The 72,089-nt window shown below is 37.7% G+C and overlaps 1 long non-coding RNA gene and 1 pseudogene across 3 annotated transcripts; both read right to left on the minus strand.

Moving 5' to 3' along the window:
• Positions 1-13,705: 13,705 nt before the first annotated feature.
• LOC103098138 (uncharacterized) lies at positions 13,706-31,318 on the minus strand. 3 transcript variants are annotated; one of them, XR_457515.3, is made up of 4 exons: positions 31,046-31,310; positions 14,888-14,992; positions 14,656-14,802; positions 13,706-14,035 (listed from the first exon to the last, which is right to left on the minus strand). It is a non-coding gene; the product is annotated as an uncharacterized LOC103098138 (long non-coding RNA). The 3 variants fall into 3 exon arrangements; XR_008915037.1 differs by having other exon boundaries at positions 14,656-14,992; positions 31,046-31,316; XR_008915038.1 differs by lacking the exon at positions 13,706-14,035 and adding an exon at positions 14,069-14,102 and having other exon boundaries at positions 14,656-14,992; positions 31,046-31,318.
• Positions 31,319-46,640: 15,322 nt separating this feature from the next.
• On the minus strand, positions 46,641-47,988 carry LOC100619765 (zinc finger CCCH domain-containing protein 14-like; annotated as a pseudogene).
• Between the last annotated feature and the right edge of the window lie 24,101 nt (positions 47,989-72,089).

Here is a 72,089-nt window from a genome sequence, read left to right on the forward strand (position 1 = left end):
TAAACCCTCACTTTTGATCTTATTAAAAACTGTAAGACAGAAGGGAAAGCACTAGGCAAACAGGGTCACACAGCGGGAAAGCATCTTAAGCCATATTTGAACCCAGATCCTCCCATCCTCAGACATGGTACTCTATCCACTGTGCCACCCTCGCTGCCACCCACTACGTTTCTTTAATAGTAGTGGACTGGACTAATGGAATTTAACTTTATATTCATTTCTATTATAATAATTTATATAATGTGCTCAGAGGAGGGATTTATTTATGAGTTAGAACACTCAAAAGAAGGATTTTTGGAGGATATAGAACTTGAGTTTTAATTTGAAGGACTGACAGGATTGAAAAAGATAAAGCAAGAAAAGTCTGTAAGGCATTACAACAAAAGGAAGTAATGTCATAAAGAAAAACTTAAGAGTAGTAAATGATCCTGACTACAGTGAAATGAGTCTAGATTGTTATATTTGTCCACTAAATAAAATCTAAAGCTCTCAGGACTGCCTGTTGTGTCAGTGGCAAGCCCTGGATTCCTGACCTTCCTGGGGAAGGGTCAGAGAGAGTGGACTGCAGAGCAATTCTGGGGAGATCCTTGTGGAGACATTTCTGATGTCTAATTAGCACATGCAGGCCTAGGTGGACCTCATGGACTGGGCTTAGGAGGACCGGGCAGGAAGCTGGAGGCTGGAGGAATGCTGGGGCCAGGACCAGACTGTCACATGTCTTTGACATCACAGGGTGTGGGTGGCTCTGGGCTTCTAACCCTTGACTACTGACCCCAGGATTTGTTTGTGTCACTCCCTTTCCTGAAGAACTTCCTTGCTACTTACCAGGAAAACTCACTGAGGCCTCAATGAGATGCCTTTCTCTAGGCTCCCTCTTGGGTGTTGATGATGAGTCAAGGAGAGCCTGCTGTAAGCAGTTGCCTTTCTAATCTGCCTTTGAGAATTATCTTTGGGACACAGCCAGCTTCTAGCTCCTACTTATGCTCATTCTGTTCCTATATCTCTAAATCTTTATCATGCTTCTAGGCCAGGCTCAAATCTCACTTTTCTCTTTCTTTCTCCTGTCTCTCCTCTAAAGTGTGGTCTCCTTGAAGGCAGAGCCTGCATGAATTCCTTCTGTCTCCTCTAGACAATGAGCATGCTGAGGGCAGACTCCAAGTTTCCTTGTCTCCTACAAGGTTCATGTAAGCTCCTTGAAAATAAAACCTAGGTCTGCTCTTTTTGTCTACTTACAAGACTGTGAGCTCCCAGAAAACAAAACCCAGCTCTGCTGCCCCTGTCTCCCCTAGAATTAAAAGACCAAGAACATGGCTGAGACTATTCAACTTTTGCGTCTCCAATACTGCTTTACAGCTTTGGCCCTTCTCTGGAACTCTCCATCCTGTCTTCCTTCCCCAGGAAACTCATCAATGGGAAATCTCATTATGCTGCAAGATTGAATCTTCCTGGTACTCACATCTCATCACTACCCTCTGAACCCTTTGACTGAATGGCAGGGCCATGGGCTCTAGGACTTCTATTTAAAATGCGGCTCATCAATTTTTTTCTCCTCATTTCCCACTTGCTTTATACATCTAGTGGCAAGTATGGTGTTTAGTACATAGTAGGTGCTGGATTGATTCTTCTTTTATTTCCATCTCTTTCTTCATAGTTAATCATTTGCCAATCTTTATTAATACCTTCATCCCTTGCATCTTTTCCTTCTATCCATTCTCAGTCATCATCCTAGTTTATAAAGGTCCTCAATCATCTCTTAATTGGATTGCTGTATTAGTTTCCTGTTAGAGGTGTCCCTGTTCCAAACCTTCACTTTTCTACTCAGTGTTTTGGTCATCTATGAAAATTATATTAAAGTACAGGACTTAAAGCACAGTGTCTTTGCTACTCCTCAAACAAAATTCATCAGGAAAGTGAGAAAGTTGGACTAGATTAATCTCTAAAGTCCCTTCTGGCCCTAAATTTTATGCTAAGTGAGCAGACTTTCAGTGGTTCCTGATTATTTATAGGACAAAATGAAAATTTTCTTATTTTGATAATCCAAGTCCTCTGTAATCTGACTCAAACCCCACCTTTCCTGCCTTAATTCCTCTCACTTTACTTTACAATCCATTCACATTGGATAAGTGGCTATTCCCCTATTTTATACTGTCCTTTCCTCTTTCTTTTTTGAATATGCTCTCTACCATGGCTGAGTGAGGGAAGAACAAAGTCTGAGAAGGTTTTGCTGGCACATACATTTGAAAAGCCAAGAATATGACTAAATTGGAGGCTTTCCTCCTCTCACTCATTTGCATCAGAGAGAAAATGAATTTTGAAATTGAGAAACTGACTGCCCACTTATCTTACATCCCTTTGCAATTTGTTGAAAGAAGTTCAAAATAAAGGATAGCTGTATTTTTTACTATATTATTTCATTAAATATCTTTGCTTTGAATTGAAATCAATCTAGTAAAGGTAGCCTGTAAGGCTCATGAACTGATTCTGAGTAAATATAAACTCACATATTTACATTGTATATTATTTTATATTTATTACATACATATATATGGGGTAATTTTTTCAGGAGTGAGTGAGGAATATACATATTGATGTTAGGGAGAGGCTTTAGATACCACATTTAGGTACTGTAGTACTTATAAGTACTATGGCTACACTTTCCAAAATCCTTTTCTTTTAAAACTTAAAGATCTAAGTCAAAGTTATAGAGAGTTTTAAAGCTATTTGGACATAGTTCAAAGTATTCTCCAGAATGGTTGGGCTAATTCACAACTTTACCAACAATAAATTAGTATAATCTATTTATCCACATCCCTTGCACCAATTGTCATTTTCCTTTTCTATCATATTAGCTAATCTGATAATTGTTAGATGGTACCTTAGAGTAACTTTAATTTCTATTTCTCTAATTATTAATAATGTAGAGCATTGTTTCATATAACTATTGATAGTGTTGGTTTCATTCTTTTTTAAAAATCAAATTGATCAATTAAAAAAATTTTTTTAATTTAATTTAATTTTTTAAAAACATTATTTTATTTGGTCATTTCCAAACATTATTCATTGGAAACAAAGATCATTTTCTTTTCCTCCCCCCCCCCCCACCTCTCCCATAGCCGACTCGCAATTCCACATGTGTCCTTGATTCAAACCCATTTCCACATTGTTGGTATTTGCATTGGAGTGTTCATTTAGAGTCTCTCCTCAGTCATATCCCCTCAACCCCTGTAGTCAAGCAGTTGCTTTTCCTCGGTGTTTTTACCCCCACAGTTTGTCCTCTGCTTGTGGATAGTGTTTTTTAGAACCCTGCAGATTGTTCAGGGACATTGCACTGACACTAATGGAGAAGTCCATTATGTTCAATTGTACCACAATATATCAGTCTCTGTGTACAATGTTTTCCTGGTTCTGCTCCTTTCACTCTGCATCACTTCCTGGAGGTTGTTCCAGTCTCCATGGAATTCCTCCACTTTATTATTCCTTTGAGCACAATAGTATTCCATCACCAACATATACCACAATTTGTTCAGCCATTCCCCAATTGAAGGGCATCCCCTCGTTTTACAATTTTTGGCCACCACAAAGAGTGCAGCTATGAATATTCTTGTACAAGTCTTTTTCCTTATTATCTCTTTAGGGTACAAACCCAGCAGTGCTATCAAAGGGCAGATAGTCTTTTATCGCCATTTGGGCATAGTTCCAAATTTCCCTCCAGAATGGTTGGATCAATTCACAACTCCACCAGCAATGAATTAATGTCCCAACTTTGCCACATCCGATGCCTCCAGCATTCATTACTTTCCATAGCTGTCGTGTTAGTCAATCTGCTAGGATACCTCAGAGTTGTTTTGATTTGCATCTCTCTGATTATAAGAGATGGAGAACACTTTTTCATGTGCTTATTAATAGTTTTGATTTCTTTGGCTAAGAACTGCCTGTTCATATTCCTTGCCCATTTATCAATTGGAGAATGGCTTGATTTTTTGAACAACTGATTTAGCTCTTTATAAATTTGAGTAATTAATCCTTTGTCAAAGGTTTTTATGAAGATTGCTTCCCAGTTTGTTGCTTCCCTTCTGAGTTTAGTTACATTGGTTTTGTTTGTACAAAAACTTTTTAATTTGATGTAGTCAAAATTATTTATTTTACATTTTGTGACTCTTTCTAAGTCTTGCTTGGTTTTAAAATCTTTCCCTTCCCAAAGGTCTGACATGTATACTATTCTGTGTTCACCTAATTTACTTATAGTTTCCTTCTTTATGTTCAAGTCATTCACCCATTCTGAATTTATCTTGGTGTAGGGTGTGAAGTGTTGATCCAAACCTAATCACTTCCACACTGTCTTTCCATTTTCCCAGCAGTTTTAATCAAATAATGGATTTTTGTCCCAAAAGCTGGGGTCTTTGGGTTTGTCATAAACTGTCTTGCTGAGATAATGTACACCAAGCCTATATCATGATTGCGACTCCTGCCTTCTTTTTGTCAGTTGATGCCCAATAGATTTGGCTCCACTCTCTTACTTTTACCCTATGTGTATCTACCTTCCTCATGTGTATTTCTTGTAGACAGCATATGGTAGGGTTTTGGATTCTAATCCACTCTGCTATTCGCTTGCGTTTTATGGGTGAGTTCATTCCATTCACATTCAGAGTTATGATTACTAGCTGTGTATTTCCCAGCATTTTGATTTCTGCTCCTGTTCCTGCCTTTTCTTCTTTCACTATTTCCTTCTATACCAATGTTTGCTTTTAAACAGTCCCCCTAGTTCCCTCCCTTATTTTAATTCCCTTTCTACTCCCTCCCTTCTTATTCCCCCCCCTTATTTTCCCTGTAGTTTTTCTAAAATTAACCCCCCACCCCCTCCCTCCCTTGTACTGCTTCCCTCCCCACCAGACCTTTTGTTACCCTTCTACTCCCCTATAGGGCGCAAATCTATTCGCTGCCCCCAATGGATTGGATTGTTTTCCCCTCTTTGAGTCAATTTCAAAGCACGTAAAAGTTGAGTATTTCCTGTCTCTGACCTCTTTACCCTTCCAGTGTATTGATGTTCTTCCCCTTCCCACCATGAGCTTCTTTGTGACATATAAATTTACCCCCGTTTGTTTCTTTTCCCATTTCTTTTAACATTAACCTATTTTAAGCTCTAGTTATATATATATATATATATATATACGTATATATATATATACATATGTATGTATATATATATATATGCATACTCATGTGTATGTATTTATGCATGCATATATCTATATACCTATTTATGTCTTTTCCTTTCATCCTATACAATTTGTCACTGTTCCCTCTAAGTGTACTTCTTTTTGCTGCCCAGGTAATAACAACAGTTTTTAAGAGTTACCAATGACCTCTTTTCTTATAGGGATACATATCATTTTAACTTATTGAGTCTCTTAAATATTTTTTTGTTTTGTTTTGTTTTGTTTTTCTTTTTTCCCTCTTTTTAAATTACCTTTTGATGATTCTCTTGAGTTCTGTGCTTGGACATCAAATTTTCTGTTCAGGTCTGGTCTTTTCTTTACGAATTCTTGAAATTCTTCTATTTTGTTGAATGACCGCACTTTCCCCTGTAAGAATCTAGTCAGTTTTACTGGGTAGTTGATTCTTGGTTGTAGACCTAGTTCCCTTGCTTTCTGGAAAATCATATTCCATGCCTTTCTTTTTTTCAGTGTGGATGCAGCCAGATCCTGCATTATCCTCACCGTGGTTCCGTGGTATCTGAATGACTTCTTCTTGGCAGCTTATAATATCTTTTCTTTGGTCTGATAGTTCTTGAATTTGGCTATAACATTCCTGGGTGTTGTCAGTTGGGGATTAAGTACAGGAGGTGATCTGTGGATTCCTTCAGTCTCCACTTTTCCCTCTTGTTCTAGGATATCGGGGCAGTTTTCTTTAATAATTTCCTGTAATATAATGTCCAGGCTTTTTCTTTTGTCATGGTCTTCTGGTAGACCAATGATTCTTAAATTGTCTCTCTTTGAATGATTTTCTAAATCCTCTGTTTTGTGAATGAAATACTTCATATTTTCCTCAATTTTTTCATTCTTTTGGTTTTCTTTTATAGTGTCCCGCTGCCTTGTGAGATCACTTGATTCTAGTTGTTGTATTCTGGTTCTTAAAGACTGGATTTCATCCTTGCCTTTTTGGTCATCCTTTTCCTTTTGGTCTGATTTTCTTTGGAGGTCATCTTTCATCCTCTTTATCTCGTCTTTCATCTCCTTTTTCTCATCTTTCATCTTCTTCACCTCTTCTTTCATCTGCTTTTCCTCATCTTTCATCTCCTTTGCCTCATTTTCCAGCTGGTTGATATTGGCTTTCAAGATACTCTTTTCTTGTTTTAGTTCAAGTGCCTCTGTTTCCAGATGACTTATCTTAGTTTTTAAGTTCTTTTCCCAATTGTCTTCAGCCTCTCTTAATTGTGTTTTGAATTGCATTTTGAGTTCTTCCAAAGCCTGTATCCAATTCGCTGGGATTTCTGATTTTTCCTTTGCTGATCCCTCCCCCTCTGTTTCATTCGCTCTTTGCTCATTACCTGTGCAGAAGCTGTCTATTATAATTTCTTTCTTCTTTTTCTGTTGTTTGCTTGAGTTTACCCCTTCTTTGCTCCCCATATTTGTCTGTGCTCTTGCTCCTCTCATTTTTTTTTCATTTTGGGGCTATCAGTCTCCCCTCTTGGAGCTTTGTCAGATCTCTTGGTACAGTCTCTAGGGGAGGAATGTTAGCTTTCCTGTCCTCTGGAGGCTTTTGATCGGATTAAGTTCAACTGGGTTGGGCTGTATATGCTCTGAGGCCGAAGATTCCTGGAAGGCTGGGCCGCTCAGGCTCTCTCCAGTTCTCTCCAGATGCTTCTCTGCTGTCCACAAGGTTCCCCAGTGCCTTTGCCTGCCCCGAGGTTCCTGTCCTTGCCAGAGGCCCTGCACTCTAGGGGAGGAAGGGTCCTGGCCTCCCTGAGCTCTGAGGAGTCCTGATGGGATTAGGTTCAACTGGATTGATCTGGATGTGCCCTGAGGCAAAAACCTCTTGGTGAGACTGGAGCCAGATGGAAGGACCCAGCCATTGACCCCGGTCTCTCCCTGGATTCCTCCCCGCTGTCCATGCTGGATGCTCTGAGCCCGGTGCCCCACTGCTCACATGGTGGACCCTCCAAACCAGCACCTTTGCCTGCCCAGAGGTTCCCGCTGCCGCTGGGGACCCAGCCCTCTGGGTTGGGGGGGAAGGGTCCTGGGACCTTCCCTCTGCCTTTCCCTTAGACCCAAGTGTTCTAGGATTCTGGCTTTTAGGGGCATATCTTTTGATTTGAGTCTAGAAGGAGGGTTCCCCACCTCTGTCCTGTTGTTAGATTTGAATTTCAGTCCCCTAGGAGCATTCAGTTTGTGTTCGGTAAGGAAGGGTTTTCAGAGGTCTGAACTTTTGCTGCTTCTAAGCCACCATCTTGACTCTGCCCATCAATTTTTTAATCTATTTTATTTTATTATAAAACTATCTCCTAGTTTTATTTATTGGTTTAATATTTTTTCAATTTTATTAATCTCCCCTTTCATTTTAAGGATTTCTATTTTGGTATTTCATTATAAAATTTTCAATTGTTCTTTCCCTAGCTTTTTTAGTTATACACAGAATTTACTATACCTTTTCTCTTTTTTGTTAACATAATCACTAGATACATAAAATTTCCCTAAATAAGACTTTGTCAGCATTGCACAAATGTTGTTTCATGTTGTCATTATCTTTAATTAAGTACTGATAATGAAATTTTTGATTAGATAATTTAGTTTCTAATTAATTTTTATTCTATGCTTCCAATGCCCTTTGTTGAATGTAATTTTTGCTACATATTTTGTTATAAAAGAAGTTTGGTTGGACTCCTTTGCCTCTTTCCCCAATTAGTTTATATAGTATTGGAATTAATTGTTCTTTTAAATGTTTGGTAGAATTAACTTGTGAATCCATATGGTCCTGGGGATTTTTTTCTTAGGGAGCTCATTTATGGCTTCTTCAATTTAGCATAATAGACTTTATTCTAGCTCCTTAACTCAGTTTGTCTCATTCCATTTCAAATATGTTTCTTGTAAATATTTTGTTAGATTCTATTTTCTTGTTCATTCTAATATATTCTTCCATTTTATTGCTGAATTCATCCCATTCATAATTATGACTGTTAGCTATGTATTTCCATTGTAAAAACTCTTTTTACATGAAATAATTTCCCCCATTCTTCCTCTCCTTTCCCTCTTTTCCTAGTATATCCCTCTTTCTCACCCTTCCATTTTTTCTTTTGAGATCACCCCAACATAGACTCTTTTCTGTCCCAGTGATGATAAAAGTTCTTTAGGAGATTAGATCAATATCTTCCTATTTGGGAATGTAAATAGTTTAACATTGTTAAATCTCTCATGAATTCTCATTCATATTTACCTATTTATGGCTCTGTTGAGTCTTATTTTGATAGCCAAATTTTTTATTCAGATCTTATATTTTCAGCAGGAATTCTTGGAAGTTCACTATTCTGTTCAATATTCTTTTCTACCCTGTTGAATTATACTCACTTTTGCTGCTCATATTATTATTACTATTATTATTTTGAAACCCTTGCCTTCTTCTTTGAATAGATAAGGCAGAAGAGTAGTAAGGGCTAGGCAAATGAGGTTAAGTCACTTGTTCATTCTCACACAAGTAGGAAATATCTGAGCCCAGGTCCTTTCTAACTCTAGACCTGACTCTCTATTCACTGAGCCATCTAGCTGCCCTATGATCAGATTATTCTTAGTTATAATTCTAGTTCCTTTGACTTCTGACATTTCATATTCCAAGCCCCTTACTCTTTTATAATGATTGCTTCTAATTCTTATGTGACCCTAACTGTAATTCCATGGTATTTGAATTTTTTTAAAAAAATTTGACTGCTTGCAACGTTTTCTCCTTGAACTGGAAGCTCTGGAAGCTGGTTATAACATTTCTGAAACTTTTCATTGATGGATCTCTTTTGGTAGCTGATTGGCATATTCTTTCAATTTCTAGTTTGTCCCAAGCTTCGGGCTTTTTTGTTCTTCTTTTTTCACAGCTTGTTCCTAGGGCCTGTAAATTTTTGGTGATTCCAAGATGGTGTTATCTGGGAAGAGGTGTGATCACTCCTCTCCTGGATTCCTGCTATCTTGCACCACAACTTTTTTTTTTTTCTCTGAAACTGCAACTGCAGTCAGGTGGATCTCCTCACTCCTTTGTAATCACAAACACCAGTGTTCCTCTCTGCCCTGGAAGTGTAATCTGGAACTGGGCAATCAAAAATGGAGTTGCCAAATGGTATCCAGGGATATCATACTGTAATCTGTTCATGACCAGATGTCCCATATATATTCTTGGTGGTGAGAGCTCCCAGTTCTGTAGCTGCTGTTTTCATCACTTCTACTGCTTTCAAGGCCCTTGGTTGTTGTCTGTCATACTTGAAAAGGACCAAAATGACATCACTAGGTTGGGGTCAATGTACAGTGTGTCCAGACTGTGGTTGATAAGATCAGTACAAGCTTAGAAGGCTCAACAAAGAGATCATATGTAATGGAGATGTCTCTAAATTTGCACATCTCAAATTCCTTTTTCAGCCACTGCAATTATGCTTTACTCATAGAACAACAGCAATTTCTTTGATGCAGGCTTGCCTTGCCAGACAGTTCTGTGCCAGTGTTTCCCTAGTTTCACAATCAATACCATAGTTCTTCACAGAGACCTTGAGAGTGTCCTTGTATCACTTCTTCTGACCTCTATGGGATCACTTGCCTTGTGAGTTCTCTGAATAGGCAAGTTTATATTTTACATTCAATGTGACTAACCCATCAAAGTTGCTCTCTCTGAAATAGAGCTTGAATGCTCGGCAGTTCAGTTCAAGAAACAGCATTAGTGTTCAGTACCTTATCCTGAAAGATGATCTTCAAAATCTTCCTAAGATGATTCAAATGGAAGTGATTCAATTTCCTGGTATGGCACTGGTATATTGTCCAGGTTTCACAAGCATTCAACAATGAGGTCAGCGCAATAGCTCTTTAGACCTTCAGTTTGATAGGCAGCCTATTTTCCAAACATCTCCTTTGGTGCCTCCTAAAAACCCTGATAATTCTTGTGATGACCTCATCACCTATGTATACATCACTAGAAAGTATACTGCCAATGTAAAGTGAACTTGTCTGCATCATTCAAGATTTCTCCATCTGCTACAATGGATGCCTCCATGCATAGATGACATAGTGGAGAATCTCTATTTTCTTGGTATAAATTGTCAGGCCAAAATTAGCACAAGTAGCAGACTATCAATTCATACTCTGTTGCATCTCAATCTCCAAGACTGCATTAAGTGCACAATCATCTGCAAACAAAAAGCCATGTGTTTCTCCTTCCATTTTAGTCTTGGCTCATAGCCTCTTCAACTTAATAATTTACCATCAGTGTGGTAGCTGACCTTGAAGCCATTTTTGTCCTCATTGAAGGTTTCTGACAACATCATTTAAAAACATCATGCTAAAAAGCATGTGAGCTAGCACACAGTCCTGCTGTGTTCCATTGGTGACTGGGAAAGTATTGGAGCATCATCCAGAACCTGTGCAAGCATATGATACTGATGAACTCTGAGCAATCAAATTTTACCATGATCTTCCATAAGCCCACAGAATCAAAGGCATTGGGGGAGAGCAACAGATATTGTGTTCAAACCTCTGTTCTACTTCTTGCATTTCTTCTGGATTTTGGGGGACAGCAAACACCATATCAACTGAGTTTTTTGGGCCTTCATTTGCTAGCCTAGTTTCATCCAGGGTCGCTATTTGGATGAGATACTGAGTTCTCTTGTAATAAGTGTCTTTTTGGGTCATTTTGTATTGTGTGTACACTTTCCATATAACAATGGGGAGTGGTATTGCCTTTGTAAAGGTTTTGGTACAATTTTCTGTGTTTTGACCACAGAGTAGAATCTTCACTTGCTGTGGGGCACCTTTTCTAGCCCCTTCATCATGCCATGAGGTGAGCACTGCAGTCCTTTAAAAAGGCTGCTCAGATGCCCAGGTGGCTACAGAACTCCACTGCTTCTTTAACTGAGTGAGAAGAAAATCCTATGCCCTGCGCCAAATGTGCAGGGTTGTGACTGTTACTCCCAGTGTCATCACTTTCCTGTCATCTCAGGACTTTGAGGTAGGAGTAAAATAAAATAATGAGACAGTAAAATGTAAAATGGTGATGTCTTTTGACTTGAGCATAAATTAGATTTATTTGAGGCAGAATTACACAAAGTCATCAGTCTCACTGCCTTTTCCAGAAGCATCAAAGTCCAGTTGCAAGACAAAAGTTAAGATGATGGTTCAGGATTCAGTGGGAGACCTTGGCATCTTTGATATCTGACCAAGGTCTAAGTGTTCCATGGTACCTGCTTCCACTGCCTGCATGGTCATTAGAATGAATTGTTTTCATTTGTCCAATCCTTCAGAAGTCTTCCATGCTTGAAGTAGATATTCCACTAATTCACTGACAGGTTTGGGGTCTGTTGTTTACTCTAAACTTGGTTTAGCCTGCCTGCAGAAACATTTTTACCCAAGTGGGGACCCTGCACATGCTATAGCTTCTTGGAGTCATAGGGGAGAGCTGGGTAGCATAGATACCGAAGAGGGGAGCAAGCCCTCAAACCAGATACTAGTCTTCCCTGAATATGATGTACACCCCTTATGGCTACCAAGAAATATTACAAATGTATTGTTAGGATTCATCTGCTGAGTGAAAGCAGGATAGAATCTGAGTTCTTAAAAACAATGAGGGTTTTTAAAAAAAAATCTTCTGAGTTCTATCAAAAGCAAGAGAATGGTTGATATGATGTTATAAGAAATAATTCCAAACAGTCCCATTCTCTCATATACACCCCTAACATTCATCCTCATTTTACAGTTGAGGAACTGAGGAGAACAGATGACTTTTCTAGGGTCACACTAAATGTCTGAGACCAGATTTAAACTCATGAAGATGTCTTCCTGATTCCAGGTCTTGGAACTCTATTCACTGTACTACCTATTTATTTTCACCTTCTTTCTCACTGAATTCCTAACAAAATCCTTCTGCTTTACTTAGCCCACCTCCAAAGCTGTTGTTACCACTCTGTGCTTGCAGTCTAAACCCCATTCCAGTGCTACAGGCTTCTTTTGATTTCCTAAGTTGTCCAGAGGATGTTAAAATGTCTCTCTCCATCTTTTTTTTTTATGATACCACTTTAGAATTCAACTTGACATGATACCTTAAAGATTTTAAGGGAAGTTTTAGGGGAGTTTGGGTACAATGCTCCCTTTATACAACCATCTTGGTACCTTTAAAATATTTCTAACTCCTTTTAAAAAATCACTGCTTTATCCTTTTTCAGTTATTCTAGTTGCTCTTTGGCCCAAGATGTTGTGTTTTATCTTTTTTCTCAAGGCTCTGATTACAGATGTTATTGAGTCATTCTTTTCTTCTGGGTTTAGGTCTTAAGAATCCATGGTTTTTAATGCTGTGTTTGTTTTTTGCTTTTTTTTTCTTTTTCATTCTTTCAGTCTAATTCCTGAATTTGAATTTTGTTATGGCCAGGCTATTTGAATTTCAACAGGGAACATCTGGATCGATCTTGTTGCTATTTTCTCAAGATATTAAGTATTATGTTAGGATCTTCAAGACAGTTGAAGCTAGGGACTTGCAAGGTTTTAGTGCTCCCAAAGTACTTGTTTCTTTCTTTCTTTTTTTTTAAACCCTTACCAGAGTGAATGCTCTGTAGAGGCTCCAAGGCAGAAGAATGGTAAGGGCTAGGCAATGGGGGTCAAGTGACTTGCCCAGGGTCACACAGCTGGGAAATGTCTGAGGCCAGATTTGAACCTAGGACCTCCCATCTCTAGGCCTGACTCTCAGTCCACTGAGCCACCCAGCTGCCCTCTCAAAGCACTTGTTTCTAAGCCCTTGTTTGCATCTGATAAAGAGAAATCTGTAGCAATTGGGATGAGGTCTAGACAGGAATAACTATGAAGACCCTTCCAATATAAGGAGAAACTGTACACCCAGGCAAGAAGATATCTCAGATGCAAATATTCTTTCACAGATTTCATTCTTTCTGTCTTTTGGCTTATCAAGAGAGGACTCCTCATGATATTGCTGGTTAGTGGAGTTGGAGCAGCCTTTCCATTTGGAATCCATATTCCTTCATAACCAAACTCTTTCCTTCTTCTTGAGACACAAAACTGCCCTGATTCAGGGTCCTCAACACCCTGCCCTCCAGAGGATGTGATCTCCCTAAGACACTGGAAAGGGCTAACTCAATGAGTTTACATCTAAAATTATAGTCCTATGAGGGACTTGCTACTCAACCTGGGACAGTAAAGTGGTCTTGGATGATGGGACAGGAAGAAAGAGAGAAAACCCCAAGAACATCAGAGCCTCAACCTGCCCTCTGAATTGCGGGCCTCCCAGAAAGCTAGAAAGAGGTTAACCCTAGAATTCTGTGCCTAAAATTTTACCTGTAATGAAGGATGCAATGATACCCGATCTGGTATTACTAAGATGATGAAAAAAAGGGATAGGATGGAGTAGGGATGCCATGAAGCAGTGGACTGATAAGTTATTTAAAATATCTTCTTCCTGTCATTGGTTAATTTGATGCATTATGGTTTACTGGTTTATGTATTTATTTATGTAGGGAGAGAGCTTCCCCTAGATTACCTCTTTTATTAGAAACATTTGAGAGAGCAGTTTCAGTAGAGCAATAAGAGTAGGAGTTCTGAAACAGTGATCAGACTCCCTTTGAACAGAATTAGAATGAGAATGAAAACTGAAAATCTGTCCCTTAAGCTAGGACTATGCTTTCTGGAGGACAGAAATTTAAGCCAAGAACAATCATTTCTCTTGGACTGAGAAAAAATTTTGTAGGTCTGACTACAGACAAAATCTGCTAGCTGAGCACCAACCAGGCTAAATATGGAGGGACTCTTCAAAAGGTTGACTCTCTCCCAGAAGATGAATGTTTTACCACAAAAATCTACAAAACAAAGAAAAAATTAATGATTTATTACTGTGCCTCTTTCTTCCTTATCCACCTTCTGCTTCTGAAATGATATTAGTGGAAGGGCAGAAAAGAGATTGCTATATCATCTGTATTTAAACACTAGGTGGCACTAATAGCCACTCACCCATCCTATTCATCAAGAAGGATCTTATGCTAGTCTCCTACTTTTCCAACCTAATAGTTTCAACCTTGCTGAGCTAAAGATGAGAGGAAATACCAAATATGCCAGGGTTTGTTTTATGTCTGTTTGGGTAGTCCTGCTGACTCACTACCTAGAGGGTATGGATTTTGTGGACTAACCTAATCAAAATAATTCTTTCAGCTTTGATTCTACTGGGGGGAAAAAACAAAAAAACAAAAAACCCTGTCTTTAACCTGAATATGTTTTATCTTGAGCCTTGGATGTGGGACCTAGCAAAATAGGAAAAGACAAAGCACATTTATCTCTATACAGTGCCTTACTCTTGGAATAGAATCAACAAAATTGGTAAAAACCCATGCAACCTCTTCCAGACCCAGGCTATTTCCTTGGTGCATAAACTATGGCAAAGACCATAGAAAACAATGCACTTTGAAGCTGATGATCAACTCACATAGATAGTAGGGCCAGTTCTTAGATGAAGACTCAGGAATGAAGCTCGGTCCCAGGGGCTTTCCATCGGTGGAAGATCCCAGTGGTTTCTTTACACTTTTTATCCATCAGGATATTCTGACTGCTTCTCATTGGGATCTGCTAGTCCCTTGTGGAGAAGCATAGGTAAAAGCAAGTGCAGACCCTGACAAGCAGATCTGGCCCCCCATTCCACTCTGGTTTCCCTCACTGACCTTCACTGGTTTTAGTTCAGAGCCTCTTTTCTCCTGCCTTGTCACATCATTTCCTGTTACACATTTCCTCTCTTTCTCTCCCATACCAGTTAAAGTCTTATGACTCTATAAAAGAAGAGAGGCACACTGAATGAAGGGGGGTACTCTATATGAATATCATCATAATGGCCCTGAATTTGAATTATAATTATAAGTTAGATAGCATTCAATTTCAAACTTTTGTTTATTTTTTCCTTGTATTATTGTTGTGGTCATTGTGTATATTATGCTCTTGGTTTAAATTATTACTTTTTGTATCAATTCATATCAGTCTTTCCATGTTTCCAAGTTTATCTATATTCTCAATAATCAACATTTCTTGATATCAGTGGGCAACTACTCTCTTTCCTTTTTTTTCACTACAACAACAAAAATGATGCTATGACTATTTCAGAACTTATATGCAATTTATTTTTTAAATGCCTAGAAGGAAATTGCTTTCCAGTGAATGGATCAATTCACTACTCCACCAACAGTTTGTTAGTGTGACTCCACTCTACCCCTAGTCTTTCCAACATGGTCTACTTCATCTTTAGGCATCTGTCACTTTTCTGAGTATAAAATCAAAATCACTATCTGGATGAGGTAATATGGAAGAATGGACCTTAAAGAAATAGAAGTGAAAAAGGAGAAGTAAGGAGCTTAAACACAGAGTGAGAAAGAACTTAAATGCAGAGAGAAGGGATACAGTAGTCTGGAAATGGCAAGGGCCTGAGTTCTTCTTCCTCAAATCTTCTTAGACTGACTTTGATGTTCATTGGATTGTACTGCATGAGAAAAGAAACAATTTCTCTGAAGAGGATGGCCAAGAATAAGATGTGTCTTTTGGAGAGAACCAGGGGTCTGTAAAAATGGAGATTTGAACCCTGGACGTCAATCCCCAGAAATCCTTGGCCACTTCCCAGAATGCTTTGTAACCTCACCTGAATTCCCACATAGGCCGAGAACAAATTATTATTTAAACTAACTCCGCCTACTTCAGGCTCTCTCTCCCTGCTTCCACTTCTAGGGACATGCATCTCCCAAGATGCAATGAGTGAAATTGAATGGGCCTTTTGGCCCTCCTAGCCACCTGCTTTCTTTATTCATATTTTCTTTATTTCTTAATCTTTAATAAACCTCTAAAATATGTAATACTTTTAGCAGAGAAACTAATTTTAACTATTACAGGAGAGATCTAGGATAAAAGGGAGTTTGTTAGAAATAGAATTGGGGTACCCAGTGGAATGACAAGATAGAGGAGGGTAGAAACTGCGGCCTAAATTAAAGGTGAAAATGTAGAAAGGTGGCAGGAGAAAGGTTTTTTCTTTTTCCTTTTTCCTTTGGATTTGACAGATATCAAAGAAATATGAAGAAATTCTCATGATGGAGTCATAGAACCAAAGGAAACAAGAGGTAGAAGTTTGCCAGTCATGGGATATGGGAAGAACCACTTGCTTTGAGACTCACACTCTCCAAGGTACTGTGCTGACTGTATCAGCAGTGCAGTGGAGGTGGTATCTGTTTCTATGACTTGTCATTCCTAACACTGGTAATTTGGGAATGGAGGCAGCAAGAAGTCTTGGCTGGAGGTTTTGGTCAGTAAGTACTTGATGATCTGGTTCCCACTAGTTCCATAGCCTCACCCCAAAATAGGAATAGATGAGGGAGGGAGACAGACAGATGGCTAGACATAGAAAAAGACACAGAGATTTAAAAACAGAAAGAGAGACAGACAGACAGAGACAGAGACAGAGACATAGAGGGGAAAAGAGAAGAAAAATGCCTAGGAAACAAAGATTTTTCTTGGGCTAGTCTCACTCCTACCCAGGTTAGTCCTTGACTTGTCCTCCTTGCTCACTCATGTGGCATTAACAATTTCAGGCTATGAAAGGGTAACTTGAAACTTCACTCTTTCAGATAGAAATAATGGCTTCATAATGCTGAGATCTCACCATGCCTATAGCAAAATACAGTGCCAGAGACTTCACCATTACCTTGCCAGGAGGCAGGTTCCTGTGGGTGGCATTGCTAAAGTCATAGTGCTATCCTATGAACAGAAACCAGTTTGTTTTTTTCTAAATAAACCAGTACAAATAAACCACTAGAGTCACAATGCTGAAGGTTTCACACTGTCCCCAATCTAAAAAAAAAATAGTTTTAGGGAAGCACGTAATAAAATACTATTCACTTTTATTTTTTGTTGTTTGCCTTCTATTTTATTTTTAAGTAAATGTCCTTTCACCTTACTATGACATCATATCTTTAATTATTATTGACTGTTGAGAAATAGTGAAGGAGTTAAAGTGGGAAATTGGTAATATTTCCCCCCTAGTTTTGGTTGGTGCAAGTAGCAAAATTAGGAGTAATGGGCATAAATCATGGGAGTCAGGTTTAGATTTAATAAAAGGAAATTTATTGTTGTTCAGTCATGACTGACCTTTCATTATCCTATGGATCATAGCACTTCAAGCCCTTTTATTCTCCACTATGTTCATGTTTCTTATTTCTGTGACATTAACTTCCTAGCAATTAGAGCTAGTAATACCAAAGTAGAATGGGTTACCTCAGGAAGAAGTAGATTCCCAGACTACTTATGGGAAATTCTTTATTTAGTTGTGGGTTGAATTTGATGAGTTCTATTACCCCTTCAATGTATGGGATTCTGTGATTCTGTGAAAAGATAATAATCCTCAGCACCATCCTAGATACAGAAGAGCCCCCCCCCCCAATTAATGGTTTGTTGACCTCATCTTAGACTGTAAGCTCCTCACATGACTATGTGTTCTGTGCAACTGTATCACCTCAATAAATGTGAACTCAAGGTTGGCAACAACAACAGGATTGATGGCTCCACATATAGTATCAGGGCAGTGGTTCCATAGCCATTTTTTCCTCCACTCTCTTCTCATCTGCACTTTGATTCTTGTCTACCACTTCTTTTTGAAAATTTATGTCATCTTTCATTGAGAACCTTCAGGGGCTCTGGAGCCCCTTCCTCAATCATCTATAGGCACCCTCAGGAGGGGTTCCTTGTGTATAGACTGCATTTCTAGTGTTTTCCTCACATTATCCCTGTGACATAGGCAGTGCCAATAGATTATTAGCTCTATATCTCATTTATGAAAAATGAGACCCAGGGGAGGGTGGGTGGGGAGTGATTCTTCTAATGTCATGTTAATAAATAGAACTGAGGCATGAGCATGTGTCTTTTGTTCCTAGTGAAGTACTTTGTTTATTTTTTCCAGGTAAATATGGAAATTGCATGAAACACATAGCACCATGCCCGAAGACTTATCTGTCAAATCTTCTCAAGAAATCTTGTTTTTTTTCTATCCATAGGCCATATCCTTGGACTAGGATACATTATCTTCCCATCTCTGCCTCCTGAAGTACTTTTCTTACTTCAAGGCCCAGGTTCGATACAATCCAACCATAAAAACCTACGTAATTATCCCAGATCACACTTTTCTAGAACACTTCATCTAGATCCTTCTTTATTGTCATCATATTGCACTTTGTATATCACTATCATATTCATTTATATTTTATTCTTATCCTCCTATCCTTTATCTCCCTCTATCAAAATGTAAGCTTCTTCATAATTTGTCTTTCAAATTTACACCCAGAATTCAGAATAGGATTTTGAAATTCTTTTTTTCTTTATTTTTTTTGAAAATTTTATTTAATTAGTCAATTTAGAATATTTTTCCTTGGTTACAAGAACCATGTTCTTTCCCTCCTCTCCCCCCACCCCCTCCTGCAGTCAACATGCAATTCCACTGGGTTTTGCATGTGTCCTTGATCAAAACCTATTTCCATATTATTGATGTTTGCACTAGGGTGATCATTTAGAATCCATATCCCCAATCATATAGGATTCTGAAATTCTTAATGAATATTACATTAAATGTTTAATAGTCAAATCTCCTGTGGGCTTCATCCACCATAAGCCCTAATCCCAGGCCCTATATGATGACCCTAATTTGTTCCCACTTTAGGGATTCCTCTGGAAACATTGGACCTTGACTTTTGGCTCTCCCAAAAACTCTCATGTATGCACTTGAGCCAGTATAACAGTCATTAGATATAAGGTCATAGGACTAGAGCTACTTGTTATCTATGGGGTCAGTTATCCCATTTATCTCATTTAATAAATGAAGAAACAGAAACCACTGAAAGGGTAAGTTATTCCCCCAAAGTCACATAGGTAATAAGTAGTAAATCCAGGACTAGAACCCATGCCCTTTGACTCCAATATCAGCACATTTTTTCTACTGCATCATACAATACAGGTTCTATCTGGGGGAAAAAAATCAGAATAGTATTGTACCTGAGACTCTTGACAATCAAGAAAGTTCTTCATAATCCAAGACAGAATGAAATAACCCCCTGCTAAGGGGTTGCACCTTTCCTTTGCATCTGTATTGTCCATGTGAATGTGGCACCAGTGAAAAGATAGGTCTAGAGTATTACTGACTGTTAAAGTTATTTGTGGTCGGACTCTGAAATATATTATTAATTATTAGGTGGTCACCAGATTTTAATTTCTAAATCCCAAAATAAATTACTAAAGTAAATGGAATTTATAATAGTTTATTTACAATATTTACAGTAGAAGGAAAATATTAAGTAATATGAAAGAGAGAGAGAGAGGGACAAAGAAAGAGAGAGACAGACAGAGAGAGAGAGACACAGAGAGAAAGACAGAGAGAGACAGAGATAGAGAGAGACAGAGATAGAGAGAAAGAGAGACAGAGAGAGAGACAGAGAGACAGAGAGAGACAGAGAGACAGAGAGAGACAGAGAGACAGAGAGAGACAGAGACAGAGACAGAGAGAGAACTCTGGCTTCTTCTGATACCAGTTAGAATTTCTAGGCCCCAGCCAGGGGAAGAGAGTCTCAAGAAGTTGGGCCTTTCCTGGAGGCTTCATGCCTCCAGAAAAGTGGGATCACTAAGTCAGCTTTTCACTCAACAATGGAGACAGTCTTAAAGAAATCTGGGTATCTGCCTTCTGGTTGCTCCTCTGAGTCAGTGCCTGAATCTCCATTTGTCTTTCTTCCCTTCAGCTCAGAGTGACTGATCCTTCACTTCAAGCCTGGGTGACTGACCAGCCACTTCAGTCTTTTTTTTTTTTAAATCTATTTAAAGACCTTTTTCTCTTGTATCACCTCCTCTAAATTTTCATGTCTACCAATCACAGCAGACGCTTTTCTCCAGGACTGCCCATTCTTTAGTTTTCATCTTCTTTGGTTAGATTTTCTCCAAGACTGTCCATTCTTTAGTTCTAACCTTCTTTGGTTAGATTTTTATCTTTTTGGGTTACTTAAATCCTCTTTTGCTAAGTTTACCTTTTGTAGTTACCTAATACCTTTTTGTGTTTAATTCACTTTTTGTAGTTACTTAACACCTTTTTGTAGTTAAAATCTAAAAATAGATTGTAGCTTACAATTCTAGCTTCACTATAAAGCAAGAGCTAAGTACCTTCATTGTTACAATCAGGAGATTATAATTTTATCTTCACAATAAAGAAATAACTTCATTGTTACAATCAGGAGATAGCTAAATTCAGTCTTCACATGACTGAATGTGTGTTCCTAATATGTTGATCCATCTTTTTCCTTTGGTTTCACTGGTTCAGTCAATGTATCCTGAAGGCCTCTTTTCAGATCAATGTGAGGTCAGATATCTTAATAATCTCTACCATAATGTCTATTGTTGTATAATCAAATCTATAAAGCTTTTTCCTCTCTCTTTCATCAAAGTTCCATATCCCTTTTTGCCTGTTCATTTGGTATATGGGCACCTATATGCATATGGTTCCATGTAGAGATATAATGGATATGCAGATTTCACTATAAGTCCACATGTTGCCCATAAAGTGTCTGGAAGCCTTTATATCTCTGTGTCTCAGTGTCACTGTGTGTGTGTGTGTGACTATATCTTGTCTCCTTTTAGAGACTAAGGCCATGGGCCATCTCAAGTATTTGAGTTCTGTCATTAATGTGGAATCTATTCTCTGCTGCACCCAAAAGGCAACCCAGAAGGGCAATGAGGACGGAAGAATTATACCTTGAAAGGGTATTTCATATATTATCAGGGAATTCACATTGGTTCAGGAGGAAGTAAAAGAGAAATGGACTTATTCATCTAGGTGCATATCTGGGTATGCCCAATATAGTCACTATAGCACCCAGGGAACACTCCATCATTTAATATCACTAAGTCATTTCCAGCAATTGTTACTTAAAAGTGTGGGTAGTCATCTGAATCTCAACCAAGTAGCCCTCATTTCCCCATATCACAGAGAAGGTATGTACCTCACTCTTCTAAAGGCTATTTCTTATTCAAAATCACCTCCTTATATTTCCTATAAAACAACTGAAAAGGTTACAAATGCAGGTTTTCTAAATATAATATTCAAAATAGTTACAGCATCTGCACTGGAGAGTAAGATCCCTTTACAAATCTGGCTTCTTGCCTCATAATAATGGTTTCTGAAATGGGTATTTTGAGACACATTGTGAATATGAGCAGTTGCTCATCTCTGACAGCATTCACTTGACAATGGCACAGGGTTTTTGTGCCAAGGACAAATCTTTTGGAGGCAATCATAACAAAGTACATTTTCTATTTAAACACTGACAATTTTAGAAAGGAGATGCTGTGAGTACAGAAAGGAACACTGAATATAAAATGAGAAGGCTTGAGTTTGAATCTTGTCTCTCTGTCCACCCATATAACATTGCACAAATCACTAAAACTTTCTGGGCTTCAGTTTATTTGGCTATAATGTCTCTGTGTCCCTTGGAACTCCAAAGTATTTCATGAACCTATGAAGTCCACTTTGGTTGGATCTTAAGTTGATAATATTCCTGATGATATTCTAAGCCCAGTGCTGAGAAGTATTCTTCTTGAAAGATTCTCTCTCCTGGATATCCTTTTCCCTTTACAGATACTACCACCAGAACCAGGAGTGTGCTGGTAAATTGTTTTAACAACCAGTTTCTGGCAAAAATATAGATAAAACACATTTTCCAGTTTAATCTGCATTAATATTTATTCCATTACTTTGTCAAATCTAGAAATAAAAAAAACAAAAAAATTGAGTCTTGATTTATAGCATTTTAAAAAAATTTATGAGGTATAAATGAGCACATTGGAAATGTAACAGTTGAGCTGGCTTCTATATACCCCTCTCTAGAACTCAATGTCCTTGATCATAAACTTACTTTATAAAAGGAAGCACTTTGGGGGTTTGAACCATCTAGGTGAAGGGCATATCCTCTGATCCCAAAATTCTGCTATTTTTTATGGGAACAATAAATGTAATGACAGGGAGCATTCTGAGGTAGCCTCACCTGAAATTACTAGAATTTAGGAGCTCCTTCACTTGGACATCCTCTCCTTCTCCATGTGTTCCATCTTACATCTAATACTTATTGACATCTAATCCATCAACATGTAATGCAAGTGGAGGCCCAGAGAAGTGAAGGGGCATGCCTGAAGTCACATGGAAAGTTAACAGAAGAGTTGGAAGCCGAGGCCTTTGCTCTCTACCATCTTCCAACTAGAGGATTTTTTTTCCTCCATAACATTTTTGTCGCTATTCTCTCTGTAACATTAGGCCTTCTTTGAGTCTCATCTCACAACCCACATACATCCCATACACATCCTCATTCAATCTTTCCTACCAGAGGTTCCACCTGTCCTTTTCAATTTGTTAGATTTTGTTTTATTTTCTTCTCCACTTTTACAGGAAATTTTAAGCCACTACTGGCCAGGCACACATAGGCCCAGTCTTTAAGCCCTGGCTGGGTCACCAGTCTCAGCTGAAGCTCTCAGAAGTAACTGGAATCAACTATGTCTCCTTAGTCAAAGAACAGAAGCAGCTATTAAATGGTCAGTGGTCACCTTGGGCAAAGATTTAGTAGTCTGCCCAACTTTCTCCCTCACATATTTGGTCTTATTCTCTGCCACATCATAGTCTCACCCCAACTAGCTTGTAAACTCAAAGAACTAAACCTTAGTCTACTACTTCTCATTATTAGGACCTCACATTGTTTCTATTTTTAAAACTTTGTATTTGAATTTATTTATAGCACAGATGGACTCTGGACTTACTGTTCTAACCTATACTCTCATGAGCAAGTTGCATCCCCAAAGAGAGACACCTATTCTCCCTGAGAGGTTGAGGGGGTTCTTCTAATACTATTGCTCTCAAACCTATACCCAGGGTATTCCCCCAAATATTATCCCTAGTTAATATTTCCTCAATATCATCTAACTAATAATTATTATCCCATACTGATGGATTTGTTGGTTTTTCCTCATGCCAATTAGTTAATTAACTTCAATAGCTTTTACAAAGAGATAATTATTAGGCAGAAGCAAGACTGGAAGTATAAAAATCTCTGAAAATGAAAACACACTCCCAAAAGTGCACCTTAGCCCCTGTAGAGAATAGCTTCAAACTTAAGGTGGTGATTTTTCTCATCATCTAATTAACTCCTTGGTGTGGCTTAGCTGAGGAAAAAACCATTTCTTAGCTTCCAGGATGGTCAAACCAATCACTCTTCTCTAGTCTGGCTCCTCATTAGTGGAGTCTGCTCAGGCTGCCAGATTCTGCTGTGGACTCCAGTGGTTGAACTTTGGGGCCTTTCAATACACAGAAAGTCGAGAATCGACTGACTGACCTCTGAGCAGTCCTAAGCAAAAGATTTAGCTGCAATTGGTACACATCAAATGAAGGAAGTCAGAGGAAGTGACAAAAAGAAACAGTTTTTAAAAATGCCAAGAAACTTCCTGTGAGAACTGTCTTCCTTCTTCAGTCTTCAACCTGACTTTGGAGGAGCTCAGGCTTGAGATCTCAGACTGCTTTCCTTTGGATTGACATGTGCAGTCCAGCGACTTCCGGTCAAGATGGCGGCGTAGAAGCAGCAAAAGTTCAGACCTCAGAAACCTTTCCTTACCGATCGCAAACAGAGTGCTCCTAGGCCACCGAAATTCAAGCTGAACAACAGGATAGACCTGGGGAAACCTCCTCCTGGACCTGGATCAAAAGGTACCACACCCCAAAAGCCAGAACCCTAGATCACTCAGATCTAAGGGGTAGACAGAAAGAAGGTCCCAGGACCCATCCCCCCCAACCCAGAGTACTGAGCCCACGGCAGCAGCGGGAACCTCAGGGCTCTGAGGACTCACCTTGAAAGCAACCTGAGCCAGTCTCTGGGGTGCTCAACACAGACGGCAGGGAAACATAGAGAGAAGGGGGAAGCCTGTAGCCCCCTGGCTGGGTCCTTCCATCTGAGTCTCAAGGGAGGTCCCAGCTTTAGGGCACCAGCTGAACCCAATCCCATCAGGAGCCCTCAGAGCTACTGAAAGGACAGAAAACTCAGGGCTGGCAAAGGGGTTGCTTCAAAGAGCTTACCTTGAAAGTAACCCGGGCCAGTTTCCGGGCATTCAACACAGACTGTGGAAGAGGAGGTTGCTGCTTTTTTTTCCTTCCTTTTTTTGGCTCTGGGATCATTCAGCCCACACCACCTGAACCTAATCCCATCAGGAGCCCTCAGAGCTTCTGAAAGAACAAAAACCTCAGGGCTAGTGAAGGGCTTACCTTGAAAACAACCTGGGCCAGTCTCCAGGGATTCAACACAGATTGTGGAGGAGGAGGCTTATTGCATCAGGGCTCATTCGGCCCAAACCAGGTGAAGCTAATCCCATCAGGAGCCCTCAGAGCCCAGGCAAGCCAAGACCCCTCCCCCCTTAGAGAGCAGGGTCTTCTGAAAAAAACAGAAACCAAGAGGTGAAGTCAAGATGGCAGCCTAGAAGGAGCATAGACCTGGCAGCCTGGCCAGAGCTTTGGAGATCCTCCATATCTGCTCCAGCCATCCAGGAAGTTTAAAACTCAGAGTAAACCCAGCCCAACTAAACTGAATTCAATCCCATCAAAAGTCTCCAGAACACAGGGAAGCCCAGGCTCCCCATCCATCCTCATTGACCACTGGACTTTAAGACAATCAAAAGCCTCCAGAGGACAGGAAAGCTCAAACCCCCAACAACCATCCCCCAGAGACTACACCAAGAGATCCTCTGTTAAAGCTCCAAGAGGGAAGACTGGTAGAAGTCCATAAAAAACAAAAAAAAAAATGAGAGGAACAAGAGCACAGACAAATATGGGGAGGAAAGAAGGGGTGAATCTGAACAAACAACAGAAACAGAAGAAAGAAACTACAATAGACAGCTACTACTCACTAAATGGAACAGAGGGGGAGAGATCATAAAAAACAGACTGGTGGGAAGGAAAGCAGTACAAGGGAGGGAGAGGGTGGGGGGAAATTTTAAATAGACTACAGGGGAAAATAAGGGAGGGAATAAGAAAGGAGGGGGGTAGAAAGGGAAGTACAAGGGGGACTGATTTAAAGCAAATCACTGGACTAAAAGGTAGAGCTGAAGAAGAAAGGTTAGAATTAGGGAAGGATATCAAAATGCCAGGGAGTCCACAAGTGACAGTCATAACGTTGAACGTGAATGGGATGAGCTCACCCATAAAATGCAGATGAATAGAAGAATGGATTAGAATCCAAAACCCTACCATATGTTGTCTCCAAGAAACACACATGAGGCAGATTGATACCCACAAGGTCAGAATTAAAGGATGGAGTAAGACCTTCTGGGTCTCAACTGATAGAAAGAAGGCAGTAGTGGCAATCATGATATCTGATAAAGCCAAAGCAAAAATAGACCTGATCAAAAGGGATAGGGAAGGTAATTATATTTTGTTAAAAGGGACTTTAGATAATGAGGAAATATCACTAATCAACATGTATGCACCAAATAATATAGTACCCAAATTTCTAATGGAGAAACTAGGAGAATTGAAGGAAGAAATAGACAGTAAAACCATATTAGTGGGAGACTTGAACTAACCATTATCAAATTTAGATAAATCAAATCAAAAAATAAATAAGAAAGAGGTAAAAGAAGTGAATGAAATCTTAGAAAAATTAGAATTAATAGACATATGGAGAAAAATAAATAGGGATAAAAAGGAATACACCTTCTTCTCAGCACCACAACGCACATTCACAAAGATTGACCATACATTAGGTCACAGAAACATGGCACACAAATGCAGAAAAGCAGAAATAATAAATGCAGCCTTTTCAGACCACAAGGAAATAAAAATAACGATCAGTAATGGTACATGGAAAACTAAATCAAAAACTAATTGGAAACTAAACAATATGATACTCCAAAATCGTTTAGTTAGAGAAGAAATCATAGAAACAATTAATAATTTCATCAATGAAAATGACAATGGCGAGACATCCTTTCAAACCTTTTAGGATGCAGCCAAAGCAGTAACCAAAGGTAAATTCATATCCCTGAGTGCATATATTAACAAACTAGGGAGAGCAGAGATCAATCAATTGGAAATGCAAATAAAAAAACTCAAAAGCGACCAAATTAAAAACCCCCAGCAGAAAACCAAACTAGAAATCCTAAAAATTAAGGGAGAAATTAATAAAATTGAAAGTGATAGAACTATTGATTTAATAAATAAGACAAGAAGCTGGTACTTTGAAAAAACAAACAAAATAGACAAAGTACTGGTCAATCTAATTTAAAAAAAGAAGGAAGAAAAGCAAATTAACAGCATCAAAGATGAAAAGGGGGACATCACCTTTGATGAAGAAGAAATTAAGGCAATCATTAAAAATTACTTTGCCCAATTATATGGCAATAAATACACCAATTTAGGTGATATGGATGAATATATACAAAAATACAAACTGCCTAGACTAACAGAAGAAGAAATAGAATTCTTAAATAATCCCATATCAGAAAATGAAATCCAACAGGCCATCAAAGAACTTCCTAAGAAAAAATCCCCAGGGCCTGATGGATTCACCAGTGAATTTTATCAAACAGTCAGAGAATAGTTAATCCCAATACAATACAAACTATTTGACATAATAAGCAAAGAGGGAGTTCTACCAAACTCCTTTTATGACACAAACATGGTACTGATTCCAAAACCAGGCAGGTCAAAAACAGAGAAAGAAAACTATAGACCAATCTCCCTAATGAATATAGATGCAAAAATCTTAAATAGGATACTAGCAAAAAGACTCCAGCAAGTGATCAGAAGGGTCATCCACCATGATCAAGTAGGATTTATACCAGGGATGCTTGGCTGGTTCAATATTAGGAAAACCATCCACATAATTGACTACATCAACAAGCAAACCAACAAGAACCACATGATTATCTCAATAGACGCAGAAAAAGCCTTTGATAAAATACAACACCCATTCCTACTAAAAACACTAGTAAGCATAGGAATAGAAGGGTCGTTCCTAAAAATAATAAACAGAATATATCTAAAACCATCAGCTAATATCATCTGCAATGGGGATAAACTAGATGCATTCCCAATAAGATCAGGAGTGAAACAAGGATGCCCATTATCACCTCTATTATTTGACATTGTACTAGAAACACTAGCAGTAGCAATTAGAGAAGAAAAAGAAATTGAAGGCATCAAAATAGACAAGGAGGAGACCAAGTTATTGCTCTTTGCAGATGACATGATGGTCTACTTAAAGTATCCAAGAGATTCAACCAAAAAGCTCATTGAAATAATCAACAACTTTAGCAAAGTTGCAGGATACAAAATAAACCCACATAAGTCATCAGCTTTTCTATATATCTCCAACACAGCTCAGCAGCAAAAACTAGAAAGAGAAATCCCATTCAAAATCACCTTAGACAAAATAAAATACCTAGGAATCTATTTCCCAAGACAAACACAGGAACTATATGAACATAACTACAAAAACTCGCCACACAACTAAAACTAGACTTGAGCAATTGGAAAAACATTAACTGCTCATGGATAGGACGAGCCAATATAACAAAAATGACCATCCTACCCAAACTTATTCATCTGTTTAGTGCCATTCCCATGGAACTCCCAAAAATTTTCTTTACTGATTTAGAAAAAACCATAACAAAGTTCATTTGGAATAACAAAAGATCAACGATATCCAGGGAAATAATGAAAAAAAAACACAAATGAGGGGGGCCTTGCAGTCCCAGACCTCAAACTATATTACAAAGCAGCAGTCATCAAAACAATTTGGTACTGGCTAAGAGACAGAAAGGAGGATCAGTGGAATAGACTGGGGGCAAGTGACCTCAGCAAGACTGTATACGATAAACCCAAAGATCCCAGGTTCTGGGACAAAAATCCACTATTCGAAAAAAACTGTTGGGAAAATTGGAAGACAGTGTGGGAGAGATTAGGAATTGATCAACACCTCACACCCTACACCAAGATAAATTCAAAATGGGTGAATGACTTAAACATAAAGAAGGAAACCATAAGTAAATTGGGTAAACACAGAATAGTATACATGTCAGACCTTTGGGAGGGGAAAGACTTTAAAACCAAGCAAGACATAGAAAGAATCACAAAATGTAAAATAAATAATTTCGACTACATCAAATTAAAAAGCTTTTGTACAAACAAAACCAATGTAACTAAAATCAGAAGGGAAACAACAAATTGGGAAAAAATCTTCATAGAAACCTCTGACAAAGGATTAATTACTCAAATTTATAAAGAGCTAAATCAATTGTACAAAAAATCAAGCCATTCTCCAATTGATAAATGGGCAAGGGACATGGATAGGCAGTTCTCAGATAAAGAAATCAAAACTATTAATAAGCACATGAAGAAGTGTTCTAAATCTCTTATAATCAGAGAGATGCAAATCAAAACAACTCTGAGGTATCACCTCACACCTAGCAGATTGGCTAACATGACAGCTATGGAAAGTAATGAATGCTGGAGGGGATGTGGCAAAGTAGGGACATTAATTCATTGCTGGTGGAGTTGTGAACTGATCCAACCATTCTGGAGGGCAATTTGGAACTATGCCCAAAGGGTGATAAAAGAATGATTCCACTTTGATCCAGCCATAGCACTGCTGGGTCTGTACCCCAAAGAGATAATGGACAAAAAGACTTGTACAAAAATATTCATAGCTGAGCTCCTTGTGGTGGCCAAAAATTGTAAAACGAGGGGATGCCCATCAATTGGGGAATGGCTGAACAAATTGTGGTATATGTTGGTGATGGAATATTATTGTGCAAAAAGGAATAATAAACTGGAGGAATTCCATGGAGACTGGAACGACCTCCAGGAAGTGATGCAGAGCGAGAGGAGCAGAACCAGGAGAACATTGTACACAGAGACAAACACACTGTGGTATAATCGAATGTAATGGACTTCTCCATTAGTGGCGGTGTAATGTCCCTGAACAATCTGCAGGGATCTAGGAGAAAAAACACTATCCGTAAGCAGAGGACAAACTGAGGGAGTAGAAACACCGAGGAAAAGCAACTGCCTGACTAGAGTGGTTGAGGGGACGTGACAGAGGAGAGACTCTAAACGAACACTCTAATGCAAATATTAACAACATGGCAATGGGTTCGAATCAAGAACACATGTGATACCCAGTGGAATCACGCGTCGGCTACGGGGGGTTTGGGGGGGAATAAAAGAAAATGATCTTTGTTTTTAATGAATAATGCATGGAAATGATCAAATAAAATACTATAAAATTAAAAAAAACTCAGAAAATCCTTATTTGGTCAGTTTATCTAATATACTTTTTCATTTAAGATCAGGAAGGAAACAACACAATGGAAACAGAACTAAGAGGTGTCCACATGACAGCCCACCTGAGGATCTAAGGCAGCCTTAGTTCCTATGCACTACCTCTCTCTTCATATGGAAGCCCCACCGTATTTCTTTTTCCTTACTCCAAATCACCAGGAGAAAGAGAATTCTTGTGTTTGAGATTTTTGTGCACATACTCAGTTCTGATCCTATTTATTCACTTTTTGTATCCATGCAGTAAACTGACAGGAAAGTCAGTACAGGCTCTGATTTGGGGAAATTCCCCCTCCATTCTCAAAGTAAAGCAAACACAATGCACATTCTCTAAGGCTGGTGTCCTTATTGGCCAGTTGCAGCTGCTACCAGCACTATGACAGCTGTGTTATCTCACCATCTGGATCAATCTTGCATCCCCAACTGTTTTTCAAACGTTTCCAACTGGATGTTCAGTAATCATACTAAAATCAAACAACAACAAATAATGTATCCAAAATAGAACTTCTTATCTTTTTTATTCATACCTTTTCTGTTTGTATAGAGGACAATACTCTCCTCCCAGTTCCTCAAACTCACAAACTGAAAGTTGTTATCCTGGATTCCTCACAATCTCTCCTTCTCCATATCCAAGTTTTTGCTACATCCTATTGATTTCTCCTTTGTAATATCTTGATAATATGCTCCCTTCTCTCCTCTGATGCATTGACTATTCTAGTGAATCATACCATGAATCCTGCAATAGCCCACTGGTAGATCTGCCTGAATCAGTTCGCGCTCTACCACAATCTATTCTCCAGCCACTAAAATGATTTTCCTAAAATACAGATCCAGTCCTTTCATTCCCTGACCCCAGCCCCACCCACATACTCAGCAAACTCCAATGGCTTCCTTTTGCCCCTAGGAACAAATACAAAATATTATTTGGCATTCAAAGCTATGACCTAGCTCCTTCCTACCTTTCCAGTCTTCTTACACCTTACTCCCCAGTATGTAGTCTTTGATCCAGTGGCACTGGCTTCCTAACTGTTCCATAATCAAAAAACTTTATGTCTCAGCTCTGAGCATTTTCTCTGGCTGTCTTCCATGCTTGGAACACCCTACCTCTTCTGCTCTGACTACCAACCTCCCTGGCTTTCTTTAAGTTTCAACCAAAATCCGATCTCCTACAGGAAGTCTTTTAATCCAAATGCTCTCTTTCAGGTAATTATTTCCTATTTATCCTATATATAGCTTAATCTGTGTGTGTATTTATGTATTTGTTTGCATGTTGTCTCCCTCATTAGATTGTAAGCTCTTTGAGAGTAGGAACAGGTGTTTTGTACCTTTTTTGTAACTCTAACACTTAGCGTAGTGTCTGGTATGTATTAAATGTTTAATAAATGTTTTTGATGGATTATTTGGACTGCTATGTGGCAGCAAACATATGTCTCTGTTTTATTCTGTCTCTTACCTTCATTTGTTCATTCTTCTGTCTCTGTCTTGTTCATTCTTTCCTATAGACCCATTCTGTTTTGACCTGTTGAGAAGGTCAGAAGCATAATCAGAGTTCTATAAAGTGGAGTTTACTGGTAACTATAGTATCTGAGGCCAGTGAAGAACTTAACATGAGTTGACCTGTTTGACCCACCCCAATATCCTATATCACATCACTCAAGCAAGGGAGTGTGACTCATACATTGTCTATGTCACACTGAGAAGTGAATTTGGTGAGAGGAAAATTGGTAGTCACCTTTTTAAGTGTGAGTTCACTCTCCTTGGGATCTTAGATTATAAATGACAGTGTGCTTTCAGTTTCAGTTTTAGTTTCACTGGTTTTTGTTTGTTTCTTTTTTTTTTTTATTTGGACTACATCTTCTCAGTAAACACTTTTGTAAAAATTAATTGAGTAATTTTTTAGAATGATATTGGGACAGTGATCCCAATTAACTTAACTAAGTGATATTTATTAATTAACTTATATTGAGAAGATCTTAATAGGTTGATCGATATTAGGGGAAAATGTACCAGGTGGTGGTTTGTGAGTGATGGTGTGAATTTCAAAACTACTCAACCCTGTTCAAACCATTCTTTAGAGGATGGGATTTGGCTATTTCCTGATCAATAACAATGGAGATACTTGGAATGACAGAATCAGGTCTTGGAAACTAAAATCTCCACCCTACTCAGGGTAACAGGATTTAGGAAGGGCTGCAGCAAAGCTCAAGATTTAATTATTTGAGAATATGACCTTCAACAGACATGTGCAAAGGGGACAGACCTCTGGGCGGTCCTGAGTTAAGCTAGAGCCACCATTGGCATAGGGGAGACACAGGAAGTGAGGTAGAGGACAGCTGAGGAGTCTGAGGACTTCCTGGGTGGAGGAAAGGAGGTTGTTGGAGCCTGGGTGCTTGGAGTGGAGGCCCTGAGACTGTTTCTCCATTTTGATCACGTGAGTGATAGGGAGTGATCTCTTTTCTTTGCCTCAGCGATCCAAGGCCTTGGGCCTTTGGCCCAGTTAAGCAGAGCGGGTATTTAAGCCCTATTCCCTTCTCTCCCCTTTTTCTTTCCCTCTCTCTCTCTCTCTCTCTCTCTCTCTCTCTCTCTCTCTCTCTCTCTCTCTCTCTCTCTCTCTCTCCCTCTAATACCTTTCTTCTTCCATAAAAGGTTGACTGCTGACTTGAGTTTTCATTTAGAAATTATATAGCTGAATTCCTTGGCGACCTTAAATTAATATATATGTCTTTTAATGTGATTTCCATGTCACAATGGTACTAAAGAAACTCCTAATTTTGTAGGGTTACCCTAACTCTGAAGATAAGCTTACTTTTGAGATCCTAAATTTGCTAATTGCTAAAAACTGCTAATTGGAGAATAGGTTGGAAAGGTGAGCTTATAGTCTATATATTCCTACATTTGTAAGATTTTGTCTCAAGAAAGGTAAGTAATGACAAAAAACAAAACAAAACAAAAACAAACTACAATCCTGAACTACTGAATTGCAAAACTATCAGTTCCCAGGTCAACACTATAGTGAATGGAGGTAAGAGAATGAATAAACGAATAATAATTTTTTAAAGACCTATTATTTGCCATGCTTGGAGACATACCCTTAATGGCAATAGGTTTTCTTGACTCTTTCCAGTGGTTTCACTGTAAGTGCTTGCTTAATGCTGAAATACTTTGAAATGATGTGAGAATCCCTTGATAAGGGAGAGAGAGCAGGGTATTTTGTCAAAACTGTATCAAAAAGTTAACCAGATGTGGTGTCCTTTTTCTGGTACTTCTTGTGAGTGATTGGCAGTGATGCCTCTATTCCCAGCAATAATGACAATTATAAACATGGGTGCTGCCTGGACTATTTCAAGCCTGGCCTTAGACCATCAGTCACTCAGTTTCTGTTTCTTTTTTGAGCAGAAGGACCTGAGAGATGGCCATTTCTGACCTCCTGGGTCCTTCTATTGGAACTGTCTGTGTTCCAGGAGAGTGAGGGATGTATCTTAATACTATTAGGCATCTTTTTCCAGTACTTCTTGAAAAGGAAGAGCAATGATAGGAGAAAGAGCCCAACCCCTTGCCTGGCTTGCCAGAAAACATTTACCTCGAGGGAGCTATTCTAAAGAATGTAGCACCAAAGTAAAATGCCAATTCAGTAGACATAAATAAATTGTTTTGATTTTTGATGTTTCAACCTCCATAGAGAATGTAATAGGAGTTATAAGTTACGGTTTTGTATTACTGATTCAAGTCTTTGTCAAAGTGTTCTCAAGTCTTTTTTAAGAATTTCTTTTCTATGAAGGAAATAAATAGCTATCCTATGCCTCATCTACAGTATATGTGAACATTTTTCTGCTTATTTAGAGACAGACCCAAAACATGAGTTAAATCTTGGCTTTAAGCAATTCTCCCTTTAGAGAACAGAATTCCCTTAGGCCTGAATCTGGATCATGAGCACACATAGATCCAGAGGTAGGGGAAAGAAGAATGTCTCAGGTCTCCAGATCCAGTAGCAGTTTGTATCATTATTTTTCCTACATTGTAATTACTCTTTATGATGTCTCATTTGATAAATTTATAGTTCTCTTCCAACTTCCCTTATTTTTTGCTTTTAAAGCCTTTTTGATGAGATTTACAAGATGTTGGGCAAATGCATTTTTACATTACTTTATCCTTGGCCAAGAGTTCCCATATTTTAAGTTATATTCCAAACTCTAAAACGTATACATATGATCATGGGAACACAGTAGAGACCAAGAAGGACTTTAGAATTCACCTAATTCAACTATTTCATTTTACAAATGAGAAAATTAAAGCTGGAGAAATGAAGTGATTTATGCAAAGGCATACAAGTAGTAAATGAAGGAATCAAAATTTTGAACACAGATCTTCTAAATCCAAATTCAGCATACTTTTCACTGGACCATACTATCTACCTTACCACACACCATCTTCTTAACCAGATGTTCTCATTTCAGATTTGCCTTGCTCTTCTGAAGCCCTTGCCTCCTATTCATAGCAGTGATGAATATATCAGCTATGCCTCTAAGTTCTGCAGTTTCTTGCCAAAGACTTCATAATATTAAGGCTCACTGCTAAAAACAAAAGGATTTTGTAAAATAATTAAGAAAGCTAGTTTCTTTGAAAATCAATAGGCTATTTATTTGATATATTTAAGGGAAGGCCTAAAAGGAGAAATTATTTAATTTTACAGGAAGTAGGGACAAGGATAGGATACTAGGGCAGTCAGTTACACCTCCAAATTAGGGCAATTCATCCACCCCTCCTCCCACAAATAGGTCTAGGTCTGGCATCTTCAAATTAGGATAGCTCACTGAGCTCCTTCATAATGGGTCATATATAAAGTAAGATTGTGAAATGTCAGAGATACAATTGGGTCTTTGCATAAAGCCTTGGACGGGGTGGTCTTCAGGACATGTCAGGAAAAGTGAATCTAAAATGGTCTGGGGTTACTGGGTTTATGCTTCAGAAGAGTTTTCTCAACTCTGGGACTTTCTCAGAGCTCTAAGATCATAGCATCTTAAAAGTTTATGGCAGTTCCTTAATCACTACTGCTCCATCAGATAGGATGGGATGGAGTTGTATGAGATAAGAGGGGGTTTGATATCAAGTAGGTTTCTGCCAATCAGATAGAAAATTTGAAATTTATAGCCCATAACATTCTTGCAATAGAAGTTACCCAATATGGAGGGTTCCAGAGAAGGGACAATGTAGAAGAGAAAAGATATCAAATAGAAGGGTATATGATTAGGAAAAATAGACTGTTGAACAGAGAAAGGATAAACTAGAAAAACAATAGACCTTAAGAATTCTGATCAATTCTACTCACCATGATTCTCCAGGACTGATGATCAAGCCTGCTACTTACTTCCTACTGGAAAGGTAATGCCTTCAAGATACAGAATGAGGAATATGTTTTTTGGTTGTAGACAATGAAGAATTTGTTTTGCTTGACTATGCATATTTAGTCCAAGGGTAAATGGGAGAGGAAGAGATGAATGTTGGGAGCTAAGATGGCTGAATTAGGGGCATTCAGCCCTGCCAAACTCTCCAAACCCACAAAAAAAAAAGAAAATAAAGTGCCTCAAAACAGAGGAAAGCAGGAAGGACACATCTCACTGGGGTGAGAAGGAGCCTGCACAGTGTAGCCCAGAATTCTTCCACATGGCCTGAAGGAATAAGGCAGCCAGTTGGGGAGAAAACCTACTTGCTGCTAAGCAACCTGAAACAATGAAATAACAGTTCCTGGAGCAGCACTGAGCTATCAAACAACCTGAAGAAACTAGAAAGCAGAGTGAAGAAGCAGCCCCTAGCCCTATCTACTTCCATTTGGCCTGAGGTAACAAAAGGGCAGAGTTAGGGGCAACCCAGCATAGGAGATGGCAGGGAAACCAAAAGCATGGGAAACAGAATGCAACTGTTAAAAAAAAAAAACCTACTGCAAGCCTCCCCCCACAAGAAGGAAGTCAGTCCACCCCTTAGAAGTGTACATCGAAGGACCCAAAAACAGCCCAGTGTACCCTAAGCTGTAAACTTGGACCAGTGCTCCCTCCACTCCAGGAGCAGAGCATAATCTCAACACTGAGGTACAAGGTGGGAAAAATAACTAGAAAAATGAGCAAACAACAAAGAAAAAAACCTAACCTTAGAAAGTTACTTTAGTGATAGGGAAAATAAAACATAATTGCAGAAGAGGGCAGCAATGGAAAAAAATATGTAAAAGTTCAAAGGATGTCAGGCCCCAAATCACCTCATGGAAAAACTTGACAAGAAATTTTTAAAAATTAAATAAAATAAATGATCAGTTAAATAACTTGGAAATTAGAATTGGCCAAATAAAAATGGAGGACCAAAAAAAAACACCGAAGAAAATAATGGGGGGGAGGCTGTAGTAAGAGGTAAGGAGAAAAAATAAATGTTTATTAATTCAAAAAAGGAAATTTAAGTTTTAAAAAACTTTAGTGTTTCTGAATTACATAATGCTCTCTTCTACCAAAGTGATACTCATTTGGGCCCATGTATATCACTAGAAATGGGTAGTGGTTATCAGATCTAATAAGTCTTAGGAGCTGCTTTGTCATGATTTGATCATTTGCCCCTGGAAGATAATAGATGTCTCCATAATTAATGTTAGATTCACCAATAATAGCTTCAACAACCACCTTGACTAGTTTTCTAGTGACCTTTACTTCTGGACAATCTTTTTCCTGACACTATCATTTCTTGGATACTAACAGCTGTTTCTTCCTCAGAAAGTTCAGCTTCCTTCTCTTTGGGAAGGGCTACAAATATTTTTTAGCTTCAAGTTGTTTTTCTTTCCTTTTTCTGGTGTTCCTCATTCTACTTTCTTCCTATCTCCTGGCACAGATAAAGGAGTCCTCTGTGACTCTGTAGATCTATATTCTTCTTCTTCTCCTTCTCCTCCTCCTCATCTTTCCCTTATCTCAAAAGTCTTCTATTTTTTAAAAGCAATACTTCTTTCTTCCAGGTAACCTGGAGTATGTAGAGACATTTCCTGAGACTTTTAATGGTTCTCTTACCCATGAGTATGTGCAAATGTGTGCACATGTACTTGTGTGCATATACATAGTATATTTTGTAAGTTGAGTTTCTGGTAGTAGAACACAATTTTCATAGAATCATAAAATCTTTTAATTGAGTGAGTCTTCATATTACCTAGCAACATTTTTATAGTATCTACATTCTACAGATTGGAAAGCAATTTTTTAAAATTTGTATTGATACCTTTTGTTTCTTATATCAATAATTAATAAAATAATATCTCTACTACCACCTCATATATAGAACTTTTTCTTTTAAAAAGTAAAATACATTAAGCATAGCAACCTTCCTTCAATTCCTATTAATAAGAGACAATAGTGTTTTGGCATCTGTTTTAAGGGACCAAAATTGGTCACAAAAAGTACTTTCCCATTCATTCCCTCTTTGAATCCTTTAGAGGATGGGATATCAGGTAAGAATTATTATGACTATTTTGCAGTGAGGAAACTGGGACTCAGAGAGAATGAGTAATTTTCCAAAAGTAACATAAAGAACTAATATTGGCAGAACTAAGGCTAGAATTTAGGTGGTCAGTGCTCATGGATTAACAAAAAAAAATCATGAGACTTAGATTTAGAAATTCTAACCTTAGAGGTTATCCTTCTCATTTTACAAATGAGTAAAATGAAACTCATATACATTGATTGGCTTGCCTCAAATCACACCACTCCATGACTGTCCCTCTACCAATCCTTTTTCACTTTATTTATCTTCTGGCCTGAGAAGCTTTGGCAGAGAAGAGAAAATTTTCTCCTCAATTTTTGATCAGGCTTTAGGTTTCAGTTAACTTTTAGGAGAATGAAGGATCTTTACCATCATTCCTCCACCTTCATACAGATCTGATATTCAGGTAGAAGTTGGTTCTGAGTGCTCAGATATCAAAGAACATGTATAGGCACCTGGATTCAGGATATTGACAGCATGAATAAGGCCTTAAATTCCATTCAATCTAATAAATAACAATTGGATAGTTCCTGCATGCAAAATTATGCTGGATAAGGTACAAGGACAAATGTAACTGACAAGAGGCTATGATCAGTGTATGTAAAGAAGGTAAAAGAATAAAGGGAAAACCCTGTGCTTACCATAGCTAGGAAGATAGATTAATTAAAAGAATTCTTCATTCTTCTTCCCTGGAGAATTCAAAGTCTAGCAAGAATATTAAACATAAAAATATAAATCATTCTATTTCTTTTTAAAATTGTATTTTATTTTGTTTAATCAGCAACAATTTCCATCCCCTACAATGCCCCCTTTGTCCCTGAGAATGAAGAAAAAACAAAACCATTGTGGAGTACAAACATGTATAGTCAAATAAAACAAATTGCTATATTGGTCCTGTTTAAAAAAAAAAGTCTCATTCTATTCTCTGAATCCTGCACCTTTCTATCAGGAGGTAGGTTGAATGTTTCATCATTAGTACTCTGGGATTTCAGTTGGTCTTTAAACTAATCAGAGTTCCTAATTCTTTCAGTGTTGTGAAAACTATGTGTAGAGTACCAAGGTTTCAAGGTTGAGAGAAAAAGTAGAAAGAGAGTGGGATAGATAGATTTAGAGACAACAAAACAAGGGCCAGATGGGAAGATGCATGTGCTATATGATCTCCCTTTATTATGACAAAAAGGAAGACTTTTATAGAGAGTGAAATGCTAATCATTCTTGGGGGGGTGTTGCTTTCCCACAGAATATTGTTTATGAAATTAGTTCACACAAGAACGTTCCCAGGGTTCCTTTACAAACATAAGCAAATTGAGAAAGACTAACAGCTAATCTATTCTGCTGTTCTTACAGTCATGATATTACAAAAACTTCTTTGCTCTTCAGAATGAAGAAGGGATAGTGTTTTGATGATGACCATACTGGGGGAGGAATACTTTCTTATCTAAGTTACAATCTAGAGAACAGCTGTGCTGTAAGCAGAGCCTTGCCAAGAGTCTCAGGCAAACTCACAAGCATGTCTTTTCTGGCTGCTTTTCCTCAGTGTGCCTAATTTGTCCCAGGCTCCTCCATATTTCAGAGTTGTTTGTCTTTACAAACAAGCTAACATAATAAAAATGACAATCCTACCCAAATTAATTAACTTATTCAGTGCCATACCTATCAAACTACCATGAAACTTTTTTATTGAATTAGAAAAAATTTGTACAAAAAATCAAGCTATTTCTCATTTGATAAATGGTCAAGGGACATTGAATAGGCAATTTTCAGAAATCAAAACTATCAATAAACACATGAAAAAGTATTCTGAATCTCTTATAATCAGAGAGATGCAAATCAAAACAACTCTGAGTTACCACCTCACACCCAGAAGATTGACTAACATGACAACAAAGGAAAGTAATAAATGTTGTAGGGGATGTGGCAAAATTGGGACATTAATGCATTGCTGAATTGATCCACCCATTCTGGATGGCAATTTGGAACAATGCCCAAAGGGTGCTAAAAGTCTGTCTTTTGATTCAGTCATACCACTGCTGGGTTTATACCCCCCCAAAATTGGAAAATGAGGGGATGTCCTTCTGACATGGGCACTGTACCCCCAGAAACCCAGGTGAACTATTGTCAGGGGAACTCCCTTGTTTTTACTGACTCTGAGCCTAAAAACACCCAATGACCCCTCTAGGGTCCTGAGATGACTACCTTCCTTTGATCTTTGATCGTCCTCTAGATGGACAGAAAGATGCACCTTTAAGCCACACCTCAATCCTATCAGACATCTGTTTGTTCCCTAAAACTAAGGAATCTTTATGTCCCGAGGCAGACCCCAGTATGATCACCCCACCTCATGCCTGAGTGACTAACTGTTTTAAAGAGTATATAATCCCCAGAACTGATGTCGTCTGGGGGACAGCCCCTCCATCCATGCTGTCCCCATGGGGGAACAGCCTTTCCTTTCATGCTGTCCTCCCAGGGAACTGCTCCCCATCTTGCTGTTCTACCTTGCTATCCTCCTGGCCACTCTCAACATTACTTTCTAAATTAATAAATCTTTTTGTTTTTAAGCTAAGTTTTGGAGTCATTGCATGCTTGCAAAAGGCATCCTTCCCGATGCCCAAAAGGTATCTTTCCTGCCCATAACACTTCGATTGGGGAATGGCTAAACAAATTGTGGTATCTATTGGTGATGGAATACTATTGTGCTAAAAGAAATAATGACCTGGAGGAATTCCATGTGAACTGAAAAGACCTCCAGGAATTGATGCAGAGTGAAAGAAGAAGAACCAGGAGAACCTTATACACAAAGACAGATACACTGTGGCACAATTGAATGTAATGGACTTCTCTACTAGCAGCAATGCAATGATCCAGGGCAATTCTGAGGGACTTATGAGAAAGAACACTATCCACATCCAGAAGAAGAACTGTGTGGGAGTAGAAACAAAGAAGAAAAACAATTGCTTGATCTCATGGGTGGATGGAGATATGAATGGGGATGTAGACTCTAAATGATCATCCTAGTGCAAATATCAATAATGTAGAAATAGGTCTTGATCAATGACACATGTAAAACCAAGTGGAATTGCATTGGCTATGGGAGGGGAGAGAAAGAACATGAATCACATAATCATGGGAAATGTTTCTTAATCAATTAAATAAAATTTTAAAAATATATAAAAATAAAAGTCAGGCTTAGCAGGAGACAGAGGCCTGAATTCAAAGAGTAGATAGAGGTTTTCCACATCCCAATTGGGAGATTGGGCTGGCAGCAGGAGGCATAAGTTGTTTAATACTAACACAAATGGAAATTTGGGGATAGTGGGAAACCTTTGGGGCAGGTGGAAGACTCCCAATCTAACGCCTCACCAGCTTCCCTCAAGAGATAAAATAACCCGATGCTATTTTAGTATGTCATTGAATAAGTAAATTTAGTTGGTTTTGTCATTTTTTATTATACGGCTTGACCTATCTATAAGCACTTTCTCCAGTTTTTTAGTTGTTTTTATTTTTATGAAGAATATTTTATAATTAGATTCATATTGTCCCTGATTATATCTTGGTGTATATGCATTCTCAAATATTTTATAGCTTTTGGTGATATCTGTGAATTTATCTTATATGTTGAAACACTGTCAAAGTTATTGATTATTTCAATTAATTTTAGCTGACTTCCTAGGTTTCTCTAAGTATATCATCATATCATTTGCAAAAATAAGTAATTTTATTCCTTTTCCTTTACATGTTCCCTCAACTTGTTTTTCTTTTCTTATTTGTTATTGTTATTTTATTTCTTACTTCTGCAGGTATTTCTAGCTCTGTGAAAAAGAATAATAGCGATAATGAAGATACTTGCTTTATCCCTGATTTTATTTTAAAGGCCTTTATCTCTTCTTAATTACATATGATGTTTGTTCTTGGATTCAGATGAATTTTTTTACTACCTTAAGAAAAGATACACTTATTCCTTTGATCTCTAAAGTTTTTCAAAGAAAGAGGTGTTGTATCTCAAGAGCTTTTTCATTGGAAAAACAACTGACCTTGAAAAAAAAAATCTAGGAGAGGTAATCTAAAAATTATTGGACTTCCTGAGAGCCTTGCTATAAGAAAAAAGAATATAGACATCATCTACTAAGAAATTGCCCAGGAAAACTATCTGATATTCCAGAACCAGAGAGCAAAATAGAAGTTGAAAGAATCTGTTAATCACTTCCTAAAAGAGATCCCCCAAAAGATAATTCTCCGGAATATTATAGCCAAATTGTTGAGCTCCCAGGCCAAAGAAGAAAATATTGCAGGGAGGCAAAAAGAAATAATTCAAACATAGTAGTCATAATCAGGATAACACAAGACTTAGCAGCTTTTACACTAAGGATTAGAGGTCAAGAAGGCAAAGGATCTAGGACTTCCACCCAGCAAAACTGCGCTTAGTTATTCAAGGTGATAAAATGAATATTCAATGAAATAGAGTACTTTCAAATATTCCTGAAGAAAAAAACAGAGCTAAATGGAAAATTTGACTTTCAAATATAAGATTCAAGAGAAGCATAAAAAGGAAACAGGAAAGAAAAATCAAAAGAGATTCAATATGGTTAAAATGTTTATATGTCTACATGATGATTCTTGTAACTCCTAAGAACTTTATCATTATTAAGGTAGTTAGAAGGAGGTATATGTAGATAGGAGCAAAAGTGTGAGGTTGAATTTGATGGGACGATAGTAAAAAAATAAAATTAAGGCATGAGGAAGAGGAATGCATTGGGAGGAAGAAAGAGAAAAATATCATAGAAAAATATCACCCATAAAAAAGGCATAAGAGTTTTTATAGTGTAGGAGAAAATAGAGAGTTGAGAGGGGAAGAATGTGAACCTTATTCTCATCAGAATTGGCTCAATGAGAGAAGTACATATACGATCAGTTAGGTGTAGAAATCTAATTTACCCTGCCAGAAAGTAGAAGGGCAAGGGGATAGGAGAAAGAGATAGGATTGATAGAAAAGAGGGTAAATTGAGGGAGGTAGTCAGAACTAAATGGGGGTGGGGTAATAGGATGGAGAGTAATATATAGTAATCATAATGGTGCAAAAAAATTTTTTACAAGACTCTCTGCTAAAAGTCTCATTTCTCAAATACTTGTGACTTATAAGTGAAGCAGCCTATATTTTCTCTATTACAACTCTTTTCTTTTCCTTACTCCACTCCAATCTTATGTTTTTGTTCTTTTTTATTTCCTTTATTACACTCCTTTCTTGTTCATCACTGCTTCTTCTGAATTTCCTTTCAAGTTCAATGTATTTCTATATCAAAATATGTAAGGTGGGATATAAAGAGGGAACAATTGGATAATTGGTTTCAATCTTCCTTTATCAAATCCAGATTCAGATGAAAATGAGGTTTTCCAGATGCCCTTTCCCTCCATCTCTTCATGACTATATACTCTTTACCTTGTGCACTTCTATTATGCAATAGTGATCACCTTCTTTCTCAGCTCCTCTCCCTTTCATTTTGTCTTCTTCTAGACCCATTAAACAAAATAAAACAAAACCTTTTGAAGACCTTTTGTCATCTTAACCTTTCCCTATAGCCCTTAAACATATGAGGGTTCTGAGAAGACAGTTATTTCTCATGCTCCATTGAGAGGTAATTCCCCCTACATATTCCTTTTTAATTTTGCAAATATATGTAACTTTCTGTGTTTTTCTTGGTATCATAATTTCCATTTCTACCTCTACTCAGTTCTGGTCTTTTCATCAAAAATGCTTAGAAATTCTCTATTCCATTAAAGGCCTACATGCCTCCCCTGCCCTATAGGATTATAATAGGTCCAGTATTTTCTTGATTTAGCATCTGACTTCTCCAACTCTTTCCCCCAAAGCTTCCCTGACACAGCTTCGTATCTTGGGGCAAGTAAAGCCACTTATAAGTGATGCCTCTCAAACTTGATAGTTTCCTAAGAGCAGGTGAGTCTTCATATTCTCACAGCCTACTAAGCAGATATCTTTCCAGATAGAGATGAAGGGATATATTCAGAGAAGCTAAATGCCATTGTATTCTTGCTGTATATCCTTTTTGTATTTGAACTTCCTTTATTCAATGACTAATGAGTGTCTCATTTCCTCCAAATTGCAATTGAATGCCTTTGGGTTAGAGTTATACCTACTTACAAGGATTATATTTAGTTTTGCAAGATCCTTGACTATAGACCTTTATCTCTTATATTTTAGAATATCATGTTTCAAGTTTTTCTTTCCTGTATAAGGGACACTTACTGTTTTGTGTAATCCTTATAATAGTCCTTGGTACTTGAACACCTTATTTTGGTCTGTTTATGGTATTTTTTAAAATCTGGATGCCCTAGAAGTTGGAGAACGAAGGAACTGCACTCCAGTATTGGTTAGCTCAACTTGGAAAAGTCTTTTTGGACTGACTAGTCAAGTCCATAGTCAAGAAAAGGGTATTTAAACTGAGTCTTTAAAAAAAATAGGGATTCTGGGAGACAAGAAAGAGAGCATTCTAGGCATGGAGAGGGGAGATGTAGTGTCATGCAAGGAACAGCAAGTTGATGAGGATAAATGGATCATAGAGTATGGGGAGCAGAGTAAAGCACGAAATGATTAGAAAAGTAGGGAGGTACAGATGTGAAGATCTTTAATTGCCAGAAAACTTGATCCTATCTATAAAAGGCAGCATTTGGAGTATATGAATTGGGAGAAGAAGGTGTTAAAAGAGGTGTGAAATGATCAAATCTATGCTTTAGTAAAATCATTTTGCCAGGTTTGTGAAAAATGGATTGTAATATTTGGAGTGGCAAGACTAATTAGAAAGTTATTGCAGTTGTTGAGGGGATAGTTGTCCATAGGAGAGATGCTAAGAATCCTATAAGAAGCTATACTAAGATGGTAGCTTTGTCAGTAGAAAAAAGGAAAGAGAAATACTTTAAAGGCAGAAATACCAAAATTGGGATATCTGGGATGAGTGAAAGGATTTAAGAATAACACAAAGGTTGTGAACACTGACTGGATAGTAGTAACACAGACAATTATGTGAAATTCAGAAGATTGGAGGGTTGAGAAAAGAATGATGATGAGCTCTGTTTTGGATAGGTTTAATTTAAGATTCCCATGGGATATCTCCTCCAAAAATTCCAATAGACCGTGTTAACTTGGAAATAACACAGAACTATTAAATAGTCAGAAAAACCAAGTCTTACACAGGATAAGGATAAGTCCAATTTGGCCCTTTACTCAGAGTTGGCGCCACAACCTTTTCAGGGTGCAAACCCTGGATTCTGGGGAATGTTATCCCTAGGGAGCGCCACAATGCTAGATGACAACTCTGAGGAACAAAAGAATTTGGGGAACCTATATACCATTTGGGGAGTCCAGGGGCAGGGAAAGATGATTGACATCACTATAGCTACAAGGAAAATGGGAGTGTTCAAACTACACTGACAGGATACAATCAAGCTTGGGAAAAGAATCATAGCTAGAGGCTAGGGTGTAGGAGAAGGGGCTGCTTACAATAGATACTGAAGGATGGTTCCTGCTCAGGTGTGGATCTTCTTGGGAAAGGTTCTAATACAATAGGGGAGACTACCTAAAACAAAGAGGATCCTTAGCATATACTTATTTCACCCAACCAGGATTCTCATTTCCCTGAGGGTCCCCCACTCAGTCTGAAACTTCTAAGTTGGGATTCCCTTCAGTGTAGATTCCCATGGGAACAGGGAACAAGTACAAGCTTTGAGGTCTCCAATCTACAAGCTAATCCTGAAAATTGGGGTTCATCAGATCTCACTAGGTAACAAATTTGGGATTCCTAGATTCCATGTTGACAACAGTTTGATTTATTCCTTAATAAATAAACTTAGGGTTTATTCCTCCTTCCTTTCCACTGAAAATAATAATTCCTTTGATATTCTTGATCTTTTGTTCTCCCAAATGAATCTTATTGTTTTTTCTTGCTGGATTAAATAAATTTAGTAATTTAATTGAGATGACACTGTCAATGTGAATTTTTGGATGACTCAGTTTACCCTTAACTTTGAGAAACCCCAGTGCCAAGTACCTCTATTTTGGTTTGAATGTTAAGCACCTTTTTATTTGAAGGCTTCTCTATTGAATGAGTTTTCCTCTTATGAAGCCCAGATTCTTAGTTTGACCTTTGCCTTTGATTTGTTACAGCTGATGCTTCTTAATACCCTGGTTGCTGGCTACAAAGAGGTTTACAAACCTGTTTGTGATAGCTAATTATCCAGAGGATATAAGGACTCCCAATTTCCTTTCCTCTTTGGAGAAAGCATCTAGTGTGTTTTCTCCCAGGGTGGAGAGAGTGTTCTGGTGTGGTGTCTTCTCCCAAGGATGTGGTTCCCTGAGCCTTTGGTTCTGTGTGATGACCAGAATATTTGAGCCCTATCTCTTTTTTCCTGATTAAAGAGTGGGTTTTTGGACTACGTGGTAGTTCTATTCTTTTTCCAAGTTAACAACACTGAATAAATAAGTAATTTAGGTAAAACTGTCATTTTTATTATATTGACTTGGCCCATTTATGCACAATTAGTATTTAAATAATTATTTAGATCATATTGTATTCATATAAAAAGGTTAGGGGTTTTTTTCCCTGCAGTTGCCATTCTAAATGTTTTACTAAAAACAAACAAAACAGACTCCCACCACCCCTTCCCCCTTTATTCTTTTAATAGTAAATTTGCTCTGACTCTGGTAAGTGGATCACATTTGACTTTCAAAAAACACTTTACAAAGCAATGAGGCTACATTTAAACTGCAGGGTCTACATCTATGTATTTCCATGCTTATCAAAATAGAAGAAAAATAATTTGATGTTTCACCCAACACTATTTTTATTCTTAGTATTCCCCTGCACATTTCAGGTTTCAAACTGGTTAAGGGCAACTGTCTTTATATATTCATAGCACTAATATAGGCCTCATAAAAATGATGCATTCAGTCTTTTAATTTATTTAGATGATAACTTCACTATCAGATTCTAACTTTATGAACACTGGGACTTAAAGTAGTGAAGTGCCTGGTTAATCGATCCCAAGGATGAAAGGAGACCAACAATGTAACACACAGGAGGGAGTTTATTAAAGAAACTGCAGTTTGGGCTCAGCACTCTAAAAATGGCTGGTCCTGAGTCTGGGGTTTGCAGGCTTTTTATACACTTTTGTGGTAGAGGGAATGCACAGGAATTCCTGGGGTGGGGGGAGTGAACAGGAACTCCTGGGGCTGGGGTCCTTATCAGTTCCTAGCATATTCCAGGGTGTGGTAACTGATTCTTTAGTAACTTGACTGCAGGGGCTCTAGGGGCAAGGGGGTCAGGGAGAAAATAGTTTCCAGGGCTGGTCCTTCAGTAGCAGGATACAAACCATGACTCAAAATATTTTAATGGAATTTAAAGTAAGTTTTTTTTCCTTTCACTGACTTCTCTTCATAGTAAAAAACCCATGTTAAAACCACTTAATAAAACTTACAAATTTGAAAAATTAGATACTTCAAATAGACAACAAACTTCACATTATGAAAAGTTCAAGTTCAAAAGAGCTGATAAATTTGTAGAATATCTTTCACCAGTAGAATTCAAAGATGGGAGCTTTAAAATCCATGATTTTCTAGCAACTATGTCTGGTTGTCATTCACTGGTTTGAGGTAGAGTCCATTTCAAGGCAAGATGTGGTGGCACAGTAATTGCTGGATGGTAGAATTTGCAGTCAGGTCTCATACACTGAGTGCTTAACCTATTGTGTTTGGGGTGATAGGAGGGGCATTCCATTTTCTCACAATCAGGGAAGTAATGGCAAAGCTGACTACTGGAAGATATTAGTGTTGGTGCTGGTTTGGGAGGCAGCATTGGTATTCGTCTACTGGTATGAGTGTAGGAACAATCTAATTTACAACTTTTTTTTTGCAACAGTTTTTTTGCAACCTATTTACAGTTTGGATGAATAAACAAGCATTTCCCAGCAAATTTACAATTGGGAAAAACTTTGTAGAACAAAGTTGAATGGATTCATCCCCATTTTTGCAGGCAAGCTAATACTCTGGCAGTTTCTCTGTAATACTCAATTCACTCATCTCAAATTTAATTCTTTCTAAACTCTGTTCTTTTGCTTCCTCTAGTTGAATTGGGTGAATTAATATGAGGAGACTGCTTTGCCCCTGAACCACTTCTATTAGAGATTCTTCCTGAGCAGTACAAGTTCGGGGAGAAACTGGAATTATCCGACTGTGGAATAGCTGATTGTTTTTGTAACAGATTCCTGAGCTTCAGATATAGCTTTCAATATTAAGTTCTTATTAGCTTGTTTGGATGGTGGGGTGAAGGCCTTCTTTCTGGCTTTGCTTACACGGATACCCTGCTGGACATACTTCCTATATATAATCCATAATCTTCTTCCTCTTCTCCATTATTATTATTTTTTTTACTTTAACAACTGAACTTACCACAGGTAACTTTCTCTTTTGAAAATTTTCTTCCTTATTGCTTATTTTATCAGAGTTTGCTTTGATGATAGTCCTATAGGTCTCTGCTAAGCCACTAAATGCTTTTGATTCACACAGATGTATTGTTTCAATATTGTATTGGTCTGTATGTCAAGTTGCTTGCCAGTCTGAATATTATTCTGCTGCAAATGCAGCCCATGTAAATGTGCACTACCATCTGTATTTTGACTTCCTGGAGGCCAGTAGATTTCAACAGAATGACTGGAGAAGAACTATATGTAACTGTCACAATAGGTTTTTTTCTGTGATAAGAGAGTATTTTCATGGATGAAATTTAGGTCTTCATGAATGAGATCATCTAGTTCTGGTTTAATATCAGTCACATCTTCAAAGGCTAGCTCTGGAAGAGGTTTAACTGTTGACATTAGTCAAGCTGCTGATCCATCATCATAAGGCTGCCTGATAGAAGTTCTATGATCTTGTGGATTTGTAGAAACTCTGGAATCATTTTTTTCAGATCAAGTGCTAGAAACAGTTAGAGGTAGCAATGTGTCCTCATGTCTTCTTTCATCTCCATCTAAACTGCTCTTGTTTGTAGGCAGACTACTTTTCAGAAGGTTTTAGACTAGAAGGCTCAGTAGTTACAGAGTAAAGTTTATCTAACACACTATGAAGCCGTACAATAAATCTAACTATGTTGTTTCCCCAGAATGCTTTGTAATATCACTGAATTCTCACCTGGGCCAAGATCGAGATGGGGTATTTAACCTGATTGGAAAGGGTTTTGGCTCTTCTCTTCCTGTCTCTGCTGGCAAACAGACATGTCTCATGATGTGAGTGAAATTTGGGTGGGCCTCATGGCCCACCTAGCACATGCTTCTCTTACTTGTATTTTCTTTATATTTTAATCTTCAATAAATCTCATAAAAATAATACTCCTTGCAGAGAGAAACTAATTTCTACCTCTATCAGTTCCCCCCCCCCCAAATTTTAATCTTTACAGTTTGGCTTACCATGTCGGGAAAACGAAATACTCTCAATCTTCTGATTCTTTTCTTTACTGATCTTTAATTCAGCCTTTAATAGCTACTGCCTAGAATTTTTTTTTAAGCCACGTTTCTCTGGTCAAGGTTTTTTACCCTCACAAAGCGGCTGCTCGTTCCAGCCATTAGATAGCTCACCCCACCCGCCTTGGCTGCTTCTCCCTGCCTGCCTGCAGCCATCAGCTCCAGACTGGTTTGGCAGCCCTGCCCACCCCATATTCTCTCTCGTTCACCTGGCTCCTCTGATTCAACCTAGATTGCAATCACCTGGTGACCTGCCTGCCCAACAAACTCTAGCCTTGGAGCAGATCACTCATCACTCAGGACTCATTTCTACTAGCTGGTAACAAAAGGGGGTATTGGCTCCACGTGGGTGGATCGGAACATAAGAGGGAGAGAGACAAGAGGGAAAGAAGAAAGGTTTTTTCAAGCAGGAACTTAAAAGCATGGCTATTTTACAAGGATATCTTTTAATTGCATTGATCCTTTTATTGACTTCACCTGCATGTCAGGGAAAATATTCAGCTCTGTACAACCTTTTAGCTAACTTTGGGGAGGCAGCTGGGTGTCTCAGTGGACTGAGAGCCAGGCCTAGAGACAGGAGATTTGTGGTTGAAATCTGGCTTGACACACTTCATGGCTGTGTGGCCCTGGATGGGTCCCTTAACTCTCATTGCTTACCCCTTACCACTTTGCGTTCTGACAATAAATATCTAAATGGATAATAACCCAAGGAACTTTAAAGAGACTGGAGGTTTAAGGCATTTCAGACTCCAATGGTTTATACAAATCTCTGTAATTTCTATTGCATTTTCCCAATTGTTTTGTTAAAGATATAACTTTGTGATTTTAAGTCCATATATTACTGCATTCAATATTATTCTGTTATAGTGTTTATTTAATGTATTGAGTTTTAAAATTCTGTTGCTTTTCCCTATAACCATATCGAGATCATTGTAATTAAGCCCATATATGAAAAAAACAGCCTTTCTATTTTGACTTTGTAAATTGTCACATAGAGGATAGATGGACTTCATCAGAACTGGTTATAATTGCTTTAACAACCTTTGGAAAATTTAATGTGCTAAATATCTCAAATGATTTTAAGGGTTTTTTAAACATGATTTTTGGGATTTTTTCTTAACAACCTCTGGTTATTTTGCCTGCCCCTACCACGAGGTAAGGCCAATTCTAGTAGTTGAAATGAAGTACAATTATAACCCCAAACTTTCCCAAATTTCTAAATATGTGAATGGAAGTTGGGGCAGGTAATCTCAGGGCATTTGTACCCCTAAAAAACCTCCAAAAAAGGAGCATCTCTCATTCATACTCTTCAGCTCACTATTTTACTTCCACCAGAATGATATATAGATTTCTTGATTATGTTCTAAACCCAAAATGAGTTTTACTTTGTTTAATAATATGTTTATTACCAAGGTTGAAAGATTGCTATGTTTGTAAAAAACTTGTGAAAAATATCCATCAATTCTTAGGTTTTAAAAATACCATATAGCAACTTATGTGAAATATGATTGTGTGTTTGTTTACTATTGTAATTAATTGGGCTATTGAGAATTTTGGGGATATTGATATCTACATATTTGTACTACTATTCAATTAATCTGCTCATACTTACAGTGGATCATGGACAGATATGAAGAGAAAATGGATCTCATTTTTGGTGAAAAAGCCTTGTATTCTATATTTTCTTAGCTGACACAGTGTGTCAGTGATTATAAGCTATATTTTTGAATTTTTTAAAAAATTCTTTTATTATTATATTTTTATTGCATCTGCAATATACGTTTTCACTTTTTTTCTCTCCTTTTTTATATTGCAGTACATGACACCAGCATTAAGATTTTCTTTAACTTCCTGACTTTTCAGAACTATAAGTTTAAAATACATTTGTCAATGCATGCCCCAAAAGCTAGAGACTATAAAAATGATGCCACTAATTATTTTAAAAATTATGGGCCTTTGCTTAATGATTCTGTGTGATTCCAGGACAAGATATGCACAAAAGAGTCATTGCACAGTGCCAAAGAAGCACAAAGCTAAACTGAATAGTGCTGATCAAGCATAAGGTCAAAGAGACCATTCAATTCTGGTGGGATTGTTGTAATTTTGAGCCTAGACAAAGAGGACTTGAACGTGTTTGGGGTTTGAGGTTGCCACTGTTTAACATGTGTTAAAGGCAGGTCTTCCTTGTTCCACATTCTACCAAGTATCTCAACCTTGGCTCCTATAATCTGGTCCCTTTTCTGCCTTTCATAGTGTGGTACCTTTCTGTAGTCCTGGCTACTGACTGGGTAAATGCATCATTGCTTCGATCATTTTAATTGGGCCCTGATTCAAGGACCTGTTATAGATTTATTTTTCTTTTTACTTGGAATTTTTACACATAAGACTTTGATATTTTCATCCAGAATTTTTTTCTTTTTTCTTTGGATTTTTTTGATGTCTTTTTAATTTCTCTTACCAATTGGTTCATATATCTCATACCTCAGCCATGCATCCCTAAGTGATCCTGTATTTTTCAATCACCCACAACACAGGGAAATGTAAAAAAATATTATTATTTAAATTACAAAGTTTAAATTCCTTTTGAGAAGAATTTTAGGTAAAGAAAGATGCTACCTCTCTGAATCCAGAAACTGAACTGTTGGAGAAGACACCATGAAGAAGCCTCCAGATCACAAGCTGCACAAGAATTTAACTTTGTGTGTGGTTGATTGAACATTTATTTGTATGTATACTTTCATGCCAAAGGGGACTTCCCCCTAACTGGCTTTTTGTCAATGTGTCCAGCAATTATTGGTTTTGTTCTTTTTTCCCCCTCTTATCCTCACATTATTGTAATCTTTAAGTTGATTATGTTTTCATGATCCTTTTGGGGAAAAAATTAATTTTTTTTCCAAAAATGATCACACAGAGATATGTAAAAAATGGAGACTTGAATCCAGGACTTCAATCCCCAGAAGTCCTTGCTCCACTTCCCCAGAAGGCTTTGTAATATCACTGAATTCTCACCTGGGCCGAGATCGAGATGGGGTATTTAAACTGATTGGAAAGGATTTGGGCTCTTCTCTTCCTGTCTCCGCTGGCAAACATATGCTTCTCTTGATGTGAGTGAAATTTTTGCTAGAATTCTATTTAAGATAGTAGTTTTCTTTTTCTGTTTTTGGTCTACCTAGCTTTGGAATCAGTACCATTTTTGTGTCATAAAAAGAATTTGGTAAGATTCCTTCCTTGCTTATTTTGTTAAATAATTTGTATAGTATTGGGATTAGTTATTCTTTAAATGTTTGTTAGAATTCACTTGTGAATCCATCTGGCCCTGGGGATTTTTTCTTAGGAAATTCCTTGATGACTTGTTCAATTTCTTTTTCTGAGGTGGAATTTTTTAAGTATTCTATGTCATCTTTTGTTAATCTAGGCAATTTATATTTGTGAAAATATTCACCCATTTCACCCATATTGTCATATTTATTGCCATATAATTGGGCAAAATAGTTAATAATTACCTTAATTTCCTTTTCATTAGAGGTGAGATCACCCTTTTCATCTTTGACACTGTTAATTTGATTCTTTTCTTTCTTTTTTATTAGATTAATATTTTATTTGTTTTTAATAGTTCTTCTACTTTCAATTTTATTAATTTTTCCTTTAATTTTTAGTATTTCCAACTTTTTTCTGGGGTTTTTTAATTTGTTCTTTTAAAAAAATTTTAAGTTGCAAGCCCAATTCATTGATTTCCTCCCTGTATGGGCTCTGTATTGCTATAGGCACTCAGAGATATAAATTTTCCCCTGAGTACTCTTTTGGCTATTTACCATAGATTTTGATATGTTGTCTCTGTATTGTCATTCTTTTAAATTAAGTTCATAATTGTTTCTATGGTTTCTGTTTTGATTCACCAGTTTTGAAGAATTAGATTATTTAGTTTCCAATTAATTTTAAATTTGCCTTTACTTGGAAAGTTATTACAATTTTTATCACATTATGATCTGCAAAAGTTGCTTTTATTATTTCTGCTTTTCTACAATTATTTGCAATATTTCTATGCCCTAGTACATGGTCAATCTTTGTATATGTACCATGTACTGCTAAGAGGAAGGTATATTCCTTTTTAACCCTGTTCAATTTTCTCCAGATATCTATTAACTCTCATTTTATTCACTTCCCTTCTTTCTCATTTATTTTTTATTAGATTTATCTAGTTTTGAAAGGGGAAGGTTGAGATCCCCCATGAGTATGGTCCTGCTATTTATTTCTTCCTTTAGCTATTTTAATTTTTCCTTTAGAAATCTAGCTGCATTTGGTGCATAAATGTTAATAATAATATTACTTCATCATTTATGGTACCTTTTAGCAAAATATAATTTCCTTCCCTATCTCTTTTAATCAGATGAATTTCTACTTTGGCTTTGTCTGGTTTCATGATTACTACTCCTCTTTTTTACTTTAGATGATGCATAGTAAATTTTGCTCCAGCCTTTTACCTAAAATCTGTGTGTTACCCTGCCTCAAATATGTTTCTTGTAAACAACATATAGTAGGATTCTTGTTTTTAATCCACTCTGATATCTACTTCTGTTTAATGTTTGAACTCATTGTTTTCACATGGAAATCTATGATTACTACCTGTATATTGACATTCATCCTTTTGTCCCCTTTAGATCCTGCTCTATTTTCTTTCTCTCTGCTCTTCCTCACCAGTATTTTGCTTTTTGTCACCACCCCCACTTCTCCCTCCCTCCAATTACCTCCCACTTCCCTTGTTTCGTTCACCTTCTACTTCTCTGTAGGGTAATGTAGAATTCTATACCCCACTGAGTATCCTTGTTTTTCCTTCTCTGAGCCAGTTACAATGAGAGTAAAGTTTAAGCATGGACCATTGCCACCCTTATCTTTCCCTCTCTATAGTGATTTTTTACACCTCTATTTTTCACACCCATTCTATCTCTTCCTTCCCTTTTCTCTCAGTACAACCTCTTTCAGCCCTTGATTAATTTTTTTACATATCATTTATATGCATACATATCATATCATATATACATATTGTTCCATATAATCAAATTTGCATACACATCATATCATCAGATGCAACATATCATCAAAATCAGCATAGTTCTCCACCCTCTTTCTGAGTGAATTCCTTCTATCTTCTCTACTATTAAGAGTAATTTTTGAGAGTTATAGAAATCCTCTTTCCATGTAGATATATAAACATTTTTACCTTAATGAGTCCCCTTACATTTTCTCTTTCTTATTTATCTTTTTGGGCTTCTCTATTGTCTCATATTTGGACTTCAAATTTTTTGTTTAGGTCTGGCTTATTCCTCAGGAATACTTTGAAATCTATCTTATTTAATGCCCAATTTTTCTCGTGAATGAATATACTCAGTTTTGCTGGATAGGCGACTCTAGGTTGTAAAGCAAATCTTTTGACTTCCTGAATATCATATTCCATACCTTTTGATCCTTTAATGTAGAAGTCACTAGGTCCTCTGTGATGCGAATTGTAGCTCCATGGTATTTGAATGGTTTCTTTCTGACTGTTTGAAGAATTTTCTTCTTAGCTTAGTGGCTCTTGAATTTAGCTATTATATTCCTGTGTAAAAGTTAAAATTAGATCTCAATAATAAAAATATTATATTTTATGAGATTTATTAATGATCATTAGAAATAAAGGAATAAAAGGAATACAAAATAAAACCATGTGCCCATGACTGAACAGCCAGTCCAAACCCTCACTTACCAGCACCATGCTTGCCGACAGGAAGCCAAAAAAGGCTGAAAACCTCAACGTCACTGCCTAATATCCCCTGTCTACAGGAAATATATAACTACAGGTAGTCTAGATCCTGGGAAATGTAGTTCTTTTTTAGGGTAACAGATATTCAATTATATATTTCCCCCTGATGATCAATTTGGGGGGCTAGTCTCCCCAATTTGATCATTTAACAGAATCAACTTTCAAATTACAGTAATTTGGGGATAAAAAGGAAAAGAACAAATCCATGATTTCTAGGCACATTGACAAAAAGCAAGTTAGGGGGCAATTCCCTTCAGCATAAGAGAAAATAAATAAAATAAATTCATTCAACCCCACACAGTTCAAATCACCACATCCCAAAGTTCACTACGGATTTTCTGATGCAGTGTGTGGTCTGTGGAGGCATCTTCATGGTGCCTTCTCCAAGCAGTTCACTTTCTGGATTCAGAGAGGTAGCATGTTTCTTAACCTAAAATTAATCTTAAAAGAATTTAAACTTTGCATTTCAGAATAATTATATATTCCCCCTGAAGAGTATGTTGAAAAACACAGGGATCACTTAGGTATACATGGCTGAGTTATGAGGTATGTGAATCAATTGCCAAGAGAAATGAAAAACATTTTAAAAATCCAAATAAAAGAGAAAATATAATTTCTGGATGAAATATACACTACCAAAGTCTTATGTATAAAAATTTTAAGTAAAGGAAAAATAAGCCTATAACAAGTCCTTAAATCAGGGCCCAATTAAAATGATTTAAGCAATTATGCATTTACCCAATCAGTAGCCAGGACCACAAAAAGTTCGCCACACTATGAGAGCCAGAAAAGGGACTAGATTATAAGAGAAAATGGGAACCAGGATGGAGCCAGAATAATCGATGTCACGTATTTGATATAGAGTGTGTCCTTCAAGGAAGTCCTACATTTAATACATGTTAAGCAGCCGTAACCTCGAGTCTCACACGTGATCAAGTCCTTGCACTCTTTGTGGAGAATGTCATCAATCCACATAAGATTGGTTTGGTCTACTATGACCTTGTGTCCAATTGGCACTATGCAAGTGGCTTTTTGCTTCTTTAGTACTGTGCAATGGCTCTTTTTCTATTTCCTTCTCCTGTAGTCAGACAGAATCATTAAGCAAAGTCCTATATATTTTTTTTAAACCAGTGGCATCATTTTTACAGTCTAAAGTTTTTTGGGTGTGCATTGACATTAAGGCAGATGTATTTTAAACTTATATTACTGCAAAATCAAAAAAGTTTAAGAAAATATTCTCAATACTGGTGACATATGCTTCAAATACAAAAAGGAGAGAAAAACTGAAATACTATATTGCACATACAAGCAAAAACAATAATAAAAAAGTTTTTAAAGTAAATAATATATAGGTTACAATCATTGACACACTGTGTCAGCTAAGGAAAGGTAGAATACAAATACTATTTCCTCTTCAAACTTGGCCATTGTAAACCTTAAAATTTCTTAGACTTATAAATGTTGGAAATTTCACCATTGGGAAATTTCATACTTGGAAAATTTCTTACTGATAGTCTATTGGAATGTGAACCCCATTGGCATGGGAGGTTCCTCCTCCTCCCTTCTTAAGATTACTTTAGGACAGAAACCTTTTGCTGAACAATGGAAAGGGCTTTGACCTATGCTTAAGCATAGAACAGGAAGTTCTTTGAGTCATGATTGATTTTAGAATTGATACAATAGAGATACTTGGAATGACAGAACCAGGTCTTGGAAATTACAATCTCCACCCTACCCAGTCCTAACAGGATTTAGGAAGGGCTGCAGCATAGATCAAAATTTAATTATTCCAATCTCCACCCTACTCAGGGTAACAGGATTTAGGAAGGGCTTCAGCAAAGGATCAAGATTTAATTATTTGAGAATATGACCTTCAACAGACATATGCAAAGCCACAGACCTCTGGGTGGTCCTGGGTTAAGGTAGAGCCACCATTGGCACAGGGAAGACATGGACAGTGATTGGTAGATGTGAGAACTGAGGGGAGGGAACTTGGATGGTTTCCTTAAAGATAGCGGGGTCTGAGGACTAGGTGGTGGTTGGTTGGAGAGTTTTTGCTCTGAGAGGTTGTCCTCTGAGAAGCTTGCTCTGAAGAAAGCTGGAGGTGGAGGCCCCGGAGACTGTGTCTCCATTTTGGTCATGTGAGTGATAGGGACTGATCTCTTTTCTTTGCCTCAGCTATCTAAGGGCTTGGGCCTTTTGGCCCAGCCTAAACAGAAGGGGTATTTAAGCCCTATTCCCTTCTCTCCCCTTTCTCTCTCCCTCTATCTCTCTATCTCTAATACCTTTCTTCCTCCTGTTTGTAATTAAACTCCATAAAAGGTTGACTGCTGACTTGAGTTTTCATTTAAGAATTACATAGCTGAATTCCTTGGCGACCTTAAATTAATATATATCAGTCTTTTAAAGTGATTTCCTTGTCACACCATGATCCACTCTTTGTGAGTGCAAGTGATTTTCACAAAGTAACAGTTTATGTTTATGAGGAACAGTAGTACAACAAGTAATGCACATTCAAAAAGTATCAAAATCCCCAAAGTTATAATAGCCCATTTAATTACTGTAGCAAAAAAAAAACCATTATCATTAGGATTCATATGAGTCTGCTGTATGACATTTAAAGTTAAAAGATACATGTCACAAGTTTTTCAGGTATAGCAATCTTACAACAATGGCTGAGATATTTCAAAAAATCTATTACTGCCATCATTACAAAAATGTAGCAGAGGTGTCTAGAAAAAGCCAAACCTCTGTACTGTTGACTTTGGGTCTAAAAAATGTCAACAAGAATCTAGATCATTCTGATGGAAGGGTAGAATAATCTTGGGAGTTACAAATGAGAGATACTCCCTCTTGGAAGCCATCCAGGGGTACCATTCCCTGGGATCAACTTCTCAGCTCTTTTGGTATGAGATTGTTATGTTCCATCCATTCACATTTTTACAAATGCAGGAGGTGGGAATTATAAGTGCACTTCACTTCAGCTACTAAAATGGACTCTTTACCTCTTGTTACAAATAATTCAGAGGTAGGCAAAATGATCAATGAGAGTTGTTGAAAAAAATCTAAAAATCATGCCTAAAGACCCCTTAAATTCAATTTGATATATTTAGTTCATTAAATTTTTCAAAGGTTGTTAGCCAGGTTGAGTCCATCCATCATCTATGTGACAATTAACAAATGCAAAATGGGGAAAGAAAGCTGTTTATGGGCTTTTACAATATTCTATAATATTTTGCTCAGTAGTTATAGGGGAAAGGTAACAGAATATGTCTAATAGTTAAAACACAGTAGACTAAATTGATTCCATGTAACAGAATAGTATTGATCAGATTAATATATGAACGTAAAACAACAAAATTAAATAAAAAACAAAACAATCAACAAAATACAATACAATGCAGAGACTTTTAATAAAACAATGGAGTCTAAAAAGGTTTAAAACTTTCACCTTCCAGACTGTATAAAGTTCCTTTCTCTATCCATTCAGATTCATTTTGTCAGAGCTCTGGGATTCCCCATGGTGAGGGAGAACATGGGTTTGAGGAATCCCAAACTGGATGAATCTTAGAGATTTGGCAGGCCCAAATGGCAAAGGGTTGTAGGGAGATGAATTTATCCCCTGAATCTCAGGCAAGGTAATTGAAAGAATCAGTGCACCCAGAATGATAGAGGGGGAAAAAATCCTAAAACTGGAAGCTGTTTGAAATAGGCAAGATACTGTTCTTTCATAGAGTACACCATACTTGCAATTTTTGCTTCCTTTCACCTTCCCACCTGAGGTAAAAGGCTAGGCAGCAGTTTGTTTCACCTGCCACGTGGACAGGGAGTTAGGAGGCTAACTGTTGTCTAAGGAAAACACACCCTGGTTTTTACCAGCTGCCCAAAATGAGGCTCCAAGTTTGTGAGTTCCGAAGACACAGGGGTAGCTACCAGCAGTCAGGGCCGGAGCTGGGTTGGGGCCAGAGCAGGAGGAGGATTCAGGATCAGGAGCTCAGCAGAAGCAGGTTGATGGGCTTTAGCAGCTGGAGCAAGTGGAATCAGGAGCAGCAACACCAGAGACAGCAGTGAGGAACTGAGGAACACAGGCTCAAGCCAAGAGTCCCTGGCTAAATCCCTCAAACTAAAAACATCTGGGCAAGTAGAGAGAACAACCAGGCAAAAAGTAGGGAATAAAAAACAGCAGAAATAGGGCAGCAGTTCCGAAGAGAGTTCGGAGTTCTCTTGGAATTCAAGATGGGGGCAGGGGGGCAGGGGCAAAAAGCCATGGCAGGAGAAATGTAGCTTTAAAATTTTTATTTAGGCTATCTTTAGAAAATTGAGAACTTTGTCTCCAACTTCTGGTTGCCATAAATGTAAAAGTTAAAATTAGATTTCAATAATAAAAATATTATATTTTATGAGATTTATTAATGATCATTAGAAATAAAGGAATAAAAGGGATACAAAATAAAACCACGTGCCCATGACTGAACAGCTAGTTCAAATCCTCACTTACCACCACCAGACTCTCTGACAGGAAACCAAAAAAGGCCAGCACCCTCCACATAATTGCCTAATATACCCTGTCTACAGGAAGTACATAACTACAGGAAGTCAGTGGGCTCCCAGGAAATGTAGTTCTTTTTTAGGGTAACAGATTTTCAATTATACTCCTGGAAGTTGTCATTTGAGGATTTCTTTCTGGAGCTAATCTGTGAATTCTTTTAATTTCAATTTTCTTTTCTTTTTTCAAGGATCTCTTAGCAGTTATCTTTGATAATTTCTTGTAATATGATGTCCAAGGTTTATTCTTGATCATGGGTTTCAAATAATCCAATAATTCTCTAATTGTCTCTCCTAGATCTATTTTCTAGGTCAGTTATTTTTTCAATAAGTTGTTTCATGTTTTTCTCTGTTATTTCATTCCTTTTAAGGCCTGATTTTCATCTGTCAGTTTTTGGTTTTCCTTTTTCAATTGGTCCATTTCTTCTTGCCTCACTTTCCTTTCTTCTTGCATCACTTTCATTTCATTCCCCCAGTTTTGCTCTGCCTTTCTTAATTGGCTTTTGAAGTCTTTTTTGAGTTCTTCCAAAATTTGTATCAAATCCATATTTTATTTTGGACTTTGTGTGTGTTTCCTTTTATTTCACTGTCCCCTTCTGTATCTGTGCCTTGCTGTTTGTCTCCATAAAATTCTTTATAGTTAGGTGCCTTTTTTGTTATTTGCTCAGTTTCCCTACATTTTTTGTAGGCAGGCTCTGTTTTTGGGAAGTTGGGGTAACCTCTTAAATTTCAATCTTTGCTTGATATTATTCTCAGCTTATTTTCTGGGTCTGAGAGCAAAGAGTTCTTGGATCTCCCTCTCCCTACTGATTCAATTGACTTTAGAGATGCCGATGGCTTATGGACTTGCCTCAGGTTTGGGCATAAGCTTTTGATCTCACTTTGACCTTGATCAGGTCAGGGACTGATCAAATTCTAGTCCCAGGCTGAGGCTCAAGTTTTTGGTCCTTCTGTGTACTTGATCCAATCAGGCACAACCTTGATTGCCCTGTCTTGGAGATCTGCTTTAGGCAGAAATATCAGTACTTGGTACAATCAGCCACCCCAAACTGTACTATCCCAATCCCAGACTGAAAATCCTTGCTTTTCTATTGGCCCACACAGATCAGCCCACTTCTTTCCAGACTGTCTTGGTCTGAGACTCTGGACTTCTCCACAGGTTTTAAATTTCAAGGGGTTTGGGTTGACTTCTACCACTATTTTCCCAGGCAGGATATCAGGATCTGGATGTTGGCTTGGACTTAGGTTCCAAACCTAGGACAGCAGATGGTGGCATGGGCGATGTAACTTAGTCTTGGTTTGCTCTTCCCTCTCTGCTACAGTCTTTTGTTGACTCTGTTTTCCTCTCACCCCAGTTCCCCAGATGATGTCTGTCTACCTTTTGGGTTTTTCTTTTCTTGAAAGTCGTTTCACTCTGTCTCCTTGTTGGTTCTTTCACTCTTGCATTAGTTTTATGACAATTTTTAATCTTGGTCAAAGAGGATTCTCGTGGTGACATGTAGTAGCACTTAGTTTACTCCTCCATCTCGGCTCTGCCCCTGGAAGTTCATCATTTCCCAAATTTCTGTTGGCTGTTTTGTTTGGATAAATGGATTCATTCTCTATATTCTATTTGGGATATTCTTTTGTATAACCATTGTTTAATAGGAAGAAGTTACGCTTCCGAGATTAAAATAAGGATAATCCTCAATTTACAAACACCCAAGGAAAATAACTTTTGTTCTTAATCCAGACACTACTCAAACAAGAGAGATTCTTAAGTTGTGGCAGATAGATATAATTCTGGCCTAATATCCATCTTGGAAATAGAAGAAATGAGCCAACAACTTTGGCAGCATTTCTGCCATTTGCATGTCCCTTGCTCCAGCTTCCATTCTATAGGCACTGCCCTTTGGTTCTCCTCTCTGCAGTCAGTTCAAGTCTATATATCTATGCAACCACAGCTATTTCTATATTTTAGACAAGGAGCTATTAAGTGATTCTGTCCAGGATTTCTATAACTTACCTGAAAATGTAAATTATTCAAACTTCTTGGCAAAATAGGAATTTAGAAAGTTCTTGGAACCTAATTACCTGGTATTTCACAGAGGGTGATAGTATAATAACTAAAATTAGAAGTTATCAGTGATTCTCAAGATATAGGATGAGGACATGAAATACAGAACTAGCTCAACTTCCAGAACAGGTTGAAAGGTTTCAATACTGTACAACAGAAGTGTCAAATAGAAGCTCAAACCAGATTAAAATATAATTGAGAACTATTTAACAAAACAAATAAAAATACAATAGAACACATATTATGTTAATGCATGTTTGTGCCCACAGGGATCCTTATGTTTGATTTAGTGGCCTACTTCTATTAAAGCTTGTCCCCAATGCAATACAACGCACTATATCAGTAGAATTCCAGGTTTAGGATGATATTTTTCTCAGGAAATTATCCAAATCATCTGGGGACAAACATGGAATACACAAGGTAGAAACCCAGTAATAAAACAAGCATTGAAGTGGAAGAAAGAGGCTGATTGATACCAAACATTCAAGGTAACAACACTTGGAATTGTATAATCTGAAGACTATGAAATATGAAGTGGCCTATCAAGGCTACTCCCAAAGACTGCTTGGTAATGATGGTACTCAGAGGGAAGCCTAAGTTGAGTTCCTTCAATCTACTATAAAAATGAGGATAACAATTGCATTCTCAGGATTATTGTGAAGCTAAAATGAGATAATATTTATAAAGCTCTTAGCACAGTGCCTGACACATAGTAGGAGCTAAATAAATACTGGCTATTATTATTCTTAAAAAGGAGAAAATCCCTTAACTGATAATGAGGATAAATATGCAACTACAGAGATTGATTGAGGAGTCATAGAATTTGAAGAAGCAGGTAAGGATAAATTAGAACAAGTATAAAAGAAAATGTTTTCTTTTTTTCCCATTTGAATTAGTTTATTTAGTCAATTTAGCACATTAATCCTTGGTTACAATAATCACATTATTTCGCTCCCCGCCCCTCCAACCAACCTTCCTGCAGCTGACATGCAATTTCATTGGGTATTACTTGTGTCCTTGATCAGAACCTATTTTCATGTTGTTGATGTTTGCACTACGATGTTCATTTAGAATCTACAACCCCAACCATATCACTTCAACCCATATATTCAAGCAGTTGTTTTTCTTCGATGTTTATACTCCCACAGTGTTTCCTCTGAATGTGGAGAGTGGTTTTTCTTGTATATCCCTGCAAGTTGTTCAGATTCACTGCATTTCCACTAATGGAGAAGTCCATTACATTCTATTGTACCACACTGTACCAGTCTCTGTGTACAATGTTTTCCTGGTTCTACTACTCTCACTTTGCATCAATACCTAGAGGATGTTCCAGTTCCCATGGAATTCCTCCACTTTATTATTCCTTTGAGCACAATACTATTCCATCATCAACATATACCACAATTTGTTCAGCAATTCCCCAATTGAAGGGCATCCCCTCATTTGCCAATTTTTTTGCCACCCCAAAGAGCTCAGCAATGAATATTTCTGTACATGTCTTTTTCCTTATTATCTCCTTGGGGTACAAACCCAGCAGTGCTATGGCTGGATCAAAGGGCAGACAGTCTTTTAGCACAAATTGCCCTCTAGAATGGTTGGATCAATTCACAACTCTACCAGCAATGAATTAATGTCCCCACTTTGCACATCCCCTCCAGCATTCATTACTTTCCATAGCTGTCATTTTAGCCAATCTGCTAGGTGTGAGGTGATACCTCAGAGTTGTTTTGATTTGCATCTCTCTGATTATAAGAGATTTAGAACACTTTTTTCATGTGCTTATTAATAGTTTTGATTTTTTAACTGAAAATTGCCCATTAATGTCCCTTGTCCATTTATCAATTGGAGAATGGCTTGATTTTTGAACAATTGATTTAGTTCTTTATAAATTTGAGTAATTAGACCTTTGCCAGAAGTTTTTGTAATGAAGATTGTTTCCCAATTTGTTGCTTCCCTTCTAATTTTGGATGCATTGGTTTTGTTTATACAAAACCTTTTTAATTTGATGTAATCAAAATTATTGATTTTACATTTTGTGATTTTTTTTTCTAGCTCTTGCTTGGTTTTAAAATCTTTCCCTTCCCAAAGGTCTGGCATGTATACTATTCTGTGTTCGCCTAATCTGTGTAGAGTTTCCTTCTTTATATTCAGGTCATTCACCCATTCTGAGTTTATCTTGGTGTAGGGTGTGAGATGTTGATCCAAACCTAATCTCTCCCACACTGTCATCTAATTTTCCCAGCAGTTTTTATCCAATAGTGTATATTGGTCCCCAAACTGGGATCTTTGGGCTTATCATAGACTGTCCCAAGTATATTCCACTGATCCTCCTTTCTGTCTCTTAGACAATACCAAATTGTTTTGATGACCACTCTTTATAGTATAGTTTGAGATCTGTGACTGCAAGTCATCCTTCCTTTGCATTTTTTTTTCATGATTTCCCTGGATATCCTTGATCTTTTGTTCTTCCAAATGAACTTTGTTATGGTTTTTTTCTTTTTCAGTAAAAAAGTGTTTTGGTAGTTCAGTGGGTTTGGAACTAAATAAGTAAATTAATTTGAGCAGTATTGCCATTTTTATTAGTTAGCTCATACTACCCATGAGCAGTAAATGTTTTTCCAATTGTTTAGATCTAGTTTTAATTGTGTGAAAAGCGTTTTGTAGTTATATTCATATAGTTCCTGTGTTTGTCTCGACAGATGGATTCCTAAGTACTTTATATTGTCTAGGGTGATTTAAAATGGAATTTCTCTTTATAATTCTTGTTGCTGAAATGGGTTGGAGAAATATAGAAATGCTGATGACTTATGGGATTTATTTTGTATCCTGCAACTTTGCTAAAGTTGTTGATTATTTCCATTAGCTTTTTGGTTGATTCTCTACGATTCTTTAAGTAGACAATCATATCATCCACAAAGAGTGATAGCTTGGTCTCCTCATTGCCAATTTTAATTCTTTGAATTTCTTTATTTCTTTTCCTTTTCTAATTGCTACTGCTAGTGGTTCTAGAACAATGTTAAATAATCAAGATGATAATGGACATCCTTGTTTCACTTCTGATCTTATTGGGAAGGCTTCTAGTTTATCCCATTGCAGATGATGTTTGCTGATGGTTTTAGATATATACCATTCATTATTTTTAGGAAAGGCCCTTCTATTCTTATACTTTCTAGTGTTTTCAATAGGAATGAGTGTTATATTTTATCAAAGGCTTTTTATGCAGCTATTGAGATAATCATGTGATTTTTGTCAGTTTGCTTTTCAATATTGTCAATTATGTGGATAATTTTCCTAATATTGAACCATCCTTGCATTCTTGGTATAAATCCTATCTGGTCAAAGTGAATAACCCTAGTGATGACTTGCTGGAGTCTTTTTGCTAGTATCCTAGTTAAGATTTTTGCATCTATATTCATTAAGGAGATTGGTCTATAGTTTTCTTTCTCTGTTTTTGACCTGCCTGGTTTTGGGATCAGTACCATATTTGTGTCATAAAATGAATTTGGTAGAACTCCTTCTTTGTTTATTCTGTCAAATAGTTTGTATAATATTGGCATTAGTTGTTCTTTGAATGTTTGACAGAATTCATTTGTGAATCCTTCTGGACCTAGGGATTTTTTCTTAGGGAGTTCTTTGCTGGCTTGCTCAATTTCTTTTTCTGATATGGGGTTGTTTAGGTAATCTATTTCTTCCTCTTTTAGTCTAGGCAATTTATATTTTTGTAAGTATTTGTCCATATCACCTAGATTGCCATATTTTTTGCCATATAATTGGACATAATAGTCTTTAATGTTTGCCTTCATTTCCTTTACATTAGAGGTGAGGTCTCTCTTTTCATCTTGGATACTATCAATTTGATTTTCTTCTTTCCTTTTTTTATTAGATTGACCAGTACATTGTCTATTTTATTTGTTTTTTCAAAGAACCAGCTTCTAGTCTTATTTATTAAATCAATAGTTTTTTGCCTTTCAATTTTATTAATTTCTCCTTTAATTTTTAGGATCTCTAATTTAGTTTTCATCTGAGGATTTCTAATTTTTTCACTTTCTAGTTTTTTAATTTGCATACCAATTCACTGACCTCTGCCCTCCCTAATTTGTTAATATATGAACTCAAGGATATAAATTTCCCCCTGAGTACTGCTTTGGTTGTATCCCATAGGTTTTGAAAGGATGTCTCATCATTGTTATTTTCTTCAATGAAATTATTAATTGTTTCTATGATTTGTTCTTTAACTAACCATTTTTGGAGAATTTTATTGTTTAATTTCCAATTAATTTTTTATTTATCTCTCCATGTTCCCTTACTAATTATTATTTTCATTGCATTGTGATATGAGAAGGTTGAATTTATTATTGCTGCTCTTTTTCACTTGTTTGCAATGTTTTTAATGTCCTAATTCATGGTCAATCTTTGTGAATGCACCATGTGGTGCTGAAAAGAAGGTATATTCCTTTTTGTCCCTATTTATTTTTCTCCACATGCCTACTAACTCTAATTTTTCTAAGATTTCATTTTTTCTCTTACCTCTTTCTTATTTTTTTTTTGGTTTGATTTATCTATTTTGGATAGAGGAAGGTTCAGGTCTCCCACTACTATAGTTTTTCTATCTATTTCATCCTTGAGCTCCACTAATTTCCCCTATGGAAATTTGAATGTAATGCCATTTAGTGCATACATGTTTAGAACTGATATTTCCTCATTGTCTATACGGCCTTTTATTAGGATGTAATTGTCTTCCCTATTTCTTTTAACTAGATTTATTTTTACTTTGGCTATGTCGGATATCATAATTGCAAGTCCTGCCTTCTTCTAATTTTTTGCCCAATAGATTTTGCTCCATCCTTTAACCTTTACCCTGTGTGTGCCTACTTGCCTCATCTTTGTTTCTTGTAGACAGCATATGGTAGGGTTTTGGATTCTAATCCACTCTGCCATTCTCTTACATTTTATGGGTGAGTTCATTCCATTCACATTCAGAGTTATGATTACTAGCTGTGTATTTCCCAGAATTTTGATTTCTACTCGCCTTTTCTTCTTTCACTATTTCCTTCTACACAAATGTTTGTTTTTAATCAGTCCGCCTACTTCCCACCTTTATTTTACTTCCCTTTCTACATCCTCCCTTCTTATTCTCCCCTTATTTTTGCAGTCTTTTAAAAAACTCCCCCCCTCCCTTGCACTACTTCCCTCCCCACCAGTCCATGTGTTACCCTTCTACTTTCCTATAGGGCACAAATCTATTCTCTGCCCTAATGGATTGGATTTTTCTTCCCTCTTTGGGTCAATTTCAATGCATGTAAGAGTTGAGTATTTCCTATCTTTACCCTTCCAGTGCATTGATGTTCTCCTCCCTCCCGCCATGAGCTTCTTTGTGACATATAAATTTCTCCCCTTTTGTTTCTTTTCCTATTTCTTTTAGTATTAACCTCTTTTTAGCTTTAGTTATATATATATATATATATATATATATATATATACATGTATATATACCTATTAATATCTTGTCATTTCATCCTATATAGTATGTCACTGTTCCCTCTAAGTGTAATTCTTCTAGCTACCCAAATGATAACAACAGTTTTTAAGAGTTACCAATGACCTCTTTTCTTATAGGTATACGTTTCATTTTAACTTATTGAGTTTCTTTAAAAAGTTTTTTCTTTTTGTTGTTGTTGTTGTTATTGTTATTTCCCCCCTCTTTTTAAATTACCTTTTGATGATTCTCTTGAGTTCTGTGCATTGGCATCAAATTCTCTGTTCAGATCTGGTCTTTTCTTTCCAAATTCTTGGAATTCTTCTATTTTGTTGAATGACCATACTTTCCCCTTGGTATGGTAGAGTTAGGTCTTATATGACTATAAGGATATAGTCAGTTTTGCTGGGTAGTTGATTCTTGGTCGTAGACCTACTTCCCTTGCTTTCCAGAATATCATATTCCATGCCTTTCGGTCCTTCAGTGTAGATGCAGCCAGATCCTGTGTAACCCTCACTGTGGTTCCATGGTATATGAATGTCTTCTTCTTGGCAACTTGTTATATTTTTTCTTTGGTCTGATAGTTCTTGAATTTGGCTATGACATTTCTGGGTGTTTTCAGTTGGGGATTAAGTACAGGAGGTGATCTGTGGATTCTTTCAATCTCCACTTTTCCCTCTTGTTCTAGAATATCAGGGCAGTTTTCTTGGATAATTCCCTGTAGTATTATATCTAGGCTTTTTCTTTTATCATGGTCTTCTGGAAGACTGCTGATTCTTAAATTGTCTCTCCGTGAATGATTTTCTAAATCTTATGTTTTGTGAATGAGATGCTTCATATTTTCCTCAATTTTTTTCATTCTTTGTTTTGTTTTGTAGTGTCCTGCTGCCCTGTGAAGTCACTTAATTCTAGTTCTTGTATTCTGGTTCTTAAAGACTGCATTTCATCCCTGGCTTTTTAGTCATCCTTTTCCTTCTGGTCTGATTTTATTTGGAGCTCATCTTTCATTATCTTTACCTCATCTCTTATCTCCTTTGCCTCATCTTTCATCTCCTTTGCCTCTTTTTAAAGCTGGTTGTTTTTGGCTTTCAGGACACTATTTTCTGTTTCCAGATGATTTATCTTAGTGTTTAAGTTCTTTTACCAATTGTCTTCAGCCTCTCTTAATTGTATTTTGAATTGCATTTTGAGTTCTTCCAAAGCCTGTATCCAATTCGCTGGGATTTCTGATTTATTGTTTGATGATCCCTCCTCCTCTGTTCCATTTGCTCTTTGTTCGTTGCCTGTATAGAAGCTGTCTATTGTAATTTCTTTTTTCTTTTTCTGTTGTTTGATCATATTTACCCCCTTCTTTACTCCCTGTATTTGTCTGTGCTCTTGCTCCTCTCAATTTTTTGGTTTTGGGTTTTTTTGACAGTCTCCCCTCTTGGAGCTTTGTCAGGAGATCTCTCCATGCAGTCTGTGAGGGAGGAGTGTTGGAGCTTGAGTTTCCTTGACATCTGAAAACTTTTGATGGGATTAAATTCAGCTGGATTGGGCTGGATGTGCTTTGAGGCCAAAACCTCCTGGAAGGCTGGAGCAATATGGAGGGTCTCTGCTGCTGTGACCAGGCTGCCCGCTCTGAGATTCCTCTCCAGCTCCTTCCCCACCACCTGTGTTTGATGCTTTGAGACTGGCACACCCCTGCCCGCAAGGTACACTGTAAACCTCAAAATTTCTTAGACTTATAAATGTTGGAAATTTCACCATTGGGAAATTTCATACTTGGAAAATTTCCTATTGATAGTGGGTCTTGACTATTGGAATGTGAACCCCATTGGCATGGGAGGTTCCTTCTCCTCCTTTCTTAAGATTACTTTAGGACAGAAACCTTTTGCTGAACAATGGAAAGGACTTTGACCTATGCTTAAGCATAGAACAGGAATTTCTTTGAGTCATGATTGATTTTAGAATTGATACAATGGAGATACTTGGAATCAATCTCCACCCTATTCAGTCCTAACAGGATTGAGTAAGGGCTGCAGCCTAGATCAAAATTTAATTATTCCAATCTCTACCCTACTCAGGTTAACAGGATTTAGAAAGGGCTGTAGCAAAGGATCAAAGATTTAATTATTTGAAAATATGACCTTCAGCAGACATGTGCAAAGCCAGAGACCTCTGGGCGGTCCTGGGTTAAGCTAGAGCCTCCATTGGCACAGGGAAATTGATGGACAGGTGATTGGTAGATGTGAGGACTGAGGGGAGGGAACTTGGATGGTTTCCTTAAGGATAGGGGGGTCGGAGGTCTGGAGGGTGGTTGAGGAGTTTGTCGGAGTGGTGGCGGTGTGCTCTGAGAACCTTGCGCTGAAGGAAGCTGAAGGTGGGGGCCCCGGAGACTGTGTCTCCATTTTTGGTCACGTGAGTAATAGGGACTGATCTCCTTTCATTGCCCCAGCTATCTAAGGGCTTGGGCCTTTTGGCCCAGCCTAAACAGAAGGGGTATTTAAGCCCTATTCCCTTCTCTCCCCTTTCTCTCTCCCTCTATCTCTCTATCTCTAATTCCTTTCTTCCTCCTGTTTGTAATTAAAACTCCATAAAAGGTTGACGGCTGACTTGAGTTTTCATTAAGGAATTACATAGCTGAATTCCTTGGCGACCTTAAATTAATATATATCAGTCTTTTAAAAGTGATTTCCTTGTCACAACACCCTCCAGACCAGCACCTTTGCCCTTTCAGAGGTTCCTGCTGCCACTGGAGGGTAAGTGCTCTAGGTGGAGGGGGAGGAGTCCTGGGACCTTCCTTCTGCCTTCCCCTTAAACCCGAGTGTTCTCAAATTCTGGCTTTTGGGGGCATACCTTTTGAATTGAGTTCAGCAGGAGGGTTCCTTGGCTCTGTCTTGTTGTTAGGTTTGATTTTTCATTCCCCTAGGAGCATTTAGTTTGTGATTGGTAAGGAAGGGTATTCAGAGATCTGAACTTTTGCTGCTTCTATGCTGCCATCTTGACTCCGCCTCTCAGGAAAATGTTTTTTACTTGAGAGCTGAAAACATATTTTATTGGTCTTGATTATGAATAAAAGATGATAGATTTGGTTTACTGTTAGAGTGAATAATTTTGAACAAGAGCTCCAAAGAGTCAAGAAAAATCCAACAGGGTAAAATTCTGATCATTCCAATTTCAGACATTCTCAGAGATGAAAATAAGCAAGAGATCCTCTATTTATATTCAGAATCAAGGGCAAAAAGATGCAAAGATTTTGATGAGATATGGACTAACAGGACCATTACATTTGGAACAAGCAAGGTTGAAGAAACAATATACACCACCATCTGAAGCAAGATTGTCATCATTATTCTAAGAGATGTGCTGCAACTGGTCCAAAAGACCTAATTGCTCATATAAGTATTCACTTTTTTAGCAACCCCTCTGGACTCATTGTCCCATATCTCATTTACATTGACAAGATGCTTCCCCAGACAACAGTTAACTACTGCCCCCTTCCCAGTGAGAATTGTAGGTATCACTCTAAAGGGTTGTGGCTTCTCATAACACTCACAAGCCCTGATCTGGTATGTTCTCCCAATAGCCATCAACCAATTTAAATCAGCTGGCTCTTGCAAAAGGAATTTACTCAGAAGGCATAACTAGGTCAGACATTACAAATATCCCCCAAACCAGGGCACACTCTCATCTTGCACACACAAAATCCCTAGAGAGAATGAGAATAAAACTTAAATTAATGCTTAGTATAAGATATTCTCCTTATCCCAGGAGTCCATTTCCCCTTACTCCCTTTTACCAACACCAAACAGAGTGAGCACAAAGTTAAAGCACCCACATTGGACATTTCGTGGTTCCTGGGTCCTAGGAGTCCTTTTTATCCCTTTGAAGAATTACTGGCAAGTTGATTTCTGTGCATGATGCTGCCAGAGAACTCAGAGTAGCTCAACAAACTACAAACAAACCTGTACACACAGCTTCCAAGTATCAGCCACTTGCTGAGAACCCTTTGCACTGTGTTCTGGGACATTTTCAGTCACATGCAGTTAAAATTATCTTAAATCTATAAGAATAAAAGGACAATGTCTTCAAAGCACATTCTAAGGCTCACACAAAACAGAGACACACCCCAATTCTCAGAACTGGGAAGGGATTTCTTGGTTTTGTTTGAAGGTCAGGCATTTGGAGGTAGGGGCAGTACAAGTAATAAGGATTTTAATACTTTGTGCTACTGTGTACATTGATTTCTGTATCTTGTGTGCCTATCTATTCCACTCACAAATGTTTAAGAAATATCAAATAATTTTGCCAATTTTTGCTTTGTAGTATGACTTGAAATCTAGTGTCACTAAGCCACTTTCCTTTCTATTTCTTTTTTATTATCAGCCTTAAAATCCTTGACCTTTTATTCTTCAAGATGATTAAAGTTTTAAAAAATGTACCTTTATTAGACTTCCGGTCAAGATGGCGGCTTAGAGAAAGCTAAAGTTCAGATCTCCGGAAAACCCTTCCCGGCCGATCTCAAACTATAAGCTTCTAAGGCGCCGAAATTCAAAACGATCAACAGCACAGACCCTGGGAATCCTCCTCCGGGACCTGGACCCGGATCAAAAGGTATGGCCCCCTCAAAAGCCAGAACCCGAGATCACTCGGACCTAAGGGGTAGGAGCTCAGAGTCCAAGGCTCTGGGAAGCCGCAGCCCCGCCCCGCTCAGAGAGCAGGGTCCTGTGAAACAACAGCAACCCTCAGGGCCTTCTATCCGAGTCCCAGTGAAAGTCACTGCCCTCGGAGCTCCCCCGGCAGAGAGCAGGGTTGTCTGAAACAACAGTAACCCTCAGGGCGGGCAAGACAATGTCACGGGCTGGATCCTGCTATCCAAGTCTCAGTGAAAGTCACTGCCCTCGGAGCTCCGGGAAACCGCGGCTCCTTCCTCCACAGAGAGCAGGGTCCTCTGAAACAACAGCAACCCTCAGGGCGGGCAAGACAGACTCACGGCCAGCTATTCTGAAGGCAACTTCCGGAAAGCAACCCGACCCAGTGGAAGGGGCACCTTAGCAGAAGGGAAGCAGATAGAGCCGGGGGAGAGTGTGGCCCCCTGGTCCAACCCTTCCACTCCAGTTCCAGTGAGTCATACTCAATTTAACCCAGAGAAAGCTTATAGAACCGACAATTTGCCCAGGACTAAAGCCTCTGAACACCAGACAGAGATAAGAAAAGCTAATCCTCCACATTCAGAGATGGCAAACTCCACAGAAGCACAGAAGCCCCCAAATACCAAGAAAAATAAGAAGAAAGGGGCAACTTTGGACACATTCTATGGAGCCAAAATACAAAATACAGAGGAGATAGATGACGATACGCAAGAAAATGCTCCGAAACCTTCCAAAGGAAATGGAAACTCTCCACAAACCCATGAAGAATTTGAATCAGAAATGACCAAAAAGATGGAAGCCTTCTGAGAGGAAAAGTGGGAAATAATGCAATAGAAATTCACACATCTACAAAACCAGTTTGACCAAAGTGAAAAGGAAAACCAGGCTTTAAAGGCCAGAATCAGGCAGATGGAAGACAACGATCGTGTAAAGGAGCAAGAATTAATAAAGCAAAGCCAAAATACC

This window comes from Monodelphis domestica, chromosome 1, assembly GCF_027887165.1.
Source record: "Monodelphis domestica isolate mMonDom1 chromosome 1, mMonDom1.pri, whole genome shotgun sequence".
NCBI classification, from domain to species: Eukaryota; Metazoa; Chordata; class Mammalia; order Didelphimorphia; family Didelphidae; genus Monodelphis; species Monodelphis domestica.